The sequence below is a fragment of the Procambarus clarkii genome, chromosome 53 (genome assembly GCF_040958095.1).
Source record: "Procambarus clarkii isolate CNS0578487 chromosome 53, FALCON_Pclarkii_2.0, whole genome shotgun sequence".
Lineage (NCBI taxonomy): Eukaryota > Metazoa > Arthropoda > Malacostraca > Decapoda > Cambaridae > Procambarus > Procambarus clarkii.
Window position 1 is genome coordinate 14468463 of NC_091202.1, and position 72089 is coordinate 14540551.

At 42.0% G+C, this 72089-nt stretch overlaps 3 protein-coding genes across 3 annotated transcripts; 1 reads left to right on the forward strand and 2 right to left on the reverse strand.

Moving 5' to 3' along the window:
• Nucleotides 1-4070: 4070 nt before the first annotated feature.
• On the reverse strand, nt 4071-30060 carry LOC138352293 (E3 ubiquitin-protein ligase TRIM13-like). The gene is made up of 3 exons (XM_069304667.1): nt 29838-30060; nt 13154-13224; nt 4071-4697 (listed from the first exon to the last, which is right to left on the reverse strand). The coding sequence occupies exons 2-3, from the start codon at nt 13157-13159 to the stop codon at nt 4323-4325; spliced, it is 381 nt and encodes a 126-aa protein (XP_069160768.1). The 5' UTR covers nt 13160-13224; nt 29838-30060; the 3' UTR covers nt 4071-4322.
• On the forward strand, nt 26727-27696 carry LOC138352332 (keratin-associated protein 10-2-like). Its single transcript, XM_069304713.1, has 2 exons — nt 26727-26810; nt 27355-27696. Exons 1-2 carry the CDS (start codon nt 26727-26729, stop codon nt 27694-27696), a joined length of 426 nt encoding a protein of 141 aa, XP_069160814.1.
• A 40291-nt stretch (nt 30061-70351) lies between the features above and the next one.
• On the reverse strand, nt 70352-70657 carry LOC138352333 (gastrula zinc finger protein XlCGF8.2DB-like). Its single transcript, XM_069304714.1, has one exon. The coding sequence runs from the start codon at nt 70655-70657 to the stop codon at nt 70352-70354; it is 306 nt and encodes a 101-aa protein (XP_069160815.1).
• Between the last annotated feature and the right edge of the window lie 1432 nt (nt 70658-72089).

A 72089-nucleotide genomic window follows, 5' to 3' on the forward strand; every position in this document is an offset into this window, starting at 1 on the left:
GAGTGGCAGCACAACACCACAGTAGTAATGGTACAGTGAACTAGAGTGGCAGCACAACACCACAGTAGTGATGGTGGTGGTACAGTGAACTAGAGTGGCAGCACAACACCATAGTAGTGATGGTGGTGGTACAGTGAACTGGAGTGGCAGCACAACACCATAGTAGTGATGGTGGTGGTACAGTGAACTAGAGTGGCAGCACAACACCACAGTAGTGATGGTACAGTGAACTAGAGTGGCAGCACAACACCACAGTAGTGATAGTGATGGTACAGTGAACTAGGGTGGCAGCACAACACCACAGTAGTGATGGTGATGGTACAGTGAACTAGAGTGGCAGCACAACACCACAGTAGTGATGGTGATGGTACAGTGATCTAGAGTGGCAGCACAACACCACAGAAGTGATGGTGGTGGTACAGTGAACTAGAGAGGCAGCACAACAACACAGTAGTGATTGTGATGGTACAGTGAACTACAGTGGCAGTACAACACCACAGTAGTGATGGTGGTGGTACAGTGAACTAGAGTGGCAGCACAACACCACAGTAGTGATGGTGGTGGTACAGTGACCTAGAGTGACAGCACAACACCACAGTAGTGATGGTGGTGGTACAGTGAACTAGAGTGGCAGCGCAACACTAAAGTAGTGATGGTGATGGTACAGTGAACTAGAGTGGCAGCACAACACCACAGTAGTGATAGTGATGGTACAGTGAACTAGAGTGGCAACACAACACCACAGTAGTGATGATGGTGGTACAGTGAACTAGAGTGACAGCAAAACACAACAGTAGTGATGGTGGTGGTACAGTGAACTACAGTGGCAGCACAACACCACAGTCGTGATGGCGGTGGTACAGTGAACTAGAGTGGCAGCACAACACCACAGTAGTGGTGGTGGTGGTACAGTGAACTAGAGTGGCAGTACAACACCACAGTAGTGATGGTGTTGGTACAGTGAACTAGAGTGGCAGCAGAACACCATAGTAGTGATAGTGGTTTTACAGTGAACTAGAGTGTGATGGTACAGTGAACTAGAGTGGCAGCACAACACCACAGTAGTGGTGATAGTGAACTAGAGTGGCAGCACAACACCACAGTCCACCACAGTCACCTCCCTAATGTCACTGTGGTTGACTGCTGCCCTCACAACATCCAGGCCGCTCACCACATCACCGAAGACACATGACCAATGGACACCATCCTGGCGGTCCCTGGTGATGATGATGAACTGGGCACTCCTGGGACTCTCCGGACTCCACCTGGCCAACACAGCTCCTGCCCGGGCTGACTTTCGGTACTGCCCCTGGAGGTCAGGCAGCAGTGGGGCTCCTCCCTCACCATCATTACTCTCGTAGTCTCCGCCCCCCACACACTCCCCCGGCTGGCCCTTGCGCCACACCTGCAACAGTTTAGTGTTGCGGTAGGTGTGGCCCCGCTGGCCCGTACACAACAACACAAACTGTCTGGCCAGTGGAGTGTCAGGGGTCAGCCGGATGGTGACCCGCCCTCTTGTTGACCCCGCCCACCCGAGGTCAAGGAACGCCACTGTGCAGGAGGACTCCAGCACGCCCACAACCTCACTCTCCTGCAGGAAATCAAATAAATCATGCTGATAACTGTATAACAAAATGTTATCATATTAGTTATCAAAACTTAGTAAGTCAGTAATGTTAGTAAGACTAGTGGTTGTAATAAAGTTACCTGGAGGGTATGGGCGTGGTCGGGCGTGGGCTGACGCAGGAGTGGGTGGAGGTACAGCTGTCCATCTTGTAGAGTTATCCTGGCGGAGCGGCGGTTATCTTGGTCTTCCTGGACGGCCAACACCCGGCCAGCCTCCACCAGCCTCTTGACGGCCAACACCCGGCCAGCCTCCACCAGCCTCTTGACGGGCTCACTCATCCTGCGGAGGTCCTCAACCTGTGGACAGTGTCAGCCCCATTATCATCTGTTGTCAGTGTCAGCCCCATTATCACCTGTGGTCAGTGTCAGTCCCATTATCACCTGTGGTCAGTGTCAGCCCCATTATCACCTGTGGTCAGTGTCAGTCCCATTATCACCTGTGGTCAGTGTCAGCCCCATTATCAACTGTGGACAGTGTCAGTTCTATTATCATCTGTGGACAATGTCAGCCCCATTATCACCTTTAGTCAGTGAGGGACCCATTATCAGTCAATCACACCTACAAAATTCACCACAATCAGCACATTACACTACACATAAACTGAAGCCAGTCAAGGAAAGCACCTACTGGCAAAGGGTTGTTGCTGGACCTGTAGCTCCAGCCCCCCCCCCTCTACTGGCAGGGGGTTGGTGCTGGACCTGTAGCTCCAGCCCCCCTCTACTGGCAAAGGGTTGTTGCTGGACCTGTAGCTACAGCCCCCCTCCCCTCTATTGGCAGGGGGTTGGTGCTGGACCTGTAGCTCCTGCCCCTCTACTGGCAAAGGGTTGTTGCTGGACCTGTAGCTACAGCCCCCTCTACTGGCAGGGGGTTGGTGCTGGACCTGTAGCTCCAGTCCCCCTCTACTGGCAGGGGGTTGGTGCTGGACCTGTAGCTCCAGCCCCCCCCCCCCTCTACTGGCAAGGGGTTGGTGCTGGACCTGTAGCTCCAGCCCCCCTCTACTGGCAAAGGGTTAGTGTTGGACCTGTAGCTGCAGCTCCCCCCCCACCTCTACTGGCAGGGGGTTGGTGCTAGACCTGTAGCTCCAGCCCCCCCTCTACTGGCAGGGGGTTGGTGCTGGACCTGTAGCTCCAGTCCCCCTCTACTGGCAGGGGGTTGGTGCTGGACCTGTGGCTGGATCCTGGATGCTTTGGGGATTGGTTGGTAGAGTGTCACCTGCTCTCTGTGCCTCTGTGAGGGGGGGGGGGGCCAGGATCCTGGGTTCAATAGAGGATCAAAGGTTCAATCACCATGCAGGACATAAATGGTTCACATGTTTCCTTTCAGCTGTTGCACCTGTTCACCTACCAGTAAATATTTATCCAAGAGGTAGGAAACTATTGTAAATTGTATGTTAAGGAAAGTCAGTAGTAGACCTTTGGGAACCTCGATAAACCTAAGAACAGGCTTCCTCTCCTCAAAACGCAACTCAATATCTTGTGATATGAACCACGAGAGAAAATAAAAAACTTACTGTTAATTGCTTCCGGGGGATCTCTCCAGTGATTTCCTGAACTTTATCCATGATGCTGGAGGCTGAGTCTCCCAGGTGTACGGGGTCAGCTGTGGCACCTGTCTCTGTGGTCATCATCTCCAGGGCCTCCCTGATGGTCTCCTGCACCTGTCATTACCAACACAAACATTAATGGGGGAGGCTGAGTCTCCCAGGTGTACGGGGTCAGCTGTGGCACCTGTCTCTGTGGTCATCATCTCCAGGGCCTCCCTGATGGTCTCCTGCACCTGTCATTACCAACACAAACATTAATGGTGGAACCTGGACTATCATGAAGCATCTGGCTCTTAGTAAAGTAACTGGACTATAATGAAGCATCAGACTGAGTAAAGTAACTGCACTATAATGAAGCATCAGGCGCTGAGTAAAGTAACTGCACTATAATGAAGCATCAGGCGCTGAGTAAAGTAACTGGACTATAATGAAGCATCAGGCTCTGAGTAAAGTAACTGCACTATAATGAAGCATCAGGCTCTGAGTAAAGTAACTGGACTATAATGAAGCATCAGGCATTAAGTAAAGTAACTGGATTTTAATGAAGCATCAGGCTCTGAGTAAAGTAACTGGACTATAATGAAGCATCAGACTGAGTAAAGTAATTTGACAATATAAGTAATGTTTCTCTACACTGACCACAGTGTAGAGAAACACCAAGATGACAGGTGACTTTATTAATAAAAATGTATCAGGTATTAGAGCAAAAAGTTTCCAATATATAAAGTCAACTCTCATCTTGATGTGTCTCCATGTCAAAAGTGTTTATATAGAGGCAATACTACACTCAGTTGGGTGAGAACAATGTGACCTTCAGCAGCGTACCTTCACTGAGGTGTGGACAGTCTTGACATTTGGGAAGAGTTCCTGGCACTTCTGGAGCCAATCTTCTACCTTCATCTTGTACTCATCAGCTGTGTCCATGGTTGTGTCAACCTCCTGTAGGGTGTTGACTGGATCGAGCTTCCCCAACATGGCTTGCAGCTGAGTCTTCCCTTCCTCTCCTTGTGTTGTCATATCCACCACACTGGTATCCTCCAGTTCCAAGAGCTTCATTGCTGACTTGTTCTGCTCTACCAGAGCACAGAGTCTGTCCTGGAGCTGGAGGTGGTGAGTCTTCCAGTCTCCCAGCTGCCCCCGGTACTCCCCCAGCTAGGACAGTACCTCTTCACAGCTAGTAATGAGGCTGCTGATGCTGCTCTTCTGCTCCTGCACCATGGAATGTAACTTCTTGCTGATTCCTCTTGCAGAAGTTTTAATGGGTTTTGCTGGTAACGTTTTCTCTGGTACAACCTCGATACCTTTTAGTTTTCTGATAAGGGCCTCCATACCATAATTAATTGGGAACTGAGTAGCAGCTGTGGCAGCGTGCTCGGCACGGCAGCTGGGGCAGGTCAGCTGCCCATTCTTAATAGCATTGTTAATACACTGGGAGCAGAATGTGCGGCCGCACGGCAGTGTGCGAGGCCGTAGCTGATTGTCATCATAACTGTTAAAACACACTGAACATTTCTCTGGGTTGTTATCCTGTGGAAAAAATATTTGGTTAAGCTAGAAGAATTTAGAACAAAAAGTAATATTACAGTATTGTACTGTATTTACCGATATAAATTACATAATATTTACATAATTTCTTTGTACAGAGGAGCCTCGGTATTTGCACTGCTCATAATTCACACTTTTCGGTATTCAGACGCTGTGTTCATGTTCGGTATTCGTCTGTTTGCTCGGCATTCAGATGTAAACACGCGTCCCTGATGCATCAGTTTCACCATAGCTGTTGTTCAGTGCACAACCCACTACACTTTTCTCTTGGATATTTTTTATATTCTTATTGTAAATAAGTCACCATGTCACCTATGAAAGTTTGTAATATGAGCCAATCAAAAAGAAAAATGGTTAGAATCACGATACAGATGAAGAAAGAACTCACAGCTAAATATGAGAGTGGTACCTGAGTGTCAGCTCTTGTTACAGAGTTTGTTATGCCTAACTCTAGTTCTCTATTAAAAGAAATGTGTGCAAAATGAGGGAAAGTGCAAACCTTTTCTTGAAATTATCACCTTGACAAACTGTGTTACAAATCTGTTGAATGACAGTGCTGTCTCACTTTAAAAACATTTTAATGCACAGGCAAAAACAATCATTCTTGGACAAGTTTCTTGTAAGGAAAGCATTCAGTGAGTGTAATGAGGGAAACAGAAAAAGACAGAAAAGAGAAAGAACATCAGAAGCACAACTTCCAGAAGTTTTAATGTTAGGGAACTCCCCTGCCAAAGAACATCTCTCTTCCTCTGCCTCACTAGTTTCCACATATGCCATCAACTCTCCGAAGTACAGGTAAAGTGTAGTGTGTTAGCATTTATTCCACTTAATTATTGTATAACTATACAGTATTTATTTTTGTGGTTTGGAACTGATTAATCCAATATACATTATTCCTTACGAGCTGTACTTGGCCACACGTTGCTGTGGCTCAACAACACATGTTCGTTGTTGAGCCACAGCAACCTTCCCCTGTCTCCCAGTCCTCCCCACCATTCCCCCGTCCCTTCATCCTCCCAACCATTCCCCACTCCACCATCCCTTCGGCCTCCTAACCATCTCTCACTCCATCAACTCATCCGCCCGACAATTCCTCTCCCCCATCCCCTTACCCTCTTCACCATCACCCACTTCCCCTGTCCCCTTGTGCTCCCCACCATTCTCCATTCCCCGGTCCCCTCGTCACCATCCCCAACTCCCCCATCCCCTCATCCTTCCCACCATTACCCCCTCCCCTGTCCCCCCTCACCACCCCCCCCCCACTCCCGTCCCCTCGTCCTCCCCACCATTCCCCACTCCCTCGTCTTATGCATTCCCAAATGATCTGATGTTCCCATTAGAAAATTGGGAACATCAAATGATCTGATGTTCCCATCACTGAAATATAAGAAAAACAGTTAAAAAAAAAAAAGAAGAAAAAAAAAAAAAATCTATACTCACAAAATTTATGGAATGATAAAAACACAGCTCAATTCCAATGCTATGTCACAAAATAATTACTGTAGACACTCGATTATCCGGGATTCGAATATCCGGAAAACACCCTTATACGGTCAAAATCGTGACCGGATAAAGTTATCTCAATATCCGGCCAAAATGTCCATAGGAGCCGGAAAAACAGGTGTTTGTCCGGATAAAAATCTGGGCCGGTTAACTTGCTGCCGATGTTGCAATATCCGGACAGTCAGCCAGACAACGAGTGAATTGTCCGGATATGAAAGCCAGGCAGAGGGCCGTACCGTATTAATCCAGTACGGCTGTGGCTCGAGGCGCATGGTGTAGGAGGGGGTGGGATGGGTGGTTGGTATCGGGGGAGAGGGGAGCGTTGGGAGGGATAACCTGGGGGAATAAGGGAGATGTGGAGCGGCCTATACACTACGGTACAGTAATTACCATTAATTTTAGAACAATTCATCATAGCCAAAAACAAAAGAAATACTAGAAAACTAAATATTTTTTCCAGTGTTCTGACATCAATTTTCGTGTTACGTCTTCCATTTTGGTATCAAATTGTGCGCAATCTAAAGGCGCATATTTTAAAACTAATCCCATAATAATAAAACAATAAATAAACTTTAACAAATATTTTAACTTTTGGACACTTTAACGCTCATCACCACAAAATTATTTATATCTTTCCAGTGTTTTGACATCAATTTTCATGTGACGTCTTTCATTTTGGCATCAAATTGTGTGCAATCTAAAGGTGCTCATTTTGAAACCACACCCAGATTGATCAGTTAAAATTGTAATTTTTGACAAATATTTTAATGGATGATTTCAGACCGCGTCATCCGAGATGGCCCAGGAGAAAAACTGATGTCACTGGAAAGCGACATCGAAGCGTGAAAGTGATAATTATTAATACACTCACCAACACAGGTTAGTGACAACTGTTATAAGCCACCAGTCCCTCATAATATCCACCCCACCCAGTATGAGAGTTATAGTATTCCATACTTATACCATGTTTGGACTGGTTTATAACCCATTAATATGCAATACAGCATGTGTAGTTAGGTAGGTAGTACTGAATTTATAAGTGTTTCAGGCTCTCCAGACAACAGTATTAACAAAAACTCCATGATTTGCTCATCATCAGCTCTACTGAACTGCCTGAAGAACAAGAAGGTCAAAACTGTTCAAGTGTAGCCCATCAACTGATTACATCAGAGATAAACTTTAATGATACTATTAAATCTATCAGAATAGATAAAAACAATCACCACAGCACCAGGCAGATGCTCACTAAACTAGCTTATCCCAATGATAAGTAAGACCTCATTCAATCAGCTACAAATATAAAACCAATCTTTATATTAATGAGTGCCTTACCAGCAGCGTTGATCCTCCTCTACAGACTGCATCATATTATATTAATGAGTGCCTTACCAAGCAGCGTTGATCCTCTTCTACAGACAGCATCATATTATATTAATGAGTGCCTTACCAAGCAGCGTTGATCCTCCTCTACAGACAGCATCATATTATATTAATGAGTGCCTTACCAAGCAGCGTTGATCCTCATCTACAGACAGCATCATATTATATTAATGAGTGCCTTACCAAGCAGCGTTGATCCTCCTCTACAGACTGCATCATATTCACAAACAAAACCCAAATCTTATCAAGCAGTGCTACACCAGGAATGGAACGATCATTGCTAAGAAAGAACAGCAAAAGACAAGAAATCAAAAGAGTCCAACAATTACTAACTTTCTTTGTTGATTGTGACAGAACTGGAAGTCAGCGAACTTCCAATGTCATTGTTGAGAGTAACACATGAGTGACCAAGCCTTACTGAGAGTAACACATGAGTGACCAAGCCTTACTGAGAGTAACACATGAGTAACCAAGCCTTACTGAGAGTAACACATGAGTGACCAAGCCTTACTGAGAGTAACACATGAGTGACCAAGCCTTACTGAGAGTAACACATGAGTGACCAAGCCTTACTGAGAGTAACACATGAGTGACCAAGCCTTACTGAGAGTAACACATGAGTGACCAAGCCTTACTGAGAGTAACACATGAGTGACCAAGCCTTACTGAGAGTAACACATGAGTGACCAAGCCTTACTGAGAGTAACACATGAGAGACCAAGCCTTACTGAGAGTAACACATGAGTGACCAAGCCTTACTGAGAGTAACACATGAGTGACCAAGCCTTACTGAGAGTAACACATCAGTGACCAAACCTTACTGAGAGTAACACATGAGTGACCAAGCCTTACTGAGAGTAATACACGAGTGACCAAGCCTTACTGAGAGTAACACATCAGTGACCAAACCTTACTGAGAGTAACACATGAGTGACCAAGCCTTACTGAGAGTAACACATCAGTGACCAAACCTTACTGAGAGTAACACATGAGTGACCAAGCCTTACTGAGAGTAACACATGAGTGACCAAGCCTTACTGAGAGTAACACATCAGTGACCAAACCTTACTGAGAGTAACACACGAGTGACCAAGCCTTACCGACAGTAACACACGAGTGACCAAGCCTTACTGAGAGTAACACATCAGTGACCAAACCTTACTGAGAGTAACACATGAGTGACCAAGCCTTACTGAGAGTAACACATCAGTGACCAAGCCTTACTGAGAGTAACACATCAGTGACCAAACCTTACTGAGAGTAACACACGAGTGACCAAGCCTTACCGACAGTAACACACGAGTGACCAAGCCTTACTGAGAGTAACACATCAGTGACCAAACCTTACTGAGAGTAACACATGAGTGACCAAGCCTTACTGAGAGTAACACATCAGTGACCAAGCCTTACTGAGAGTAACACATGAGTGACCAAGCCTTACTGAGAGTAACACATGAGTGACCAAGCCTTACCGACAGTAACACACGAGTGACCAAGCCCTACTGAGAGTAATACACGAGTGACCAAGCCTTACTGAGAGTAACACACGAGTGACCAAGCCTTACTGAGAGTAACACATCAGTGACCAAACCTTACTGAGAGTAACACATGAGTGACCAAGCCTTACTGAGAGTAACACATCAGTGACCAAACCTTACTGAGAGTAACACATGAGTGACCAAGCCTTACTGAGAGTAACACATGAGTGACCAAGCCTTACTGAGAGTAACACATGAGTGACCAAGCCTTACTGAGAGTAACACACGAGTGACCAAGCCTTACTGAGAGTAACACATGAGTGACCAAGCCTTACTGAGAGTAACACATGAGTGACCAAGCCTTACTGAGAGTAACACATGAGTGACCAAGCCTTACTGAGAGTAACACATGAGTGACCAAGCCTTACTGAGAGTAACACATGAGTGACCAAGCCTTACTGAGAGTAACACATGAGTGACCAAGCCTTACTGAGAGTAACACACGAGTGACCAAGCCTTACTGAGAGTAACACACGAGTGACCAAGCCTTACCCTCCCTAACCATATTTATATTTAGACTTTTTATATTTGTATCTTAGTTACTAAATGCTTCCTTTTTATATTATTGGCTTCAGTTACATGTAATTTGCCCTCTTATAACTGTTACTACAAACACTTCAATTTTATACAATGTAATAATTCTTTGAGTGCCTAATATGTCTAGTTATCTGATTCTTAGCTTAAAATATTTGCAACTTATCCATGTATCTCTTACTACTAAGACTTCAATTTCACAAAATGTTATAAACATTCAACTCTTAATTTGTCAATGTATCTGAATCTTTAATTCATTACTTTGTGAATTAAAAAATATTCATTTAATTTTTCGCTTATACATACCTGCCCATTAATATTAACTATTAGTCCTATCTGTTGTATAATATTAGAGTATTGTTAATGGATTCTTAAACTTTAAGTACATGAGTGTCTCCTGCTTATACGTGTCTGTTTCTATTGCTTACCCTTATCCAGCTTGTCTTATTACCATATGATATTACTGTATTACAATCTTAAGAGATTACTGAATTTATAATTTGATTAATTATATGTATACTATTTTATTAACTATTTTGAATCTGAATCCATTTATTTATTCATGATCTTAATTATTTGTTTAATTCTCACTTTGTTCTCTCTTTTCTTTGCCTGTTTACATTGCATATCCTTGCCCAGCTTGTATTATTACCATATGATATTAATGTATTACAATAGTAATCTAAGTCTTAACTTGGCTAATTATTTGTATTCCAGTTGAATGATGGTGTTGACCTTGGTCGGCAGGGCAGGGCTGGTGAGAGCTGTGTACTGTACACACACTCTACATCGTCCACTTCAATATCCATATTCACTAGTATCAGATACCTGTGATAGGTCTTGGTCCAGATTTGTGTTATCAATATCACTGGCATGGTTATCTTCCAGCACTATGCCCTGTATGTCACCATCAGAGAGTGTTTTCTCAACAACACAGCAGGCTGGGGACTGGGAGCTTGCTGTGACTATGTCTGACATGGTTGTTACCTTCAACATGAGCCTGCCCACGGCCGCCCATCTGGCAACCTGGCAGACGCTCACTGGAGTCCTCAAGACTCATTCTTGTACCCGAGCTTTGAATCCTATAATACGCCTACAAGTGCCTTAAACAATACAAAAATATTTTTGTTGTTATTACACTATTATTATTATTACATTTGGGAGCCGGTCGGCTGAGCGGACAGCACGCTGGACTTGTGATCCTGTGGTCCTGGGTTCGATCCCAGGCGCTGGCGAGAAACAATGGGCAGAGTTTTTTTCACCCTATGCTCCTGTTACCTAGCAGTAAAATAGGTACCTGGGTGTTAGTCAGCTGTCACGGGCTGCTTCCTGGGGGTGGAGGCCTGGTCGAGGACCGGGCCGCGGGGACACTAAAGCCCCGAAATCATCTCAAGATAACCTCAAGATAAGATATGCACACGTTATATATAAGTATCTACATTTGTGTTCGCCATAACGAATACTATCATCACTAAATATTAGCAGTTACATATATTTGTTTTTTTAGTTGATGCTGTGGTCACAAGCTGAACAGCAATGCTGTTAGCTCATGCTGTGTGCACCAGCCATGGTGGCTCACACAGGACTGAGGCTCTCACACCCGGCAATGTTGCCCACGATTTTTTTTAAATGGCGTCTGTTTACTAGAGCCTTGAGGAAGCTGATGTGTAGCCGCGTGAACCCTGTGTAGCCGCGTGAACCCTGTGTAGCCGCGTGAACTCTGTGTAGCCGCGTGAACCCTGTGTAGCCGCGTGAACCCTGTGTAGCCGCGTGAACTCTGTGTAGCTGCGTGAACCCTGTGTAGCCGCGTGAACCCTGTGTAGCTGTGTGAACCCTGTGTAGCCGCGTGAACCCTGTGTAGCCGCGTGAACCCTGTGTAGCCGCGTGAACCCTGTGTAGCCGCGTGAACCCTGTGTAGCCGCGTGAACTCTGTGTAGCTGCGTGAACCCTGTGTAGCCGCGTGAACCCTGTGTAGCTGTGTGAACCCTGTGTAGCCGCGTGAACCCTGTGTAGCTGTGTGAACCCTGTGTAGCCGCGTGAACCCTGTGTAGCCGCGTGAACCCTGTGTAGCTGTGTGAACCCTGTGTAGCCGCGTGAACCTTGTATAGCTGTGTGAACCCTGTGTAGCCGCGTGAACCCTGTGTAGCCGCGTGAACCCTGTGTAGCTGTGTGAACCCTGTGTAGCCGCGTGAACCCTGTGTAGCCGCGTGAACCCTGTGTAGCCGCGTGAACCCTGTGTAGCCGCGTGAACCCTGTGTAGCAGCGTGAACCTTGTGTAGCTGTGTGAACCCTGTGTAGCTGCGTGAACCCTGTGTAGCCGCGTGAACCCTGTGTAGCCGCGTGAACCCTGTATAGCTGTGTGAACCCTGTGTAGCCGCGTGAACCCTGTGTAGCCGCGTGAACCCTGTGTAGCTGCGTGAACCCTGTGTAGCCGCGTGAACCCTGTGTAGCTGCGTGAACCCTGTGTAGCTGTGTGAACCCTGTGTAGCCGCGTGAACCCTGTGTAGCCGCTTGAACCCTGTGTAGCCGCGTGAACCCTGTGTAGCTGCGTGAACCCTGTGTAGCTGTGTGAACCCTGTGTAGCTGCGTGAACCCTGTGTAGCAGCGTGAACCCTGTGTAGCAGCGTGAACCCTGTGTAGCTGCGTGAACCCTGTGTAGCCGCGTGAACCCTGTATAGCTGTGTGAACCCTGTGTAGCCGCGTGAACCCTGTGTAGCCGCGTGAACCCTGTGTAGCTGCGTGAACCCTGTGTAGCCGCGTGAACCCTGTGTAGCCGCGTGAACCCTGTGTAGCCGCGTGAACCCTGTGTAGCTGTGTGAACCCTGTGTAGCCGCGTGAACCCTGTGTAGCCGCTTGAACCCTGTGTAGCCGCGTGAACCCTGTGTAGCCGCGTGAACCCTGTGTAGCTGTGTGAACCCTGTGTAGCTGCGTGAACCCTGTGTAGCCGCGTGAACCCTGTGTAGCCGCGTGAACCCTGTGTAGCCGCGTGAACGCTGTGTAGCTGTGTGAACCCTGTGTAGCCGCGTGAACCCTGTGTAGCCGCGTGAACCCTGTGTAGCCGCGTGAACCTTGTGTAGCCGCGTGAACCCTGTGTAGCCGCGTGAACCTTGTGTAGCCGCGTGAACCCTGTGTAGCCGCGTGAACCCTGTGTAGCCGCGTGAACCCTGTGTAGCCGCGTGAACCCTGTGTAGCCGCGTGAACCCTGTGTAGCCGCGAGAACCCTGTGTTTAATACTTTTAAATCTTACACGGTACTTTAACATGTATATATACAATGTACGATGTGCAGGCAGTTAGACCAAAAGTGTATACAAACAATTTGTGCTGTTAAAGGGTCAAGGTGCTATGTGCAGTTGAGAGGGTTAATACACTTAACATAACTAGTTAATAACACCATTATTAATACACTCACCATCAGTGGATATCGACATCAACATGATAAACACACACACTGGTAGTACAGTAAGAATAAAATTGTCCTTACCATCATTAATGGGCAGAAGTTGTGTTTGCTATCGTCCTGGGTAGCCGAGCAGAGACTGGAAGCAGTATTACCTATTAAGGCAAAAAAAAATAAAACAAATTTAAGGTTTCTATAACTAAATTTCTCCCACCAAAACATAGTAAATGTTTAGAAAAATTAAAAACGAAATTTTAGGTATTGTACTTTGAGCGGAAGTTGAGAGTGTGAGCAAGTTTAAGAAGAGCTGGTAGGAGTAAGGAGGGTGGGCAGGAGTAAGGAGGGTGGGCAGGAGTAAGGAGGGTGGGCAGGAGTAAGGAGGGTGGGCAGGAGTAAGGAGGGTGGGCAGGAGTAAGGAGGGTGGGCAGGAGTAAGGAGGGTGGGCAGGAGTAAGGAGGGTGGGCAGGAGAAAGGAGGGTGGGCAGGAGTAAAGAGGGTGGGCAGGAGTAAGGAGGGTGGGCAGGAGTAAGGAGGGTGGGCAGGAGTAAGGAGGGGTGGGCAGGAGTAAGGAGGGGTGGGCAGGAGTAAGGAGGGGTGGGCAGGAGTAAGGAGGGTGGACAGGAGTAAGGAGGGTGGGCAGGAGTAAGGAGGGGTGGGCAGGAGTAAGGAGGGTGGGCAGGAGTAAGGAGGGTGGGCAGGAGTAAGGAGGGTGGGCAGGAGTAAGGAGGGTGGGCAGGAGTAACGAGGGTGGGCAGGAGTAAGGAGGGTGAGCAGGAGTAAGGAGGAGGATAGGCAGGAGTAAGGAGGGTAAGGAAGGCAAGGAGGGACCCTGTCTAGCAGAGAGGGATGGAAGGAGGGAGTCAAGCAGGGAGGCTGGTAGGGGGGAGGGGTGGGTAGGCAAGCAGGGAGGCTGGTAGGGGGGAGGGGTGGGTAGGCAAGCAGGGAGGCTGGTAGGGGGGAGGGGTGGGTAGGCAAGCAGGGAGGCTGGTAGGGGGGAGGGTGGGTAGTCAAGCAGGGAGGCTGGTAGGGGGGAGGGGTGGGTAGGCAAGCAGGGAGGCTGATAGGGGGGAGGGGTGGGTAGGCAAGCAGGGAGGCTGGTAGGGGGGAGGGGTGGGTAGGCAAGCAGGGAGGCTGGTAGGGGGGAGGGGTGGGTAGGCAAGCAGGGAGGCTGGTGTGGGTGTAATAGGAGCGGGTGTGATGGGTGTCCACCCACCTGCAAACCTGCTCATCCACCCATCTGCCAACCATCAAACCCTTCTTCCTGCCATCCATTCATCCAGCCCACTTTCCTGTCAGCCATCCAGCCCACCCGCTCACCCACCTGTCTGCCCGCCCACTTGCCCTGCCCACCTTCCTGCCAGGCAGCTACCCACCCAGCTCACCCACCCACCCAGCACCACACACTAATTATAGTGTGTGTGGAAATTCAAATCACGTTGGCTGTGATACAAAGATTGTGAATGTTATTTTTTTTCTTCCCCGGTAAAACTCGGCTAATACGGATGTCGGGCTTAACTGGATAGGGGTCCTTCCCGTATAGTCTGGATAATCGAGTTCATACAGTATATATAATATATTATCCAGGATATATGACCTCTATCAAGCATATTTAGGTCATTTTTACATATTATTTAGCACTAATAACTAACCTTGCTTACAACTATTCTAATACTTAATTTCAAGTCCAAAACAAGGCATACATACACTTATATTATTAAACCTCTTGTCTGGAAATACTTTATATAAATCAGCCAAGCCTACTCAGGCCACACTCACTGAATGAAAGGTTTCTGATCTTTCCATATGAAAACACTCATAATAATGGCAGATTATTTTAACCATTGAGAACCCACGTAATATTTATGTTACGAACCCGGATCCAGCGTCCGAGCACGGAGCAGTGACGACTGCGCCATCTGTGGGTCGGCTCCCGAAACCCCCTCCAAACGGACGACGACACCTGGTGAGGACGACGAGTACTGGCCACAAGGGCCGGTTTCCAGTCCTGTGCAGCTCACAACACATCCGCTGCTGACCTCTGGTGAGGTGAAGCTCAGACAACTGCGCCATCTATGGAGTGGATAGGTGGGCGTTTGTGTCTGAGCCTGTAAGTGAGGTGTTTTAGTGTCCCTGTTATTGATGACGTGTCTGCTTACAGAGTCGACCTGGGACTGCTGTGATGGAAGGTGAGTCAGTCTACCCAAGGCAGCCGTCCCCATACCTTGTGCTTTGCTGCAGCCGCTGTGAAGTCGTCCCCCGGAAGAACACTGTGGTGTTACCCTGTCAGTGGAGTGGCAGTAGAAAGATTACCCGGGACCGACTGCTGGAGACGATTATCCACTGGGGTACTGAGGACAGGAGAGTGATTTGTGGTATCACACGAGGCTCCTGACTAGGGCGCTACCCTAGTATCGCTCGTGGAGTGGCCTGACCAGCCTTGCTGATCCGGAACCTGCCAGCAGACCTGCTGGACTTGTGGTTGACGGCCTCCACGGTGGTGCCCCCAGTGGAATTGTGTTTTGGCTGGCCTGTGTTTGGGGTAGACTCGGCTTGATCGAAAGATTCGTCAAGAGACCACGAAAGCACCGAGGACTTAGCACTGAGAGCGTGGATCCAGAGTCTTCAGGAGAAGACAATTGTGTGAATAATTCCCCTGTATAGTGTTAATACCCCTCCCCCTGTGTACTCTTTTTATATATTATTTATTGGTGATGGTAATTATAGTCTTAAGTTCTTAACTTTCTTTCCCTTCCCCTTTAAGTTACTTGCGTCACGGATCACATCCCTTGAAAGCCACTACTGGCTTGGGGTCGGATACAACTTCCTCTAACAACATCAGAGTAAGAACCCCGTTGCGTCCCGAGAGGGCCGTAACAATTTATTTATTTATTTTATTTATTTATTTATATATATACAAGAAGGTACATTGGGTTTGTGAGAATACATTGGATAGTACAGTATTTACATTCTTGTAAAGCCACTAGTACGCGCAGCGTTTCGGGCAGGTCCTTAATCTAGCAGACAATTTTAAGTAGGTAATTTCAATCAGAATTGATAAATGATAAAGATACATTACAAGAGAAAAATAGTGTGCAAGAGGCAGAGGTGTAATTAACGGAGGGAAGCGCGATCACAAGTTAGGTACCCAGTGTTAGTTATTTCTTATAAGACATTCAGGTATTCATAATTAAACATCTTATGAGAAAATATATAGGATTCTGTAATGAGAAAATGTGGCTAACTCTACAGTAGGCGGAAAAACACCACAATTTACATATTTGAAATCACAAATTTAAATATAATAAACCTAACAAATAAAGTATAGAGAAGACTCTTGTAATGTGATTCACTGACCACTTGGAAATTCAAATGCATTTTACCTACCAATAATACGCTAACATACGTTAGCTTGAATATTCCTGGAGTGACTCTCATACATTCTCTCTCTCTCCATATAATTTCAAACATTTCCTTCATATCAGAAAGTTGGATATACCAAATCTTTTAAATGTTAAACATCGACAAATTTAACATTTAAAAATGTAATTTACTGGTGTAAATGTGTATTTATGAGTGTATAAACATCTATTTAAATGTGTAATAAAACAAACATGAAAGACAAAAGCATATAAAGAATAAACTAGAAAACAGAATGTAGCAACTCTATGAATAATGAAAATGTTTGAAACATTTTATGTCATCATTCATTCATTCATAATTTACATCATTTACACAACATAATTTACATAATAGTAGGCATCCACCAGTCTCAGGAGACTATTGAGTTGTGCTCTGCTTGTCGGTCTGGAGTGGCCTCTCCAGGGCACAAAGCCAGGGTAGGTTGATATGCTGGAGAAACTGTTATCCAAGCAGCAGGCGCCGAAAGTCTCCAATGGAAAGGCAAACGCCAATACGATTGGTTCCAGCGCCGTCGCATGAACTGTCAGAACGAGAGACTCCAACTCCGGAGTTAACCTCAAGGTTGGTAAAGGAGGGCACAGGGATTCCAGACCCGGAGACCGCCGGGGTCGGAGAAGAACCAACCCAGCAAGGGGCAAGATCGACCCCAGCCTCCTGAAGCAGAGCTTGGGCTGCCTGAGCCCCAGGTGGAGGATGTCCAACCCTGCACCTATGGGTTCATCACCGCCCCCTTTCACCCGAGGCTACCTTCCTTCATGACCCACCAGAAGGAAGAGTAATAATTATTAATTACAACAAGTCGTATTATAATTATTATTATAATAATATAGTTATTAATATAATTATAATAATACAGAGTAACTAGGGCAGGGCGAGGAACAAACTATCTGACAATTTACATACACAGTAACATAATAACATACATAACATAATTAACATACACAGAAACAGCTGCTTGCCATAAGTCCCTTTGTACACTAAATAAAATGTTCTATAGTATTAAACATGGCATATTGTGGAATATAATGTTTACTACATGAATAAAATTCAAATACAGTGGTACCTTCATTTACGATCGTAATCCATTCCCAGAGACTCGGTGTCAACCAAAAATTCGGCAACAAAACAAATTTTCCCATAAGAAATAATGTAAGTTTAATTAATCCGTTCCACTCCCCCCCCCCGCCCCCCCCCAATAAAAACAGCGTTGAATGTAATGAAATGCCATTTTCTAGGTGAGACCCAGAGGCTCCTCGGAGCTTACTAGGCTGGTATGCTAATGTCAGACATTGGCATCAGTCATGTGTATGGAGTTCTGTGGGCCTACCGGGGACCACGAGCCAGAACCTGGCCCCCTCAGAGAGGCAAGGGGAGCAATGGCCTATAGAAACCCCCGTGTGGTTGGAAGCATTCTATGTCTGCCATCGACCGGGTCAGGCACCGAGAAAGGTAAGCATCCCAAAACAAACCCCTATTCTTGTGAAATTATTACTACCAAAAGCCGAACAAGTGGATAGAACTCTCCACAAAGAAACGAACAAACGATCATGACGTCACACGTCGCCGAGCCGCTGTCGCACAGCTCCCCCCTCCCCTGGAGAGGGAAGCCCCAGACCCCTCACGCCTGCTATCCACCAGTCAGTTTTGAAGCTGGATGTCAAAAAACACGAAAAAAACGCCGACCGGGGGGAGGGAGGGATGCCGGGGGAGCCTCCAGGTCTCACCCAGAAAATGGCGTTTCATTACATTCAAAGCTGGTTTTCTGGGGGGACCCCCTTCGGCTCCCTGGAGCTAACTACCCACAGAGGAAGAACGTAAGGACTTACCCGGGAGGCGGTCGTTGCTCACTACACAACTCGAAGTCGAGACAACTTGCTGCAACCGCCGACCTAAATGACACAGGCCTGACTAGGCCCAGGGACGTGCACGAGGTAACGAGTAGCCAGGACCCTGTACGACCGCCAAAAGTCCCGTGCCCGAATGTCAGCCCATGGTGCCAAAGACGGCAGCAAGCGCAGTGAATGTACAAACATCATGGGCATGGGGATAGACCGCAGGCTAGCTAGTCGTAAGAACTCTGCGGACGACCTGGGAGACCCACACCCGCGAACAGGGAAGAAAGGGAAACCGGATCAACCCAAAGCGTGTCCCCAGACACAGAGGCCGAGGCGCGCAAGTAACGGCAAAGAGCCACCACCGAACACTAAACATGATGCACCCCCGGCCCAACCAATGAAGCATCAACAACCCAGGTACCCCTCCAGAAAGCAGCAGTTTCAATCTTCACCAGAAAAGAAGGAGACAGCTGCAGACGAACAAAACCATCATGAAGACTGAAAGAGCAGAAACCCCTATGCCGGAGGAGAGCATGAAGCTACCCAACCCGACAGCCAGAGGCCACTGCCAACAGATAAGGAGCCTTATAGAACAATCCTGAACTGAAGGGGCCACAACAAACCGAGGAGAAGAAAGAAAATAGCACTCTGTCCAATGACCAGGGACGGCTCAGGCTGCGCAAGAGAGGAGCAGGCCAGAGGTGAAACAATGCATGAGACAGCTTGCGAAACGGCGCAGAGGTAACATCAAAACCGAAAGCAAGCCGAAGTGGCTCCACCAGCGCCTCACGATACGAGGCGACAGTATAGGGCAAGATGACGGCCCCAAAACTTCCACAAGAAAAGGACAAGGCCACGCCAACAAATGCAGCTACCGAAGAAGGAACAGAAGGAAAAGGAAGGGCCGCCAAAAACCCTACACTACCGCCAAGAAGAAGCACGCAGCTGGGACACCATCAATGAAGCCACCCGACCACCAACAGAAGGTGAGAGACTCGAGGCAGAACCAAACCGGCCCCGCCATGGGCCAATTGAGCCTAGGAAGATGCGGAGCTGCGGAAAGATCTTGGGTGACACCACGGAGCCAGCTAAGCCAGAAACCCAAGCCGACAAAGGAGATGGAACATCCGCCATACAGAAGACACCCCAACTCCCGCGAGCCCGCCAGGAGATCGGAGACGACAGTTCCGACTTGCGAAACTAGAGAAGGGAAACCAAGAGAACATGAAAATGCCAACAGGCTGGGTAAGTCAGGTAACCAGGAACCGAAATAGGAGGCAATAGGAGAGCCAAAAGGCACAAACAAAACACAACCATGTGTAGGATAAGAGGAGAAAACGGAAAAACACAAGATCAGAAGAAAAGCCCCAGCACCAACGGCCAGGGACATGAGCATTGAAGGAAGATGAGGAACGAAGAAGGCAAGGAGCAAAACAGGAATGAAAGGGACACGACCAACAACACACAGAGCCGCTGGTCATGTCCCAACAAGCCACGCCAACAACACAGATGTCTGACACGTCCCAACACAACACGAAAAGGAAAAAAAGGTGCAAAGGTACGCCAACAGACCAGTACCCGAACCAAAGAGTATGAGCTACGAGGATATGATCACCCACATCGACGATTGCCAAAGGAAGCGATAAGGAAGAGAAAGACCGACTACGGGACCCCAGGGGCACACGCACCAAGGGACACTGGTGGAAGGATAACCCAAACGAGCCAAAGAGACATGGGAAAGAAGTATTGCAGTGTCAGTAGTAGACAAGCGGAACGCATGAGGAAGCGATGTGGTAAAGGATGACACCACACACAGCTTCAAGCGCAGATATGATAGAGTCAAGCAGGCCCAGGAACCTGCACATGAGCAAATGACAGGTGAGAAGCAGGACCAAAACCCAGAGCCCAACTCCTGCAACACAACTAGGGAAGTACAACTAGGGAAGTACCGTACAGAAAATCCAATGTATATGGAAGGTCTAAGCTAGGCACTGCAAGACGTGCAAGGAAAGAGTGACCCAGATAAGACCATGAAAAACGGGGCCATGACCCCCCTTGCAACAATTAAACCAGAAGAACAATTAAGGCCCCAGGAAGAAGCACAGAAGGGCCAAACAAAAATCCATACCCAATCCCCAACACACATCCACAACATGAAAACTGCTGCAAAATGTCACCTCAGAACATCCAGACAGGAACACTTACCCCATAACATATAATCCCACCATTGTACCTCGAAACGTGGTGGAAGTAGGGCCCCCCTATCTGAACTCAAGCATGGGCTGGACATGCACAAGAGTGGGACTGGATGGGTATAAATAGGAGCTGCCTCGTATGGCCTATTAGGCCTGCTGCAGTCACCTGTGTTCCGATGCTCGTATATTCGTATCAAAAAATCACTAACCAGCACCTGGCCGAAGAGAAGCCAGACCGCATGAACTCACCTACAGAACGTAGGCACGAACGTGTCACGACACAACATAGCCGAGAAAATTCCGGGAGCACCGCCAGTGGAAGAAGGCAAAACCGCACATGCAGGAGAAGAACAAGGGTAGAGGCGAAGGAAGAGCCCGACACCCATATGCAGGGAAAACCCAGCGTCCTCCCAATAGCAGCAATCCAGAACACCCGCAGGAACTACGGGGCACGGACTGGAGAATGGAGAGGAACGAGAGCCGAAGCATCGGAGAGAAAAGGGACACAAAATCCCAGCTCACGTACACACTGCCCGTATCAAAACAAACAACCACGGCGCATGCGCAGCAGGGATGCCAGAAGTCGCGAGCTAAAGAAAGAAACCACGAATAGACTACAAAAATAGACAAAATAGTGTTGTTAACAACCGAATCCCATATGAGAGTACACAGGGCAGCCGCTAACCATAGTTGAAAAGAGCAGGAGAGGATCGAGAAGAAACATAGCACAGCATCCCATTTGGGCTACAAAGAGCCCAACTGGGCTCCAAGGACCCCAATCTGGCAACCCTGTGCAGCGCAGGACAGTGCACGGAGATAAGAGACAAACACGAAAGAAAGAAACAGGGCCGAAAAACGAGAAGCTTGGAGAAGGACCGTCAAGCCCCAGAAGGGACCGGAAGACGACAGACATTCCAAGAATACGGGAAGAAGCAAAACCTTCCCGATCCTAGTTTTTTACATATTTTTTCAATATTTCTGATAAGTTTTTCTCATTTTTTGCACTAAAGTTATTCAATAGTGTGTGTTTTGAGTAATTTATATGGTAAAATATGTAGAACATCGGAATCCTCATATATATTCATGTTAATAATATGCATCTATATTATTTACTTGGAAAAATACAACCTGTTATTTTTGGTGTTATTATACTGCATACACAATTTTTATACAACTATGAATATTGACTTCCACGATTATGAACCACCAAGCTGTTGTGGTGGGTGTGGTAAAGACAGTCTACCACACACACTACCTGTGCCAGCAGATTGTACCAGCAGACTGTGCCAGCAGACTGTACCAGCAGACTGTACCAGCAGACTACCAGCAGACTGTACCAGCAGACTGTGCAGGCAGACTGTACCAGCAGCAGGCTGTGCCAGCATACTGTGCCAGCAGACTACCAGCAGGCTGTGCCAGCAGACTGTACCAGCAGACTACCAGCAGACTGTGCCAGCAGACTGTACCAGCAGGCTGTGCCAGCAGACTGTACCAGCAGACTGTGCCAGCATAATGTACCAGCAGACTACCAGCAGACTGTGCCAGCAGCAGACTGTGCCAGCAGACTGTACCAGCAGACTGTGCCAGCAGACTGTACCAGCAGACTGTACCAGCAGACTACCAGCAGACTGTACCAGCAGACTGTACCAGCAGGCTGTGCCAGCAGACTGTACCAGCAGACTATCAGCAGACTGTGCCAGCAGGCTACCAGCTGACTGTGCCAGCATAGTGTACCAGCAGACTGTGCCAGCAGACTGTACTAGCAGACTACCAGCAGACTGTACCAGCAGACTGCACCAGCAGACTGTGCCAGCAGACTGTACCAGCAGACTACCAGCAGACTGTGCCAGCAGACTGTACCAGCAGACTACCGGCAGACTGTGCCAGCAGACTGTACTAGCAGACTACCAGCAGACTGTACCAGCAGACTACCAGCAGACTGTACCAGCAGACTGTGCCAGCAGAATACCAGCAGACTGTACCAGCAGACTACCAGCAGACTGTACCAGCAGCAGGCTGTGCCAGCATACTGTGCCAGCAGACTACCAGCAGACTGTGCCAGCAGACTGTGCCAGCAGACTGTACCAGCAGACTGTACACGCAGACTGTACCAGCAGACTACCAGCAGACTGTGCCAGCAGACTGTGCCAGCAGACTGTACCAGCAGACTGTACCAGCAGGCTGTGCCAGCAGACTGTACCAGCAGACTGTGCCAGCATAATGTACCAGCAGACTACCAGCAGACTGTGCCAGCAGCAGACTGTGCCAGCAGACTGTACCAACAGACTGTACCAGCAGACTGTACCAGCAGACTGTACCAGCAGGCTGTGCCAGCAGACTACCAGCAGACTGTGCCAGCAGACTGTGCCAGCAGGCTACCAGCTGACTGTGCCAGCATAGTATACCAGCAGACTGTGCTAGCAGACTGTACCAGCAGACTGTGCCAGCAGGCTACCAGCTGACTGTGCCAGCATAGTATACCAGCAGACTGTGCTAGCAGACTGTACCAGCAGACTGTGCCAGCAGACTGTACTAGCAGACTACCAGCAGACTGTACCAGCAGACTGTACCAGCAGACTGTGCCAGCAGACTGTACCAGCAGACTACCAGCAGACTGAGCCAGCAGACTGTACCAGCAGACTGTGCCAGCAGACTGTACCAGCAGACTGTACCAGCAAACTGTGCCAGCAGACTGTACTAGCAGACTACCAGCAGACTGTACCAGCAGATTGTACCAGCAGACTGTACCAGCAGACTGTGCCAGCAGACTGTACCAGCAGACTGTACCAGCAGACTGTGCCAGCAGACTGTACCAGCAGGCTGTGCCAACAGACTGTACCAGCAGACTGTGCCAGCAGACTGTACCAGCAGACTGTGCCAGCAGACTGTGCCAGCAGACTGTACCAGCAGACTACCAGCAGACTGAGCCAGCAGACTGTACCAGCAGACTGTGCCAGCAGACTGTATCAGCAGGCTGTGCCAGCAGACTGTATCAGCAGACTGTACCAGCAGTCTGTACCCGTAGACTGTGCCAGCAGCAGACTGTGCCAACAGCAGACGGTGCCAGCAGACTGTGCCAGCACATTGTGCCAGTAGACTGTGCCATCAAAACTGTGCCAACAGACAGTACTATCAGACTGTGCCAGCAGACTGTGCCAGCAGAGTACCAGCAGACTGTGCCAGCAGACTGTACCAGCAGACTGTGCCAGCAGATTGTATTAGCAGACTGTACCAGCAGTCTGTACCCGTAGACTGTGCCAGCAGCAGACTGTGCCAACAGCAGACGGTGCCAGCAGACTGTGCCAGTACATTGTGCCAGTAGACTGTGCCAGCAGACTGTGCCAGCAGACTGTACCAGCAGACTACCATCAGACTGTGCCAGCAGACTGTACTAGCAGACTACCAGCAGACTGTACCAGCATAATGTACCAGCAGACTGTTCCAGCAGACTGTGCCAGCAGACGATGCCAGCATACTGTGCCAGTAGACTGTGCCAGCAGACTGTGCCAGTAGACTGTGCCAGCACATTGTGCTAGTAGACTGTGCCAGCAGACTGTGCCAGTAGACTGTGCCAGTAGACTGTGCCAGTAGACTGTGCCAGCACACTGTGCCAGTAGATTGTGCCAGTAGACTGTGCCAGCAGACTGTGCCAGTAGACTGTGCCAGCAGACTGTGCCAGTAGACTGTGCCAGCACATTGTGCCAGTAGACTGTGCCAGTAGATTGTGCCAGTAGACTGTGCCAGTAGACTGTGCCAGCAAACTGTGCCAGCAGACTGTGCCAGTAGACTGTGCCAGCAGACTGTGCCAGTAGACTGTGCCAGTAGACTGTGCCAGTAGACTGTGCCAGCAGACTGTGCCAGTAGACTGTGCCAGCAGACTGTGCCAGTAGACTGTGCCCGTAGATTGTGCCAGCAGACTGTGCCAGTAGACTGTGCCAGCAGACTGTGCCAGTAGACTGTGCCAGCACATTGTGCCAGTAGACTGTGCCAGTAGATTGTGCCAGTAGACTGTGCCAGTAGACTCTGCCAGTAGACTCTGCCAGTAGACTGTGCCAGCAGACTGTGCCAGTAGACTGTGCCAGCAGACTGTGCCAGTAGACTCTGCCAGCACATTGTGCCAGTAGACTGTGCCAGTAGATTGTGTCAGTAGACTGTGCCAGTAGACTGTGCCAGCAGACTGTGCCAGCAGACTGTGCCAGTAAACTGTGCCAGTAGACTGTGCCAGCAGACTGTGCCAGTAGACGGTGCCAGTAGACTGTGCCAGGAAACTGTGCCAGCAGACTTTGCCAGCAGACTGTGCCAGCAGACGGTGCCAGCAGACTGTGCCAGCATAATGTACCAGCAGACTGTGCAAGCAGCAGACTGTGCCAGCCAACTGTGCCAGCAGTAGACTGTGAGAGCAGACTGTGCCAGTAGTCTGTGCCAGCAAACTGTGTCAGCAGACTATGGCAGTAGACTATGCCAGCAGACAGCGCCAGTATACTATGCCAGCAGACTGTACTAGCAGACTTTACCAGCAGACTGTGCCAGCAGACTTTGCCCGTAAACAGTGCCAGCATACTGTACCAGCAGACTGTGCCAGCACACTGTCAGTAGACTATATCAGCAAACTGTGCGAGCAGACTGTACTAGCAGACTTTGCCAGCAGACTGCGCCGGCAGACGGTGCCAGCAGACTGTGCCGGCAGACGGTGCCAGCAGACTGTGTGCCGGCAGACGGTGCCAGCAGACTGTGTCAGCAGACTGTGCCAGCAGACTATGCCAGCAAAATGTACCAGCAGACGATGCCAGCAGACTGTACCAGCAGACTGTTATCTTGAGGTTATCTTGAGATGATTTCGGGGCTTAGTGTCCCCGCGGCCCTGTCCTCGACCAGGCCTCCACCCCCAGGAAGCAGCCCGTAGCAGCAGTCTAACTCCCAGGTACCTATTTACTGCTAGGTGAACGGAGGCATCAGGGTGAAAGAAACATTTTGCCCATTTGTCTCCGCCTCCACCGGGGATCGAACCCGGAACCTCAGGACTACGAATCCGAAGCGCTGTCCACCCAGCTATCAGGCGCCCTAAAGTCTGGACTAGCAGACTGTACTAGCAGACTGTACTAGTAGACTTTACCCGCATACTGTACCAGCAGACTGTGCCAGCAGACTTTGCCCGTAAACAGTGCCAGCAGACTGTACCAGCAGACTGTGCCAGCACACTGTGGAAGTAGACTATGTCAGCAAACTGTGCGAGCAGACTGTGCCGGCAGACTGTGCCGGCAGACTGTGCCGGCAGACTGTGCCAGCAGACTGTGCCGGCAGACTGTGCCGGCAGACTGTGTGCCGGCAGACTGTGTGCCGGCAGACGGTGCCAGCAGACTGTGCCGGCAGACTGTGCCAGCAGACTGTGTGCCGGCAGACGGTGCCAGCAGACTGTGTGCTGGCAGACGGTGCCAGCAGACTGTGCCGGCAGACTGTGCCAGCAGACTGTGTGCCGGCAGACGGTGCCAGCAGACTGTGCCGGCAGACTGTGCCAGCAGACTGTGTGCCGGCAGACGGTGCCAGCACACTGTGGCAGTAGACTATGTCAGCAAACTGTGCGAGCAGACTGTGCCGGCAGACTGTGCCGGCAGACGGTGCCAGCAGACTGTGCCGGCAGACTGTGCCAGCAGACTGTGTGCCGGCAGACGGTGCCAGCAGACTGTGTGCCGGCAGACGGTGCCGGCAGACTGTGCCAGCAGACTGTGTGCCGGCAGACGGTGCCAGCAGACTGTGCCAGCAGACTGTGCCAGCAGACTGTGCCAGCAGACTGTGCCAGCAGACTATGCCAGCAAAATGTACCAGCAGACGATGCCAGCAGACTGTACCAGCAGACTGTTATCTTGAGGTTATCTTGAGATGATTTCGGGGCTTAGTGTCCCCGCGGCCCGGTCCTCGACCAGGCCTCCACACCCAGGAAGCAGCCCGTAGCAGCTGTCTAACTCCCAGGTACCTATTTACTGCTAGGTGAACGGAGGCATCAGGGTGAAAGAAACATTTTGCCCATTTGTCTCCGCCTCCACCGGGGATCGAACCCGGAACCTCAGGACTACGAATCCGAAGCGCTGTCCACCCAGCTATCAGGCGCCGTAAAGTCTGGACTAGCAGACTGTACTAGTAGACTTTGCCAGCAGACTGTGCCAGCAGACTGTGTCAGCAGACTGTGCCAGCAGACTGTGACAGCAAACTATGCCAGCAGACTGTGTCAGTACGCTGTGTCAGCAGACTGTGGCAGCAGACTGTGACAGCAGACGGTGCCAGCAGACTGTACCAGTATAATGTACTAGCAGAATGTGCCAGCAGCAGAGTGTCCCAGCAGACTGCGCCAGCATAGTGTACCAGCAGACTGTGCCAGCATAGTGTACCAGCAGACTGTGCCAGCATAGTGTACCAGCAGACTGTGCCAGCATAGTGTACCAGCAGACTGTGTCAGCATAGTGTACCAGCAGACTGTGCCAGCATTGTGTACCAGCAGACTGTGTCAGCATAGTGTACCAGCAGACTGTGCCAGCATAGTGTACCAGCAGACTGTGCCAGCATAGTGTACCAGCAGACTGTGCCAGCATAGTGTACCAGCAGACTGTGCCAGCATAGTGTACCAGCAGACTGTGTCAGCATAGTGTACCAGCAGACTGTGCCACCATAGTGTACCAGCAGACTGTGTCAGCATAGTGTACCAGCAGACTGTACCAGCAAACTGTACCAGCAGACTGTACCAACAAACGTGTGCCAGCAGACTGTGCAAGCAGCAGACTGTGCCAGCAGACTGTGCCAGCAAACTGTGCCAGCAGACTGTGCCAGCAGACTGTGCCAGCAGACTGTGCCAGCAGCAGACTGTGCCAGCAGCAGACTGTGCCAGCAGCTGACTGTGCCAGCAGCAGACAGTGCCAGTAGACTATGCCAGCAGATTGTACTAGCAGACTTTACCAGCAGACTGTGCCAGCAGGCTGTACCAGCAAACTGTGCCAGTAGACTGTGCCAGCAGACTGTGCCAGCAGACTGTGCCAGCAAACTGTGCCCAGCACACTGTGCAAGCAGCAGACTGTGCCAGCAGCAGACTGTGCCAGCAGCAGACTGTGCCAGCAGCAGACTGTGCCAGCAGCAGACTGGGCCAGGAGACGAAACAAAAGGAGTCACAAGGTACTACACACATTACTAATTCTCAGCACAATGTTATTATTACCAGCAAGCTGACAACAACAGTGTGTAAATTAATACATTTAAATAAGACCATGTGTGTGTGTGGACCATTTGTATACTACAACATATTGTGTGTGTGGACCATTTGTATACTACAGCATATTGTGTGTGTGGACCATTTGTATACTACAACATATTGTGTGTGTGGACCATTTGTATACTACAACATATTGTGTGTGTGGACCATTTGTATACTACAACATATTGTGTGTGTGGACCATTTGTATACTACAACATATTGTGTGTGTGGACCATTTGTATACTACAACATATTGTGTGTCTGCATATTAGTGATACAATTATTATACCCGTATTCATAGGAAAATAAGTGTTTTTGCTGTTATTACATTGCATATATATATATATATATATATATATATATATATATATATATATATATATATATATATATATATATATATATATATATATATATATATATATATATATATATATATATATAATGTACACACACACACTAGCTGTACCCGGCCACGCGTTGCTGTGGCTCAGCAACACATGTGCGTTGCTGAGCCACAGTAACCTTTCCCCGTTTCCCGGGCCTCCCCACCATTCCCCCCCCTTCCCCCTGTCCCCTTGTCCTCCCAACTCCCCGATCCCCTAGTCCTCCCCACCATTCCTCCCTCCCCGGTCCCTTTGTCCTCCCCACCACTCCCCACTCCAGCATCCCCGTCCTCCTCCTATCAATTCCCCATTCCACTGTACCCTTGTCCTCCCTACCATTCCCTCTTCCCTCGTCCGATGCATTCTCAAATGATCTGATGTTCTCATAAAAAAATTTGGAACATCAAATGGTCTGATGTTCCCTTCACTGAAATATAAGAAAAACAGTTAACAAATGAAAAGAAAAACAATGAAAAATTAAAAATAAAATAAACTATTCTCATGAAATTAACGGTATGGTAAACAACACAGCTTAATTTCAAAGCAATGTCACACAGAATAATTAAGTCAAAATGAAAATAAATCGAAAACTATGAAAATTCAATTTATCAATGAAATCGAAAACATTGAATTGGAAACATATTTAGTATAGCTTCGATTGCTCTTACATTCAATAGATGGCGCTGTTTAAAAAAAAATGTTTTTACCTGTCACAGGTGTGACATCTATACCTACACTCACGAAATGAACGGTATGGGAAACAACACAGCTCAATTCCAATGCAATGTCACACAAAATAATTAAATCAAAATTAAAATCGAAATCCATGAAAATTCAATTTGTCACTGCAATTGGAAACATTGAAATGGAATTGTAACATGTTTAGTATAGCATGTGCTGCTCTTACGTGCAACAGATGGCGCTGTTTCTTACAAAAAAAAAGAATGATTTTACCTGTCACAGGTGTGGTATCTATATCAACGGTATATAAAAACATGCGCATATTCGAATGGAACGTTGTATCAGAATTTCAAAGCAATTGGTGAAGAACTTTGGGAGATTACAGCGTGTATTGCTCCTACATCCAACATATGGCACTGTTTTTCAAAATAAGCATGTTTTTTTCCTGTCACAGGTGAGGCATGTATATAGTAGGTATATAAAAACACCTGCCTATTCAAATGCCACGTTGTATCAAAATTTCAAAGCAATCGGTAAAGAGGTTTAGAAGATTTCTCACATGAAAAACAGTTTAAAAAAAAATCTGTCAAAGGTGTGATATCAATATAGTATGTATATAAATACCTTGCTCGTATGCAAACTGAACATTGTGTGAAAATTTCAAAGCAATCAGTGAAGAACATTCGGATATTAGCGATTTTTAACAAATGAACATTTCCATTTTTATTTATATAGATTATATAGGCTAATGTTCACACCCCAACAATGCCATAGGCATATAATTCACCCTAACAATTTCATAGGCCCACGTCCACACCCCAACAATTCTCTAGGCCAGTCCCCAACCGAACAATTTAATAGGCCTATATCCAAACCTGAATATATAATTCACCCCATCAATTCCTTAGGCCCATGTCCACACCCTCAACAATTGTTTAGGCCTATTTCCAGACCCCAACAATTGCATGTTGGGGTGTAAGACAATGGTGGAGCAGAAAGTACTCCAGTACTTACGGAGGATGATGAGAGTGCGAGGAACAAGGTGGTCAGGTGGAGCCAGTGACTCCTTCCTTCAACAGTTTTGTCTCTCCCTCGTGGTATATCCTCAATGTCTTCAGTGGTGTGGCCTCACCACACACTTACACTGCCATAAGTGTCCTGAGAGTACTGTGGGAGGGACAATTTGGCGGGTATTGTGGACACAGGAGACCGTCTCTAAGACAGTGAGGAGCATCAGTGTTATCTTCTTGATGGTAGCTGCAGTTCTTCTTATCAGAGTTGTTGTTGATTAAGTGGCGATATTGTTATCAGTTGAGGAGCGGCAGTGTTATCTCACGGGTCATCGTCTACACATCGTGTAGCAGCTTGCTTTTGTTGTGATGACGTCACTCGCTCGCTTCCCCGCCATCTTGCTCCGGACATTTTCTTTGGTTACTGATCTCTGCCGAAACTGACTTTTTAATTGTCTTTATTTATATACACAGGATTTTATTTATATATATATATATATATATATATATATATATATATATATATATATATATATATATATATATATATATATATATATATATATATATATATATATATATAAAGAAGGTACGATGGTTTATTAGAGAGCATAGCATTGATGTTTTTACATTCTTGTAAAGCCACTAACACGCATAGCGTCTCAGGCAGGTCCTTAATCTAACAGATAATTTTAAGTAGGTAAATTGTAGCTAAATTGAGAAAAGTTAACACGTACATTGTAAGGAAATTTGAAGAATATTAGTAGGTACATTGTAGTAAAGTTTGAAGATTATTGTTAGGTACACTGTAGTAAAATTTGAGGATTATTGTTAGGTATATTGTAGTAAAATTTGCGTTCAACATAACAACCATGATAAGATGATGGCAAGATACAACGGTGAAGTTATATGGCTTAGACACATATTTTGGGGCAGCACAAGATACAGTGCGAGTGTGAAGCATCAGGTAGAAAACTATGAAGATTAAATTAGGTACTTATTGGTGGTACTTTTGACTACGCGGTAGGATGGACAACTTTTTAATTCATTAGGGAGTGAGTTCATAGACTATGTCCCTTTATTTGCGTAGAGTGTTAATACAGAGTTAGTTTGATTCTGGAGATATCAAAGAGATAATTATTTCTGGTGTGGTGATAGTGAGTTCTATAACATCTGTCAAAGAAAAGTTTCAGATCAGAGTCTCCGTGTGATGAATGGGGGGGGGGGGGGTGTATGGTTTAGGATAGGGGGGGGGCTGTGTAGCATGTGTGCAGATGTGTATATTGAGGTGCAAGTAAAGGTATATGGTAAAGTGTATGTATTGGAAGCGTAGAGTTGTACAGGTGCATCCACATCCGCCACCAAGATAATGTTAATAAAACGAGACTAAAACCAGTGCACTAAAACAGAAGTGATAAACAAACAGGGAAAAAGGAGGAATCCCCTCCTCCATTATAAACCTAGACCCAAATGTCACAGAAACAAGGTTATCGCGAATAACCGAACTCAATTACGGGCTCACCATAGCCTGTGCTACATGGACACTTCGTTCTGAGTAGCTAAATCTGAAACAACAACAAATTTCCTTATTATTTACGGGTTATTCATGCCCGTGCCACCTCTTGGGTGGCTTAATCTTTATCAATCAATCCCTTATTATGATGGTCTCAGAACAATGCTGGGATCACCTATATGGACGCCTCGAGAGAGTCTAAGAATGGAAACCAACTTACCAGCCTTAGAAAACAGGATCAAACAAAGGATAGCCGCCATAATAGCAAAACTTGTTGGAACCACCGCCAGACTGTCAATCAAAGACAGCATACACAGATCGCTTCAGAGAAACCTACAATATAGAACAAGCACATGGACGGATAATCTGGTCAAGATTCTAGAGAAAGTGGACTTGAAATGGACCATTAAATACAAAGGAGAAGACAGACCATATCAACACTTTCGGCAGCCTCCTCCATGGGAATAATAAGCAGTCTCCGTGGTGTAGTGGTAAGACACTCGCCTGGCGTTCCGCGAGCGCTATGTCATGGGTTCGTATCCTGGCCGGGGAGGATTTACTGGGCGCAATTCCTTAACTGTAGCCTCTGTTTAACGCAACAGTAAAATGTGTACTTGGATGAAAAAACGATTCTTCGCGGCAGGGGATCGTATTCCAGGGACCTGCCCGAAACGCTACGCGTACTAGTGGCTGTACAAGAATGTAACAACTCTTGTATATATCACAAAAAAAAAAAAAAAAAAAAAAAAAAAAAAAAATTGAGTTTAAATATTATCATTGAATGATTACCAGTTACAAAATCAGCATGTGACTCGCAGAGGCTCAAAGCAGCCATAGACCTCAGACCTCAAGACCTACAACGACTCACATCTTCACAGAGGGATCAGTTGATCAAGAAAGAGGTTCTGCTGGGGCAGCAGTTTACACTACCAACCATGAAGCTTACTGGAGCATGAATAGTGGGTGCTCAACATTGCAAACAGAATTATATGTCCTGAAGGAGGCAATAAACTATACAATTGAGAATAACTTACATGATGTCATCATTCATACCGACTCTAAATCTTCGCTCCAGGCATTGTTATCCAGTCAGCACAGAGATAATATACAGCTCCTCACAGAAATCCAACATATAGCAAAAGAAGCCCATAATCTAGGGCTGTCAATCACTCTAAATTGGATACCAAGTCACATTGGCAGAGATGGTAATGAAAAGGCAGACTCACTAGCAAAAACTGCCACTGCTCTACCTGTTGTACAGGTTCAAATACCTCCAAGTTTCTCAGAGATTAAGGAGCAAATCAAGAAGAAAATATTCCCAACTATCAAAAGTCGCCACAGAGCCAAAGTAGCGGAAGGAAGATCCACTGCGATATGGTACGAACAAGCCACTGGGTACTACTGTTTCAAGCCTGGCAAAAAAATATCCAGAGACATTGCAGTAGTCATACACAGACTCAGACTTGGTTACAAGTGCTGCTGGGAGGTAATGAACCCAATAGTTAATAAGTGTCATATCTGTGGAACAGAAGCAGAGGCGCCACTATTGCACTACTTACTGGAATGCGAAGCTACTGAAGGCCTGAGCATCAAACTCAACATTAATCCAACGACAGCAGCTGCATTAGATGCACATTCCACCGCGACTACAATGATTAGAAAAGCCGTTGAGGAATGGGACTCACTAGTGAGCATTCTGCATCTACATCCGCCTCCAAGATAATGTCATTAAAACAAGACTAAAACCAGTGCACTAAAAACAGAATCGAAAAAGAAACAGGCAAAAAGAAGGAATCCCCCACCTCCATTTAAAACGTTGACCCATATATCACAGTAACAAGGTCATCGCGAATAACCGAACTCAATTACGGGCTCACCATAGCCCGTGCTACATGGACATTTCGTTCTGCGTAGCTAAGTCTAAAACAACAAACAAGAACAAGAAGTGTCAACACAAGACATAACTCGAAACAATGGGAATATATTGGATAAGGTTATATTTAGGAGAGACATTGGGTAAATACTGGTTCAGTAACAGGGTTGTTGATTTGTGGAACCAATTACCGGATAACTTGGTGAAGGTTGGGTCCCCTTAATTGTTTCAAATGTGGGTTCGACATGTATATGAGTGGGATTGGGTGGTTATAGATAGGAGGTGCCTCGTATGGGCAAATATGCCTTCCGAAGTTATCTTTATTCTTATGTTCTTAAGTAACATGTGAGTCATAAACACTCACCCACCACGTTACTGTAAGTAACATGTGAGTCATAAACACTCACCCACCACGTTACTGTAAGTAACACGTGAGTCATAAACACTCACCCACCACGTTACTGTAAGTAACACGTGAGTCATAAACACTCACCCACCACGTTACTGTAAGTAACATGTGAGTCATAAACACTCACCCTCCACGTTACTGTAAGTAACATGTGAGTCATGAACACTCACCCCCACGTTACTGTAAGTAACATGTGAGTCATAAACACTCACCCACCACGTTACTGTAAGTAACACGTGAGTCATAAACACTCACCTACCATGTTACTGTAAGTAACATGTGAGTCATAAACACTCACCCACCACGTTACTGTAAGTAACACGTGAGTCATAAACACTCACCCACCACGTTACTGTAAGTAACACGTGAGTCATAAACACTCACCCCCCACGTTACTGTAAGTAACATGTGAGTCATAAACACTCACCCACCACGTTACTGTAAGTAACACGTGAGTCATAAACACTCACCCACCACGTTACTGTAAGTAACATGTGAGTCATAAACACTCACCCACCACGTTACTGTAAGTAACATGTGAGTCATAAACACTCACCCTCCACGTTACTGTAAGTAACATGTGAGTCATAAACACTCACCCATCACGTTACTGTAAGTAACATGTGAGTCATAAACACTCACCCTAGAAAATCTAGTGAATCTAAATCTAGTGAACCGCGCTAATCTCCAACAACAACAACAAGAAATAACCCTCCTCCGCGAGGATATTAGAAACTGCAAGGCAAGCCAAGACCAACTACAGCATGATTTGAATGATCTCCGTGAGGAAAACAACCTTCTGAAAACTGATGAAGCCATAAAAAAACAGGAGGAAGCTCTCAGCAAAATGACTGCTTGTATCAGTACATTTTCAGCCCAACGTTCTGTCTCCCAGGATGAACAAGACCAGCAAAAGCTGCTAGACTCTGTTATTGTGTCGTCCCAAGATATACCTGTGGAACATGAAGGTGAAAATTGTGTCGAAATAGCTCAGGATCTCTTAAAAAACAAATTGCAGCTCATTCTAAACAAATCTGACGTTATTGCTGCCTACAGAGTAGGCAAAAAGAATCCATCAGGTCAAAACCAACGGAAAATTCGCCTGAAGCTGTCTTCCCAGTTCACGAAATCCAATCTAGTCCGGACAGCTGCAACCCAACGGAAGGGATTATACATCAACGAGTGCTTGACTAGGAACAGACAGCAACTCCTCTACCGCCTGCATCAAATCCGTCAAAAAAACCCAGATGCGATTCATCAGTGCTTTGTAAGAGATGGACTGATAAAGGTGAGAAAAACCGCAGAGGGCAAAATGTTCACAATTACTAAAGAAGAGAACCTCAACACTTTCCTCTCCCAATGTGGTCTGTCTCAGCTCATTATCACTCCCAGTGAATTAACTTAATTAACCCCCTGTCAACTAGTGGGGCTAGGTATCCTAAGTCTCATTGTTTCATTTTCTGACTTAATTTTTAACTTACTCTTAACTAGTCATTTACTGAAATTATTTAATTGAGTGCATTAATAGTTCTTCAGGTCTTATTAATTATACAGTCATAACTGAACTATTTATAGTTAATAATCATTAGCTTAAATTTGCCTATGCTTATTATTCAACTTTTTTTTATTCCATTTATTACCTAGGTTGCCTAGCCTCGCCATGCTCCCTTACTCCATTGTACCCCTGGCTTTGCCTGCATCTCAAATTGCAAATTGTTACTTACAGTGTACCTGAGAGTACTTGTAAGCAATCTACCTCATTTTTCATTTTTGCTCAATTTGTTTTTGTATTGCTTAGTCTTGTTTATATTTTTGTTTTGTATTTCTATATCTTGTGTTTTGTATAGTCCATGTTTATATGTTTTTTCTTTAATTTCATTTATTACCTAGGTTGCCTAGCCTAGCCATACTCCCTTACTCCATTGTACCCCTGTAAGCCCCTTTTGTGTTTGTTTTGTACAGTATTGTGTACATTTTTTTCCCTATTTTATTGCTTATTTCTACCTTGTAATTTGCCTTTCTTTCCTTGTTTTTCCTGCAATCAGCTTTTTTTTATGCAGACAAGTATAGACCCAGAACTTAACCTCTTATCCACTATCTATAACAATTATCACTTTAATGATCTAAATTGCAGATATTTTGCAGCACATGATGTAAACAATGTATTAACTCATAATCACAATATCTCTGTAATCAATTTGAACGTTAGATCCCTAGGTAAACACTTCGATGATGTTAGTGCCTTGATTGAAGCTATTGACAACAAATTTATTTATTTATTTATTTATTTATGCATATACAAGAATGTACATAAGGAATGTGAGGATACAAATATGGTAATTACAGTCTTGTAAAGCCACTAGCACGCGCAGCGTTTCGGGCAGGTCCTTAATCTAAGAAAATTTTAAGGAGGTAAATACTTGCAAAATTATAGACAAAAAATGATAACAGATTACATGAAATGAAAAAAAGATGAGAGAAAATTGTAGGTACAGTATATTAAAGCACATAGGTAGCTAAGATTGATTGCAATGACAGCTTGAATGGTAGTTGACAAAAAAAAATTGGTAGGCATAATACAGCAGAAACAATATAAGATTGGTTGCAATGACAGCTTGAATGGTAGTTGACAAAAATGGGTAGTCACAATACAGCATATGGCTAGCACATAAAAGAAGACAGCAATGAACACAATGATAAGGTTGTTTGAAATTACATAAAAATTAGGAGATTGGGTAACACTAGGTACAGAGCAAATTTAAAGCTCAGTGTAGGAAACTAAGAAGATGAAGTTAGGTACTTTTTGGTTTTGCTTTTAAATAAGGCAAAAGTTTTACAGTTTTTTAATTCACTAGGGAGTGAGTTCCATAAACTAGGTCCCTTAATTTGCATAGAGTGTTTACACAGATTAAGTTTGACCCTGGGGATATCAAAGAGATATTTATTTCTGGTGTGGTGATAATGGGTCCTATTACATCTGTCCAGGGAGAGTTTCAGAGCATGGTTTGCATTTAAGAACAGGGTTTTGTAAATGTAGTTGACACAAGAGAATGTGTGGAGGGAGTTAATATTTAGCAAGTTTAGGGATTTAAACAAGGGAGCTGAGTGTTGTCTGAAAGCTGAGTTAGTTATCATTCTGATAGCAGATTTTTGCTGTGTGATGATGGGCTTAAGGTGGTTTGCAGTGGTAGACCCCCATGCACAGATACCATAATTAAGATAGGGGTAAATTAGTGCATAATATAGTGAGAGGAGAGCAGAGTTAGGAACATAATATCTGATTTTGGAGAGTATACCAACTGTCTTAGAGACTTTCTTAGTTATGTGTTGAATGTGGGTGCTGAAGTTGAGTCTCTTGTCTAGGAATAGGCCAAGAAACTTGCCATCATCTTTATTACTGATGTTAATGTTGTCTATCTGTAGCTGAATTGCATTTGATGATTTGCTTCCAAATAAGATGTAGTAAGTCTTTTCGATGTTTAATGTTAGTTTGTTCGTTGACATCCATAAGTGGACTTTTCTTAATTCATTATTCACAACATTATTTAGTGTATGTGGGTTGAGGTTTGAATAGATAAGAGTAGTATCGTCAGCAAACAGTATAGGTTTGAGAATATTAGAGACATTAGGCAGATCGTTTATATATATAAGAAATAGAAGAGGTCCTAAGATGCTGCCCTGTGGCACTCCAACGGTAATTGGTAGAGTGGACGAAGTTGTATCATTGATGGTTACATATTGGTATCTGTCACTAAGATAGGATCGGATGTAGTCAAGGGCAAGGCCTCGGATTCCATAATGCTGGAGTTTAAGTAAGAGGTAGTTGTGATTAACAGTATCAAAGGCTTTTCTTAGGTCAATGAAGAGTCCAATCGGAAACTCATTTTTGTCAAGGGCTGAGTAGATAACGTCAAGGAGACTAATGATTGCATCGTTGGTGCTCTTTTGGGACCGGAAGCCAAACTGGCAGGGGCTGAGTATGTCGAATTTTACGAGGTAGGAATAGAGCTGTTTGTAAATAATTTTTTCAAATATTTTTGATAGAATGGGTAGATTTGATATTGGTCTATAATTGTTTATGTCCGCCGGATTGCCTCCTTTATGAACTGGCGTTACTCTTGCTTTTTTGAGGATATCAGGGAAGGTGTGACACTCTATAGATTTGTTGAACAGTAGTGCTATGGGTGGGGCAAGGGCATGGGAGGCTCTCTTGTACACAATGGACGGAATTTCACTGGTGTTCCCTGCCTTGGTTTTTAGAGAGTGTATGATGGACACAACATCTGCCGGGCTGATTGGTGAAAGGAGAAGAGAGTTTGGATAGCTGCCTGAGAGATATGTGTTAATATGTGTCTGAGTCTGTGGGATTTTACTGGCAAGATTAGCACCAACCGATGAAAAGAAACTATTAAATTCATTTGCCATTTCTAAATCAGTTGACGGAATATCCCCATCCTTGTAAAGTTTTATTTGGTTATGTGAGTGTTGTTTAGTTCCTAGGATACTAGAGATAGTTTTCCAAGTGTTTTTCATGTTGCCTTTTGCTTCATTGAATCTATTCACATAATATGCAAGTTTTGCCTTTCTTATGATACTGGTAAGCATTGATGAGTACCTTTTAGCTACTTCCTTTGAAACTAGGCCAATCCTAACTTTCTTTTCATATTCATGTTTCTTGTTGATTGAGTTGAGAATGCCACTTGTGAGCCATGGATTGTTTAATCTTTTGTCAGTTACTTGCTTTGTAAGAAGGGGAATTCTCTTTTATTATACTTATTGAAACATGGAAAAAAACATTAAAAAAAATTATCTTTTATTATACTTATTGAAACATGGTTGAAAGAGGATACTACTCAACTCTTTAACATGCCTAACTACTCAGCAATTCACAACTGTCGTCAACTTCAGAGAGGTGGTGGCACTGCTCTTTACTACCACCAAGAACTAACATGCTTAAAAGAAATTAGAACTAGAGACTGCTATGGGGAGTATATCTTCGCCAGCTTCAGAGTCAAGGGTGCCGAGTCTGTCCTGTCTGTGGGTGCAGTTTATAGAATTCCTAACACTGATGTGTCCGAATTCAACTCAAACCTTAGAAATCTAATACTTGATAACAGACTGAACAAAAACCACCTAATTATCGCAGGGGACTTTAATATTGACCTCTGCAAGCCTGAACACCCTACTGCTGTTAGCTTCGTCAACTGTATGAATTCCTGCTTCCTCATACCCTTAATCACTAGACCTACTAGAATCACTGATAGCACTGCCACGACGCTAGATCACATCTGGACAAACATAACCTCTCCACTTACTTAAGGTATAATCACCGATAGCACTACAGACCATTACCCCACATTTCTCTTAACTAACATTAGCAAATCACCTCTTGAGTCCAGAGAGATACGTTTTAGACTACACAATGAAACTGCTTTAAACAATTTTATAACTGCTGCTGATAATGTCAACTGGGAGTCCGAGTTAGGTAACATAGTGGACATCAACCTAGCAGTGCAATCTTTTCTTCAAAAAACTCTTAGCCTTTATAATACCCACTGTCCTATGCTTACAAAACAAGTCACAACCAAAAGGCTTAACAATCCCTGGCTTACAAAGGGAATACTTAAATCTATTATTAAAAAACATGACCTTGAGAAGAAGTATAGGTTAGGAATTGTCTCCAAAGAATTCTCAAAGAATTACTCATTATTGCTGTCTAAGATAATTAGACGAGCCAAAACTAAATACTACGAAGATAAATTTACCCAAATAAAGAGCAACATTAAACAAACTTGGAGAACAATTTCACAAATATTGGGATCAAAGAAGTCTTTAAATAACAAACCGACTCTCCTGTCTAATAACGATGGTCAGCTTTCAGCCTCTGATTCTGCTATTGAGTTCAATAGGTTCTTCTCTTCCATTGGTTCATCCCTTGCAAATGATATTCCATCTTCCAGTACTGACATTAAGGACTATCTTACAGGTAACTATCCACAGTCTCTGTACCTAAAGCCTATTAATTCCACTGACGTCAATGAGATAATTCTTTCCCTTAAAACCAAGTCTGGTGCCCTTGAGGAGATACCAACTTTAATTTACAAAAAAGCCTCCAGATCTTTAGCCCCTGCTATTGCTTTGCTCTTCAACAAGTCACTTGAACTCCAAACCTTCCCAGATATTCTAAAAAAAGCGAGAGTAACGCCTGTCCACAAATGTGGTGATCTCACAGATGTTAACAACTACAGACCTATATCTATCCTGCCAAACTTGTCAAAAATTTTTGAAAAACTAATCTATAAGCAGCTTTACTCATATCTAGCCAAACTCAATATACTTAGCCCTTGCCAATATGGCTTCAGACCCAAAAAAAGCACTAACGATGCACTTATTAGTAAGCTTAACTCGATTCATACAGCTCTTGATAAAAATGAGTTCCCTGTTGGGTTGTTTGTGGACCTGCGTAAAGCTTTTGATACTGTCAACCACCAAAACCTTCTTCTTAAATTACATCATTATGGAGTCAGAGGACACTCCCTACAATACCTCAAATCCTACCTTACTGACAGGCTCCAATATGTTTATGTGAATAATACACTAATAAATCAATAATAATACAATAATACACAAAAATAAATCTAAAATCTACTTGAGGATAACACTGCTGCAACAGTCTCCTCAAACGACTCCTTACAGAAAAGCTAATACTGCCATAAAATGGTAATTTAATATATTTAAGATCCCTTTCCACTGTAGTAATCCTACACGATGGATGAAACTTCTTATTTAAGAAATTCCTTATAAAAGTATAAACCATATGCACAGGATAACCATTATTTGAAAAAAAATTCACAAGAAAATTAATTTCCTGATCAAAGTTATTCCAATTAGAACATAAAACAAAGGCCCTATTCAGTAGAGTGTAAATAGCATTTTTCTTAAAAATATCAGGAACAAAGGAATTAAAATTTAAACCTAAACCAGAATCTGATTTTAAAATTCTGGACACTTGTATGAATGGACAGTCAGATTTGAGAATAATGGAATCCTTATATATAAAGGAACTGCGGCCTCTGTTAAATAGCAACCTTTCAGCTGTCCAATTGTACACTGTATAATGCACAGTAGGCCCTGTAATTTGATTTTTAGTTTATTTTGGTTGTTTAATTTTGTTTAGTTTACCATGTCCTTGCCCTTTCTTACTTATTTCAAGTCTTAACATTGTACATTAATATAATCTTCTATGTAGGATATATAATACATTTTTTGGTATTTAATTTTATTTAATATTTGAGTTTTTATAAGATTTTGGTTAGCACTTTGTAATTGTCGTTTATTCTGTTTGTATTTTACATACATTTTTTGTAGATTTGTAGACATTATATAAATATTTGTTATAGTGTTCAGTATCTATGTGTTAGGTATCAAGTTTCACTTCACGTAAGTTTAATAGAATGGTTTGTTTTAGTAGTTATAAATTTCATCTTGTAGTTTAATGGATTTTAAATTAGTTTTAATATATGTGACAGTTAATAGGTTTTATTTGTATTGATCACTTTAAGTGCGCTTAAGTGTTTTGTTTTTTAAGCTTTTTCCTTTCTTTGATAGGCAATTATATTCAGTATGAGTTCTTTGTTTACCAGCTATTTGACTGTGATTTCTGTTTTTTCTTTTAGATCTGATGATGAATACGAGAAGTATTCGAAACGTTATGTTTTTTAAAGTAAAGATTCTGATACAAGATGTTCAGTATATCCCTGGTTTTCCTATTCATCTTAAAATTAAGATTCCCGAAGGGAACATCGATCATAAATATATATATATATATATACATATATATATATATATATATATATATATATATATATATATATATATATATATATATATATATATAATGTCGAACCTAGTAGCCAGAACGCACTTCTCAGCCTACTATGCAAGGCCCGATTTGCCTAATAAGCCAAGTTTTCATGAATTAATGATTTTTCGACCACCTAACCTACCTAACCTAACCTAACCTAACTTTTTCGGCTACTTAACCTAACCTAACCTATAAAGATAGGTTAGGTTAGGTTAGGTAGGGTTGGTTAGGTTCGGTCGTATATCTTCGTTAATTTTAACTCCAATAATTCTTTTTTTACCTCATACGTAATGAAATGGGTAGCTTTATCATTTCATAAGAAAAAAATTAGAGAAAATATATTAGTTCAGGAAAACTTGGCTTATTAGGCAAATCAGGCATTGCATAGTAGGCTGAGAAGTGCGTTCTGGCTACTAGGTACGACATATATATATATATATGTATATATGTCGTACCTAATAGCCAGAACGCACTTCTCAGCCTACTATTCAAGGCCCGATTTGCCTAATAAGCCAAGTTTTCATGAATTAATGTTTTTTCGTCTACCTAACCTACCTAACCTAACCTAACCTAGCTTTTTTTGGCTACCTAACCTAACCTTACCTATAAATATAGGTTAGGTTAGGTTAGGTAGGGTTGGTTAGGTTCGGTCATATATCTACGTTAATTTTAACTCCAATAAAAAAAAATTGACCTCATACATAGAGAAAAGGGTTGCTTTATCATTTCATAAGAAAAAAATTATAGTAAATATATTAATTCAGGAAAACTAGGCTTATTAGGCAAATCGGGCCTTGAATAGTAGGCTGAGAAGTGAGTTCTGGCTACTAGGTACGACATATATATATATATATATATATATATATATATATATATATATATATATATATATATATATATATATGTATATATATATGTATATGTATATATATATATATATATATGTATATATATATATATATATATATATGTATATATATATATATATATATATATATGTATATATATATATATATATATACATATATATATGTATATATATATATATATATATATATATATATATATATATATATATATATATACATATATATATGTATATATGTATATATATATGTATATATTCATTAGTTGCTATACTAATTTATAGTACTGTCATTAAATTTTTTTCCATCTTGTCCGTAGTAATTTATTATAAGTCTGGGAATTGGTTTACTATTTTCGTCCTTATTTCTGTTATTTTACTATATTAATTACATTAATTATTTTACATTTACGGGTCCCTAGCCTTCCTGGTGTCCATTTCTCTTTGCCTCAGATCCCCAGATCTTGAAGTTCTTGGGGTACTGCTGCTCGCAGAATGCTCATCGACACTCAGACTAAACTCATTTATGCCTCTTAAGGCAGTTTCTTAGGCTAACTATTCAGCTCATAACATGCTTTTCGGAGGCCAACATACAATAGAGATCACTGTAACGGACTCGGTTACCATCCTTATAATTCATGTCACTCTGGACGCAAGCATGTTGCAGTTACGCCTTAAGACCTGTTCTTATAATTGTTTTATGGTTTTAGTTATATATTGATTTGATATTGTATACATAGTGGTCATATAAATATTGATTATGTTGGGCTGTTCTATTGTTCTATACTATTCTATTGGATTATTTTGAAATGAATTATTACTTGCTAGATCCCTCCCCCTGGATTAACTTCTGCCCTTGACCCAGATACGGTAACTGGTTTTCCCCAACCTTTTTTACTTGTCTGGGTTTTTTTTCCCGCTAAAGCTCTGCTCGGTTTGATAGTTACCTCACTTCGCTACAGACTAGTTTCCTGGAAGATCTTTTTTCTCTTCTTTTCCCCTCTAGTCACTCCTATTCCCTGTGCCAGTGTTTCTTTTCAGAGTTCCTGCAGCGTATAACCCTGGCTTTATCCATTAATGACACTTGCCCAGTTCGCTTCCGGAAATGTCCCCCTCCTCTTAGAAACTAATTCCAGCAGTACCCTTAAGGGGTAGGTTCCTTGCCCGTCACGTTCATACTGCATGCCCGTTTCTGCCCACCCTTACTGCCTTAATACTTCCAGAACCGACTACGGAAGGCGCACAAGGTACACCATTGATGAACAAGGAAAAGGGATGGAGCCCGAGGGCAGACTACTGCACCCATGAGGTCGACACACATTCCTAGTTACAGCGGCCAGCCGCCGCGTTTGCCCTTCGGGGTAGGGGGTTCCGCGCCGCTGGCCCTCGCGGGATTGGGGGTGCTCCGCCGGAACCCCCAAAGTGATAAGCCTGCAGAAAGCTAAGAAATATTCCCATGAATTGTAATTAGTCTAATTAAATTGATGCAACTTTCGTTTACTACCTATGGATGTAGTTATTAATTGTAATTGATTTCTACTTTATCATTAAGGATTATTCATTATAATTATTCCTTAATACTTTATTGTTATGCACTAGTCAATAATTATTTATCATTCATCCTAATTAGCTATTTGATTCATTAAAAATAATTGCTTATCATTATAGTATTTATTATTATTATTTATTATATAATAATAATTATTTTATTTTATTAATTTATTATTTATTAATTTATTATTTATTTATTTATTATATATTAATTTATTATTTACCATTATAAAATAAACAAGTCCCCAATCTGAGCACGTTTTCTTCCAACCTCAGAAAATTAGAATTATTGTTGTTCCTTTTCCACTCCTCCTGGATGGCTGGTAGGCTTCCAATGAACGATGTTTTCCGTTCATGCGTCATGTTATCTAGAAGGTTTTTTAGGATATTCCAAGCTGGCAGGTCATTTTTACACACCCAGAGCAAGTGGCCAGCTCTCAGTGCCGTAGTGTTACTCACTCCTGTACAAGCCGAATGGAATCTAGTCTTACAGATATAACATTCAATTCCCGTTACCTTCGTCTTTGTAGGAGTTGTTACAGTGGCCACAAATTTGTTTATTTACTCCCATTTTGCCTTGTTTTGTTGTATATATCTATATATTTATAATATTATATGTATACCGTATATTTGTAACAATATATATTATTTATTTATATGTTCAATATTAACTGGGTATCTGAATTTAATAATTCACAGGATATAAACTCATCAACTAACCTCTTTCTCTCCAAAACTCTAAGCCTCTACAACACTCACTGTCCTCTCCTTACCAAACAAGTAACTGATAAAAGAAAAAATAACCCGTGGCTCACAAGTGGTATAATTAAATCAATCATTAAGTCATTAATCAATCATTAAGTGAATTAAGTACGACTTAATCAAACTAGAAATGCTCTACAAATCAAGGGGCCCAGAATGTGGAATGACCTTCCCAACCATGTTAAAGACTGTACCTCTCTCAACCAGTTTAAGTTAAAAACGAAGCTATACCTAATAAATTCCCTGTAACCTACCTTACCCTTCTATTGTCAACCAATGTCTGTTTTTCTTTAATGAGCGCTGTTTGTCGACTTAATTGTATTTGTGCTGCTTTTTCATCTATGTTTTCATTTCTTGTTTTCATTCTACTCATTATGCTCAATTAGTATTAAGCTTGTCATTTAAGTTTATCATGCCCGAAACGCTTTGCGTAATAGTGGCTTTAGGCATTGTATGTACTAGCTCTACCTATAAGTCAACCAATCTTTGTAAAAATTTATTGTATGTATGTACCTTACCTAAATAAATTATTTTATTTTATTTTATTTTATTTTATTTTATTTTAAAATTTTTTTTTATCAACAAAAAACATGAATACGAAAAGAAATTTAGGAGTGGCCTAGTTTCAAAGGAAGTAGTTAAAAGGTACTCATCAGTGCTTACCAGTATCATAAGAAAAGCAAACTTTCATATTATGAGACTAGATTCAAAGAAGCAAAAGGCAACATGAAAAGCACATGGAATACCATCTCTAATATCCTGGGAACTAAACAACACTCCCACAACTAGATAACACTCTCTAAGGATGGCCTTACACCGTCATCTGACTTAGAAATGGCGAATGAATTTAATAGCTTCTTTTCATCGATTGGTGCTAACCATGCAAGTAAAATCCCACAGACTCAGACACATATCAACACATATCTCTCAGGCAGCTATCCAAACTGTCTTCTCTCACCAGTCAGCCCGTCAGATGTTGTGTCCATCATACACTCACTAAAAACCAAAGCTGGGAACATCAGTGAAATTCCATCCATAGTATACAAGAGCGCCTCCCATGCCCTTGCGCCACCTATAGCTCTGCTGTTCAACAAATCCCTTGAGTGTCATACCTTCCCTGATATCCTTAAAAAAACAAGAGTAACACCAGTTCATAAAGGAGGTAATCCGGTAGACATAAACAACTATAGACCAATATCGAACCTACCCATACTATCAAAAATATTTGAAAAAATTATCTACAAACAGCTCTACTCCTATCTCGTAAAATTCGACATTCTTAGCCCCTGTCAGTTTGGCTTCCGCTCTCAAAAGAGAACCAACGATGCAATTATTAGTCTCCTTGATATAATTTACTCAGCCCTTGACAAAAATGAGTTTCCAATTGGACTCTTCATTGACCTGAGAAATGCCTTTGATACTGTTAATCACGATTACCTCTTATGTAAACTCCATCATTATGGAATCCGAGGCCATGCACTGGACTATATCCAATCCTATCTTAGTGATAGACACCAATGTGTAGCCATCAATAATATAATCTCTCCCATTCTACCAATAACCGTTGGAGTGCCACAGGGCAGCATCTTGGGACCTCTTCTATTTCTTATATACATTAATGATATACATGCCTAATGTCTCTAACATTCTGAAACCTATTTTGTTTGCTGATGATACTACCCTCATCTATTCCAACCCCAACCCACATACACTAAATGATGTTGTTAATAATGAACTAAAAAAAGTCCACTTATGGATGTCAACCAACAAACTAACACTTAACATAGAAAAGACCTACTACATCCTATTTGGAAGCAAATCTACAAATGCAATTCAGCTTCAGATTGACAATGTAAATATTAGCTATAAAAATGATGGAAAGTTTCTTGGCATATTCCTAGACAAGAGACTCAACTTCAGTACCCACATACAACACATAACTAAGAAAGTCTCTAAAACAGTTGGTATACTCTCCAAAATCAGATATTATGCACCTAACTCTGCTCTCATCTCTCTATATTATGCACTAATCTATCCCTATCTCAACTATGGTATCTGTGCATGGGGTTCAACCACTGCAAACCACCTCAAGTCCATCATCACTCAGCAAAAATCTGCTATCAGAATAATATCAAATTCTGCTTTCAGACAACACACAGCCCCCTTGTTTAACTCCCTAAACATGCTAAACATAATCTCACTCCACAAATTCTCTTGTGTCAACTACATTTACAAAACCCTGTTCTTAAATGCAAATCCTTGTCTGAAACTCTTCCTGGACAGATGTAATAGAACCCATTATCACCACACCAGAAATAAATTTCTCTTTGATATCCCCAGAGTTAAACTTAATATGTGTAAACACTCTATGCAAATAAAGGGACCCAGTTTATGGAACTCACTCCCTGCTAAATTGAAAAGCTGTCCAACATCATTCAAAATCAATACTAAAAAGTACCTAATTTCATCTTCATAGTTTTTCACTTTTTGCCTTAAAATTGCACTGTATCAATTGCTACCCAATCTCCCAACCTTTATGTTCCCAATTTGAACATCTTTACCATTGTGATCAATGCTGTTTTCTTATATGTGCTGTCAATCTGCTGTATGGTGTCTATTAATCTTGCTTAAATTACTAATCAAGCTGTCAATGTAATCAATCAGAGCTTTAATATAACAATGTGCTTTAATATACTTACTTAGCTCTCTCACCTCATTTTTCTCTTGCAATGTATCTTTATCATTTATCAATTCTGATAGAAATTACCTACTTAAAATTATCTGCTAGATTAAGGACCTGCCCGAAACGCTGCGCGTACTAGTGGCTTTACAAGAATGTAAATACTGTACTATCCAATGTATTCTCACAAACCCAATGTACCTTCTTGTATATATATAAATAAATAAATAAATAAATAAATAAATATTTGTTCTACTGTATGGTCAGTATTTATCGCACGATCGAGGGTGAGGGGTCCCAGAGACTGTACAGTTGACTTGTTGTCCCAGGCCGCGGTTGGAGGCCCTCAGTTGCCAGTTACTTGGGTTATAACACTGATATATTAATTCGCTTGTATTACAATAAGGGATTTTCTGCTTTATTTCCGACTTGCAATAGATTTCTCAATTACTAATTTCTCGATCCACATTCCCCTATTACACTTGTTGGAAACCAATTTGCTAGTAAGCGCACACACACACACACACACACACACACGGTGGGCACACGGGACGTGGGCCTATGGGGTGGGTTCTGGCACCACGAGGTGGACTCCACACAAAATTCACTTGTTATTTCCTTAAAGCACAAAAGTCGGATGGTAATCACTATGGTATATTGTTTAATAAGTTGAGATGCACTTTATGAGTTATCTGACTGTGTTTAGTTCCTGTATCACTGAAATATCCCGAGATATGTGTTGTTTTTCAGAGCTCGTGCTCTTGTGTGCTTCCCCTCCCCACACGCTACGGTCTTCTGTCTGGTCGATTGAGGTCTAGAAGTTGTTACTTTGGGTTGCTGGGTTGATCCGAAAGCTAATATTCTTTTTACCCTTTCTGGACATCGTTCGTTCCAGGCGTGATGTGTATCCCTGCAGTTCGGGCATTTTGCTTTTGTTTATTTGCCTTCTTTGTGGAGATTCTTGCATATGTCGGTGTTGTGGAGCTCGCTACATACACCACATCGTTCCGGTCCTCTGCAGCCATCTTTGTGGTGGCCAAAGCGCTGACATCTGTAACAGCGCATGGATTCTGGGTTGTACAGTCTCAGCCTGAATTGACCATAGATGTCAACACTCAGAGTGTTGATGCGAGGTCCTTTAATTGTTACGAGGACCTGTCTTGTTTCAATATTGTTGTGCTTGCATCTTTCCACCGTTGTGACATTTGGGCATTCTAGGAGTCTGTTTGCATGAACTTCGACCGGTAAATTTTGAACTCTCATTTTGGTGATTTTTTCTTCTGGTTTCAGTTCCACTAGGTGTTCTGTGTTCCTAAGGTTTGTGATTATATCCGGATTAGCTGTGAATATGTTATATCTACCTCTAATGTCGGGCTTGGCTCTAAGATCTGATCCTGGATTATTCTTTTCCAGTGCGGCAATGTAAGCATAAGTGGGACCATCCACTGTTTTTTTGGTTTTGAATATGGTCCTTGGCATTGGTTTGGGTGCTGCTCTTGAGTTCTGGTTGGCTTCTAGTTTGGTTTCTTTGGACGTTTCTTCGGTTCTTCTTCGTTTGTTTGCCTTTCCGTTGCCTACAAGTTGCCACGGTGCTTCGTTTAGGGTTGGGTCGTCTTCAGCAATTTTCCTTGCTCTTGCTACTAAATCACTGTGTCCTTCTGACGTTAATAATTCAAGAAGGATTATTAGGAAAGTCATATCCTGGGGAGACATGGTTACTCTCTGTACTAAGAGAGTAACTGAGGGAGTGACTGTAACTGTGTACTGCTACACTCAGCGACTGACTGATCCGTGATGAGGAAGTAGAGACAGGCAATAAATAGGCAAGAGAGAGCTGAGGAGCAAAGTAAGGTGTAGTAGAGGGTATAGTAATAATAATAAGAGCTCCAGAAGGCCTATTGGCCCATACGAGGCAGCTCCTATTATAACCACCGAATGAGAAGGAGATAGGAATAAGAAGAGGATAGCAAGGGAGCGTAGGAGAAGAGAGAAAGAAAGATAAATGGAAGGGGTAGGCTTATGTTAGGTCACGTTTGTCATGCATGGTTCAATATTGGGTCTCGAATGGGTCTTTGTATGCCAGGTGTGTCCTTGCCAAATATACCTAGTAACTGTTTCACAACTGGAAAACTAAACGAACGGAAATATGGTTTTCTACCTGTTTTCACAAGAAACATGTTGTAACTGTTCAGCATTGTTACGTCAATAAGGTGGAAAATCATTTCTTCGTCCACTTCACAGTGTTCCGTACACACTCTACAGCACCCACCATCATGTCACATTTATCAACTAAACGCATGTTGATGTTGTAGTCCATCACACAATCTGGCTTATATATTATTTGCTTTGTTGTTCTGTTCACCTTGCCACTGTCTACCATTGTACCAGGGTGAATGGTGGTCAACATGTTCACTTCACGTCTGTCTTTCCACCGCACTGAAAGCATTGCACCACTTTTTCTTACCTCGCAATCACCTATTGCATAGCTGTGTCAAACACAGGCATTTCCTTTCGTTTTGGCTTTACTGTTCCACACACTCCAGTCTTATTATCAAGCAAGAATTTCGTTAGCAAGGGACTGGTATAATAGTTATCTGTGTACAATATGTGGCCCTTGTTCAGATATGGTGCAAGCAGCGCTTCACCACACTACCTGAGAAGCCATGTTCGTCATTAGCAGGAATATCTACATTTGTGGCTGAATAAAGTATCATGTGTAACACCATTCCTGATTCACAGTCACAGAGCACAAAGAATTTCAGTTCAAATCGGTGACTTTTTGAGGGAATATACTCCTTGAAGGCAGCACGTCCTTTGAAAAGCACAAAGGATTCATCAATAACCAGCTTCTGAGCTGGTACGTAGTAATCTCGAAACTTTCCAATCAGGTCATTTAGCATGTGCCTCACCCTCCAAAGCCTATCATCCTGTCTCTCGTCTGCATTATTTGATACCTGGTTGATGGGGTTCTGGGAGTTCTTCTACTTCCCAGGCCCGGCCCGAGGCCAGGCTCGACTTGTGAGAGTTTGGTCCACCAGGATGTTGCTTGGAGCGGCCCGCAGGGCCACATACCCACCACAGCCCGGCTGATCCCGGACTTCTCTTAGAAAACAGTCCAGTTTTCTCTTGAAGATGTCCACGGTTGTTCCGGCAATATTTCTTATAGTCGCTGGGAGGGCGTTGAACAACCACGGACCTCTGATGTTTATACAGTGCTCTCTAATTGTGCCTATGGCACCTCTGCTCTTCACTGGTTCAATCTTGCATTTTCTTCCATATCGTTCACTCCAGTACGTTGTTATTTTACTGTGTAGATTTGGGACCTGGCCCTACAGTATTTTCCACGTGTATATTATTTGGTATCTCTCTCGTCTCCTTTCTAGAGAGTACATTTGGAGAGCTTTGAGACGATCCCAATAATTTAGGTGTTTTATCTCATCTATGCGTGCCGTATATGTTCTCTGTATTCCCTCTATTTCAGCAATCTCTCCTGCTCTGAAGGGGGGAAGTGAGTACTGAGCAGAACTTGAGACGGCCAACACAAGTGACTTGAAGAGTACAACCATTGTGATGGGATCCCTGGATTTGAAAGTTCTCGTAATCCATCCGACCATTTTTCTGGCTGATGTGTTATTTGCTTGGTTATGCTCCCTAAACGTTAGATCGTCGGACATCATTATTCCCAAATCCTTGACATGCTGCAAAATATTTGCAGCAAATATATGATATTTGCAAAATGAATGCACCATAGGTTCAACAGAAATCTGTCCAGGGACATATATTTCCCAAACAATGGTGTTGGAACAGCGTTGTCTTTGCTCCAATAATCTGAAATTACGTGTTTCACACAATGTTTCATCAACATGGAAAATGCAAAAAACACATACAGTTCACCAACAGTTGTCTCTTTCCAATGCTGTAGTCGTGAAAATTCTGATACTTCCTCACCTTCAATGAGATCGGCCGCAAGTCTGTTCGTTTCGTGAACAATGTGTTCCATGAGCGGCTCATCGAAATATGCAGTAAAGAAGTCCATTTCACACATTTCGTCACCAGTATCAGGGAAAAGATCTGTAATTCCCACATCTCTGTTGTCAAAGTCGGGAATTTGTGTAACAAAATCTTCCCCATCACTCCACACACACAAACCTGCTGCCTTCCGAGAGCCATTAGCTTCACCACGGTGAGGAATCTGGGGACCAGGAGCTGAAGCAACAGTAGGGGCAGGAAGGGTAGATGAGGAAAAAGATTTGGAACATGAGGGAATTTGTTCCTCATTGTCGCCATATTGTTCCATGCGGCGGCACTTGGCTAGGAGGGCAGCTGATGCGGCGAAACTTGTACTGGCACTAGCAGCTGGGGTAAAACTATTCTCCAATTCTTCATCACTAAAACCTGAGAAAGATTCACCTGTTTCAGACTCGTCGATCATATCATAAACGTGCAATGGAACAGATGAACGACGTGCTTGGGCGCGAGGTAGTGTTGAGTGGTGTTGAGTAGTAGCGGGTAACTCGTGTGGCATCCTCACCCTCGTGGCACCAACATGTTCACCCTTACTATCCGTTGTTTCTATTTCTTCAGGCTGGGTATAATCTTCATCTATATCCGAGTCGTCAATATCAGATTCGTCAACGTCCTTGAACAATTCATCTGCAATTTCGTCTTTGGTCAAAGACTGCGGTGCGCTGAGCGAGGTCGCATGCTGGGTCGTGAAGCGCTCGCCATGGTGTCTGGCCACTAACTAAGGCCTGTGAAACAAGGGAGGTGTGGGGGGTTTTCTTTTTTACTTTCATGACTGCAATGTGTACGTCGCCAATGTACATGTGGCAGACGCTTCACGAAACTGTCGGAATTAGCAGAATATAAAATACGATAGCAACCGTACAGGGCCTGGGAGCAAGGTCGAGTTAGAGTCCTTGTGGGTCTCTTCTCAGACTAGCCTCACCTGGTCCTGCTCCACGTTGATCGTTGGAATCTTCTCAATGATGTAACACTTTAAGGGACTTCTAGGGTCCTCATCACATTTATAGATTAGTTAATATAGGCAACTCGGTGTTGAGTAATGTTGGCAGTATTCAGAAGTGGTTCAACGGAAACACCGCATAAAGCTTAACTGTAGTTTATTTACTAACTTAACCACTAATACACAGGGTGCTTGATTTACTTTTGATTGGCGACAGCAAGGCTATGGTTGCATTAGCGAGACTCTTGACGTCTGGATAAACGACTCGTATCCACTCGTGGAGAAACACCTAACTTAACACAGTTGACAGCCAATCATTAACACGGCAACCTAACTGCCGGTATGCAAAGGGATCACAAGAGTTCCAACCAGATACTCGGTAATAATGATATGCAATAAATCAACAAATACACTGTCAATGGGACAGGCAATAACATGCACAATAATTATCACACAATAACTAAATATGTGGTGTATGTGAAACTCACATTCACAGACGGGTGAAATGCTGTGATACCACACAGATAAACACGCATTCACCATCGATTCACCTATAAGCTACGATAGGTATGAGAAGGTGAGAACTGTGGTTGATACCTCAGATCAACACAGACACAATAAAACAATGACAAGCTCTTGTACTTACAGATAAGGTACCTTTCTTTACTCACTCAGACACGTTTATGCAAGAACTCGTAGGTGGCCTGACAGCTGGTTTCGCTCGTAGACACGGAGGGTACTTGCAGGAGGGAGTGCTGTATGCTTAACCCTCAAACTGCTAGGGGCCCAAATGGAATTCACACCCACAGACGCAACAAAAAAAAAAAAATTCAAAAAAATTCTTTCGTCTTATAGAAGTGTTCATTTTTGTTCCCTGATCACGGAAAAAATAACAAAAAAATCGTAGGTGGCATATTTTAGCCGCAATAGGGTAGGGAAGTGTGGCAAAAAAGGGGCGTTAGCAGAGCCTTCGCCAGACGAGGTCTACTCCGCCCGAGCTGTCAGACGGCAGTTGCCACAAATATATTATTACCTAATTATTTCAATGTCTCTGATTGAATTTTTCTTAGTTTTTTTGCAGTAATATTATTCCATACAGTGAATTGTGGTATATTTATATTATAAAATGTGTGAACCATCGCTGTACTCAAAATTATGGTGGCATATTAGTGATTCAATTATTATGTTCATAAAACAATAAACAAATAGTTTTGCTGTTGTTACACTATATACACAGGTTATATATAAGTATTTGCATGTTTTGTACACCATAACGAACTACTAAGTTGGTCTTGTGAGTCAAAAAGCAACGAGGAGTGAAACACCAAACACCAGCGAGCCACTCCCTCCCTCAACACCACCCCACTCACCCTCATTCACCTCCCACAATACTCTTTCTGTATTTATGCACTATGCACAGATGTTATATATACGTATTTACATGTTTTGTTCACCATAACTGTACATCTATTTATTTATTTATTTATTTATTTATTTATTTATTTATTTATGCATATACAAGAATGTACATAAGGAATGTGAGGATACAAATATGGTAATTACAGTCTTGTAAAGCCACTAGCACGCGCAGCGTTTCGGGCAGATTATTCTAAGCTTGATACGGGCAGATTATCTAAGCTTGTATGGTGAGTGAAGGCCATAAGACGTAGCTACTCACACAGTCAGCTGATCGGCGGCCGCCCTCAAGGCCAGACGCACTAATATTTGTCCTCCAACAATATTGTTTGTGGTGTTATTACGCTATATACACACATTATATATAAGTATCTACCTGTTTTATTCACCATACCTGAACAAATAAGCTGGTATGGTGCCCAAAGACCATAGTGGCCATCAGTAAACACCATGCCAAGTCGTGCAGACGATGCTCCTCCCTCACCAAAATAGCGGCTCCCAACCTACTCCTCTCGCTGTTATCTCACACTATACACACATTATATATAAGTATCTACATTTGTGTTCACCATGGCGAATCACTAAGCTGGTATGGTGAGTGCAGTCAATAAATGGTGGCCACACACAGTCAGAAAACGACGCCACAACCCTCCCTCCCACAGCCTTACTCCTCCCTCCATGGAGCACAGCGCTAAATATCACCACCCATCCTGCTATTATCAGAATCCTGGTCAGTTTTATCACAGTCAGGGGGCTTCAGTATTACTATCACTGCTAAATAATAGCAGTATCATTTATATTATGGTATTTGTAGGCGATGCTGTGGTCACAAGCTGAACAGCGGTGCTGTGAGCTCGTGCTGCGTGCGCCAGCCTTGGTGGCTTGCTCAATACTGACGCTGTAACACCCAAGAATGTTGGCCTGGATTTTTTTTCTAGGTGGCATCTGGCAACTATCGGTCATGGCTGTACTATAGCTGCCTCTATCCCAGGCGGGGCGTTTAAATTATAGCGCTAGACACGAAATCATATATAAATGATGTGCGCGGTTTCGGTTTTGTCACTGATATCATTTATATATGATATGCGCGGTTTGAGGGTTAACAGACAGACACACACACTGGCGCTGGCGGTGAGTATGGTGGTGACGTCACGTAGTAGTGAGGGCGGCGGCGACTGTGGTACCATGCACTACACTGTACACTATGGTAAAGTCACACACAGATTACTTTGGCGGCGGCACTGCCTTAGTTCACTCTAAGTCACTCACAACGATCTTTGTCACCAGGGGTTACCTGATACCAGTCTGTTTCGCTCTGGAGATTTGTCACTTTAGGCTTCTGAACAATACACTAACACTCGTGATTCTGGGCGAGTGTGTGGTATATCGCAGAGACGCTGAGTTAACTTGACGGTGAGGAATAGACAGTGTTCAGTCTATTGGCCGATAAACAGAACAGCTACACGTCCTCTGGGTTTGGTCTCCCTCACGTGAATGGTTTTGCAAGGGGTGCCGGGCATCTCGTGGCACACAACACAAAAGAGTTACAATTTGACCAATAGCATTGCAACAAATGAGCGGGAACCTCTCCATCAGTAGGAGAGGTGACATCATGAACACATCACGCCCACGTCATAGCTGTTATTCTCTATCGCGCCGGTTGACCCCAGAGGTCAGACGCTGTTGGCGCCTCCCCTCTGTCCCACGCTCCGCCAGGCAATGTAATCACTAAGTCCTTTGTGGCCAGTATGCTTAACTTCCTGTATCTACTACCTGCCTGGACATACGGGGCCTCCGTATTATAAAAGTGTTCCTGGTTAAGTGGGCATTCTGGAGATACCCAACATGCCAGGTCACTATCCAGGATTAAGAGAGATAGGCTTGTACACAAGATCAGTACACTGTGCACTGCAATGAGCCATTCAAGTCAGCTGTGGGAGAATCTTGGGAGACATGCTCCCACAGGAGGCCTGCTCTAGATTTTTTTTTCAAAATGGTATCTGTTTACAATCCCCCGTGGCAACGGTATGGGTGACCCCTTTACACAGCGGGACGTTTGAATCGTGCCTGGCACCATTTGGCGTATATATACGCCATGCGCACAGTGGGACATGTTACTCATGGCGTATATATACGCCATGCGCAGTTTAAGGGTTAACATTAACAAAACTTTCTATATTTTGTTTGGTAATAAATCTTCAAATGAAATTAATTTAAGAATAAACAATATACAAATCAGTAGTAAAGTTGATGGTAAATTCCTTGGTGTCCTCATCGATAACAAGCTGAATTTCCAGGGACACGTTAAAAATAAAGCAAAAAAAGTTTCTAAAACTGTTGGCGTTCTTTCTAAGATCATATATTATGTTCCTCGCCCTGCCCTGGTGACGCTCAATTACTCTCTCATCTATCCTTATCTCAACTATGGCATTTGTGCTTGGGGTTCTACTACCCAAAATCATTTATGTCCTTTAATTACCCAACACAAAGCTGCTATTAGAACAATATCTAACTCTGGCCCCAGACAGCACTCGGTACCCTTACCTAGCTATCTCTGACTATGTTAGATATTAAGTCACTGCACATCCTTTCTTGTGTACTCTATATATTTAAAACTCTGAACTGTAATGTCAATCCTGACCTTCAACGCTTCCTAAAAGGTTGTAACAGAACTCATGTGCACCACATCAGAAACAAATACCTATATGATATTTAAAGAGTTAGACTTAATCAAACTAAGAATGCTCTACAAATCAAGGGACCCAGAATGTGGAATGACCTTCCCAGTTATGTCAAAGATTATACCTCTCTCAACCAGTTTAAGATGAGAACTAAGTACTACCTAATTAACTCCATGTAACCTACCTTACTTCTAAATGTCAACTCATATCTTACTATTTAAAAAAAAAAATGCTGTTTGTTGACCAACTTGTATATTGGCTATTTTCTACCATATTTCCCTCTTTTTATATCTTTTATTATTTTTTTTTCATTCAACACAATTTATACTTTAAGCTCAATTACTATTAAGTTTTAGTCTAAGTGTTTTTTTCCCCACCTCTCCTTGCCCGAAACGCTATGCGTACTAGTGACTTTAGGTATTGTATGTACTCCCTCTATCTTTAAATCTAACAGAATGTTTGTATTCTAATGCTGCAACTATGTATGTACTGTTCCTAAATAAATTATTATTATTATTATTAAGAAGACATCTGAAAGAATAATTAAGAATAGCAATAAGTTGCCGGGAAATAGCAATTAAAAAGGAGAATTGGGAAGGAAAAATTGAGCTAATAGGAAAAAGCTTAGTTAGTGAAGATGGCAGCAGGAGCATAAGGCTTCAAAAGGACATAGGACACTGTCCCATGGAACATATCACACTCTAGCATCCGCTAACCAAGCCCCCCTCACAATGGCAACGGGCTGGAAAGTGAGGGGGAGAGGAGAAAGACGAGAGGGCAGAGAATACTACCCGGTGGAACACCAGTGTTAATGGGTAGAGTGGGAGAATTGGAATCATTCACAGAGACATACTGAAGTCTATCACTGAGGTAAGATTGTGGGTATTGGAGGGAGTGACCTTTTTCTCCGTAATGTTGTAATTTAAGAAGTTTAATGTGTTAACAATGTCAAAAAGTTTTATGTAGGTCAACAAATAAATGAACAGGGTACTAATTTTTTCAAAGAGGTGCATATATCAAGTTACTCATACTAATCAGTGCATGATTGGTCCTTTTTTGGGGCATTAAGCCATTATGGCAAGAACTAAGTATATTTTGGTTTGCTAAATAGGAGTAATGCTGCTTGTAGATTATCTCATTAAAATATTTTAGACAAAATTGGCAGAATTGATATTGGTCTATAATTGTTGACTTCAGTGAGGTTGACTTCAGGCACTTTTAAGGACTAAGGTTACTCTTGCTTTTTTTTTAGAATATCAGGAAAGGTTTGGAGTTCAAATGATTTGTTGTAGAGCAATGCAATGAATGGAGCTAAAAATCTAGAGGCTTTTTTGTAATTTAGGGTTGGCATCCCAACATGTGTTATCTGTGCATGATGGTTCATTCATCAACTGTAAATTACCTGGTTGACAACAGAGGGGTATGGTAGGTTACAGGGAATTTATTAGGTATAGCTTCGTTTTTAACTTAAACTGGTTGAGAGAGGTACAGTCTTTAACATGGTTGGGAAGGTCATTCCACATTCTGGGCCCCTTGATTTGTAGAGCATTTCTGGTTTGATTAAGTCATACTCTAGGAATATCAAAACTGTATTTATTTCTGGTGTGGTGCTCATGGGTTCTGTTACAACCTTCTATGAAGCTTTTGAGATCAGGATTGGCATTATAGTTTAGCGTTTTATATATGTATAATACACATGAGAGAATGTGCAGTGACTTAATGTCTAACATATTCAGAGATTTGAGTAGGGGTACCGAGTGATGTCTGGGGCCAGAATTGGATATTGTCCTAATAGCAGCTTTGTGTTGAGTAATTAGAGGACGTAAGTGATTTTGGGTAGTAGAGCCCCAAGCACAAATACCATAGTTGAGATATGGATAGATAAGGGAGTAATAGAGAGTCACCAGGGCAGGGCGTGGTACATAATATCTGATCTTAGAAAGAAGGCCCACAATTTTTGAAACTTTTTTTCATATGTTTAGAATGTGTACCTGGAAATTCAGCTTGTGGTCAATGAGAATGCCAAGGAATTTGCCATCTAATTTGTTACAAATTTGGGTATTGTTTATTTTGAGATTTATTTGATTAGAGGATTTATTGCCAAACAGAATATAAAAAGTTTTGTCAATGTTAAGGGTGAGTTTGTTGGCAGTTAGCCACAGATGGACTTTATTTAGCTCAGTATTTACTGTGGCATTTAGAGCAAGGGGATCAGGACTGGAGTAAATGAAGGTTGTGTCGTCAGCAAATAGAATTGGTTTGAGGTGTTGGGAGGCATTTGGAAGGACATTAATGTAGACGAGAAAGAGGAGAGGGCCAAGTATGCTGCCCTGGGGAACACCAATGTTAATGGGTAGGGTGGGAGAAATTGTATTATTCACAGAAACACATTGGAGCCTGTCAGTAAGGTAGGATTTGAGGTATTGTAGGGAGTGTCCTCTGACACCATAATGATGTAATTTGAGAAGAAGGTTTTGGTGGTTGACAGTATCGAAAGCTTTACGCAGGTCCACAAATAACCCAACAGGGAACTCATTTTTATCAAGAGCTGTATGAATCGAGTTAAGCATACTAATAAGTGCATCGTTAGTGCTTTTTTTGGGCCTGAAGCCATATTGGCAAGGGCTACGTATATTGACTTTGGCTAGATATGAGTAAAGCTGCTTATAGATTAGTTTTTCAAAAATTTTTGACAAGTTTGGCAGGATTGATATAGGTCTGTAGTTGTTAACATCTGTGAGATCACCACATTTGTGAACAGGCGTTACTCTCGTTTTTTTTTAGAATATCTGGTAAGGTTTGGAGTTCAAGTGACTTGTTGAAGAGCAAAGCAATAGCAGGGGCTAAAGATCTGGAGGCTTTTTTGTAGATTAAAGTTGGTATCTCTTCAAGGGCACCAGACTTGGTTTTAAGGGAAAGGATTATCTCATTGACGTCAGTGGAATTAATAGGCTTTAGGTACAGAGACTGTGGATAGTTACCTGTAAGATAGTCCTTAATGTCAGTACTGGAAGATGGAATATCATTAGCAAGGGATGAACCAATGGAAGAGAAGAACCTATTGAACTCAATAGCAGAATCAGAGGCTGAAAGCTGACCATCGTTATTAGACAGGAGAGTTGGTTTGTTATTTAAAGACTTCTTTGATCCCAATATTTGTGAAATTGTTCTCCAAGTTTGTTTAATGTTGCTCTTTATTTGGGTAAATTTATTTTCGTAGTATCTAGTTTTGGCTTGTCTAATTATCCTAGATAGCAATAATGAGTAATTCTTTGAGAATTCTTTGGAGACAATTCCTAACCTATACTTCTTCTCAAGGTCATGTTTTTTATTAATAGATTTAAGTATTCCCTTTGTAAGCCAGGGATTGTTAAGCCTTTTGGTTGTGACTTGTTTTGTAAGCATAGGACAGTGGGTATTATAAAGGCTAAGAGTTTTTTGAAGAAAAGATTGAACTGCTAGGTTGATGTCCTCTATGTTACCTAACTTGGACTCCCAGTTGACATTATCAGTAGCAGTTATAAAATTGTCTATAGCAGTTTCATTGGGTAGTCTAAAACGTATCTCTCTTGACTCAAGAGGTGGTTTGCTAATGTTAGTTAAGAGAAATGTGGGGTAATGGTCTGCAGTGCTATCGGTGATTATACCTGAAGTAAGCGGAGAGGTTATGTTTGTCCAGATGTGATCTAGAGTCGTGGCAGTGCTATCAGTGATTCTAGTAGGTCTAGTGATTAAGGGTATGAGGAAGCAGGAATTCATACAGTTGAGGAAGCTAACAGCAGTAGGGTGTTCTGGCTCGCAGAGGTCAATATTAAAGTCCCCTGCGATAATTAGGTGGTTTTTGTTCAGTCTGTTATCAAGTATTAGATTTCCAAGGTTTGAGTTGAATTCGGACACATCAGTGTTAGGAATTCTATAAACTGCACCCACAGACAGGACAGACTCGGCACCCTTGACTCTGAAGCTGGTGAAGATATACTCCCCATAGCAGCCTCTAGTTCTAATTTCTTTTAAGCATGTTAGTTCTTGGTGGTAGTAAAGAGCAGTGCCACCACCTCTCTGAAGTTGACGACAGTTGTGAATTGCTGAGTAGTTAGGCATGTTAAAGAGTTGAGTAGTATCCTCTTTCAACCATGTTTCAATAAGTATAATAAAAGAGAATTTGTTGTCAATAGCTTCAATCAAGGCACTAACATCATCGAAGTGTTTACCTAGGGATCTAACGTTCAAATTGATTACAGAGATATTGTGATTATGAGTTAATACATTGTTTACATCATGTGCTGCAAAATATCTGCAATTTAGATCATTAAAGTGATTATTGTCATAGATAGTGGATAAGAGGTTAAGTTCTGGGTCTATACTAGACTGCATATAAAAAGCTGACTGCAGGAAAAACATGGAAAGAAAGGCAAATTACAAGGTAGAAATAAGCTATAAAATAGGGAAAAAAAATGTACACAATACTGTACAAAACAAACACAAAAGGGGCTTACAGGGGTACAATGGAGTAAGGGAGTATGGCTAGGCTAGGCAACCTAGGTAATAAATGAGATTAAAGAAAAAAACATATAAACATGGACTATACAAAACACAAGATATAGATATACAAAACAAAAATATAAACAAGACTAAGCAATACAAAAACAAATTGAGCAAAAATAAAAAATGAGGTAGATTGCTTACAGGTACTCTCAGGTACACTGTAAGTAACAATAGATAGATAATATATATCAATATAGATAAGAATGTCACGATACAATAAGATAAGCAATTACAGGAACAGATGAAAAACAAATCTGCTGTAAAATAGAAAGTAATTATAGCAAAACACAACAATTTAATAATAGAATATAATTTAATAGAACCCACGAGCACCACAACATAAATAAATATCTCTTTGATATAAATTGAGTAATGCTAATATAAATCCCAGTCAGGATTATGTAATTCACAATCATCTTAATATAATTGACAGTTTGGATAATATTTATTTATTTATTTATTTATTTATTTATTTATTTATTTATTTATTTATTTATTTATTTATTTATTTATTTATGCATATACAAGAATGTACATTGGGAATGTGAGGATACATAATATGGTAATTACAGTCTTGTAAAGCCACTAGTACGCGCAGCATTTCAGGCAGGTCCTTAATCTAAGAAAATTTTGAGGAGGTAAATACTTGCAAAATTTATAGACAACAAATTTATAACAGTTACATGGAATGAAAAAAAGAAGATGAGAGAAAATTGTAGGTACAGTATATTAAAGCACATAGGTAGCTAAGATTGATTGCAATGACAGCTTGAATGGTAGTGAACAAAAATTGGTAGGCACAATACAGCAGAAACAATATAAGATTGATTGCAATGACAGCTTGAATGGTAGTTGACAAAAATTGGTAGTCACAATACAACATATGGCTAGCACATAAAAGAAGACAGCAATGAACACAATGATAAGGTTGTTTGATACTACATAAAAATTAGGAGATTGGGTAACACTAGGTACAGAGCAAATTTAAAGCTCAGTGTAGGAAACAAAGAAGATGAAATCAGGTACTTTTTGGTTTTGCTTTTAAATAAGGCAAAAGTTTTACAGTTTTTCAATTCACTAGGGAGTGAGTTCCATAGACTAGGTCCCTTAATTTGCATAGAGTGTATACACAGATTAAGTTTGACCCTGGGGATATCAAAGAGACATACCATTAGGAGAATGCTCATCAAACTCGCAAATCCCTCTGTGAAGTCTGACCTCATACAATCAGCTGCTAAGCAAAAAACCAACCTCTATATACATGAGTGTCTTATAAAGCAGCGTGGATCCCTCCTCTACAGGCTGCGCCAAATTCGCAAACAAAACCTTGGTCTTATCAAGCAGTGCTACACAAGGAATGGTACGATTTTTGCGAAGAAGGAAATTACAGGAAAAAGATATGAAATAAAATGTGACCAACAACTCCTGGCCTTCTTAAGTGATTGTGGTATATCTGAAAACCTGAACCCAACCAATGCCAGTACTTAAAATAACTCTTTCAGTGCCTGAGCCTAACCTAACTTAATCTAACTTTGTCTAAGGTGCTGTCTCTGCCTTACCTTTTACCTAATGTTCTCTCATTCATATAATTTCCTAAATAATCCATCAAGTCTCCATGCACTTATGCAAGCATCTACCTCAGTTTCATTGTAAAATTTTACTCTTAAATCTAATCTTACCCTATTCCAATTATATTTTAAATTTATTTGTATTGATCTATATCATTTATTGAAATCAATTATTGATCTCATTTTTGTTCTTTTAATTAAATTCATACTAATTATAAGTTAAAACTAAGCTTAATAAAAAATTTTATCTTTAAGATTATTTTACTTTACAATTATCATTTGTCAAAATTTTTTATACATTCATCTTGTCAGTCTCTACTGATTTTTTGTTCTCTCCACCAAACTTGTGTATCCTCCATAGCTATCTAGTGACCTTAATTCTACCTCTAATTGTTTCAATTCTTTTGTTTACTTGCATTTATTGTTGTGTTTTGCCATAATTATTCTCTAATTTAGCAAACTCAATACTTTGTAAGCTCTTATTGTATTGTTATATTATTATATTGTTGTGTTTTGCTATAATTACTTTCTATTTTACAGCAGATTTGCTTTCATCTGTTCCTGTAACTGCTCATCTTATTGTATCGTGACATTCTTATCTATATTGATATATATTATCTATCTATTGTTACTTACAGTGTACCTGAGAGCACTTGTAAGCAATCTACCTCATTTTTCATTTTTGATCAATTTGTTTTTGTATTGCTTAGTCTTGTTTATATTTTTGTTTTGTATATCTATATCTTGTGTTTTGTATAGTCCATGTTTATATGTTTTTTCTTTAATCTCATTTATTACCTAGGTTGCCTAGCCTAGCCATACTCCCTTACTCCATTGTACCCCTGTAAGCCCCTTTTGTGGTTGTTTTGCACAGTATTGTGTACATTTTTTTTTTTCCCTATTTTATAGCTTATTTCTACCTTGTAATCTGCCTTTCTTTCCTTGTTTTTCCTGCATTCAGCTTTTTTTAATGCAGTCAAGTATAGACCCAGAACTTAATCTCTTATCCACTATCTATGACAATAATCACTTTAATGATCTAAATTGCAGATATTTTGCAGCACATGATGTAAACAATGTAGTAACTCATAATCACAATATCTCTGTAATCAATTTGAATGTTAGATCCCTAGGTAAACACTTCAAAGATGTTAGTGCCTTGATTGAAGCTATTGACAACAAATTCTCTTTTATTATACTTACTGAAACATGGTTGAAAGAGGATACCACTCAACTCTTTAACATGCCTAACTACTCAGCAATTCACAACTGTCGTCAACTTCAGAGAGGTGGTGGCACTGCTCTTTACTACCACCAAGAACTAACATGCTTAAAAGAAATTAGAACTAGAGACTGCTATGGGGAGTATATCTTCGCCAGCTTCAGAGTCAAGGGTGCCGAGTCTGTCCTGTCTGTGGGTGCAGTTTATAGAATTCCTAACACTGATGTGTCCGAATTCAACTCAAACCTTAGAAATCTAATACTTGATAGCAGACTGAACAAAAACCACCTAATTATTGCAGGGGACTTTAATATTGACCTCTGCGAGCCAGAACACCCTACTGCTGTTAGCTTCCTCAACTGTATGAACTCCTGCTTCCTCATACCCTTAATCACTAGACCTACTAGAATCACTGATAGCACTGCCACAACTCTAGATCACATCTGGACAAACATAACCTCTCCGCTTACTTCAGGTATAATCACCGATAGCACTACAGGCCATTACCCCACATTTCTCTTAACTAACATTAGCAAACCACCTCTTGAGTCAAGAGAGATACGTTTTAGACTACACAATGAAACTGCTATAGACAATTTTATAACTGCTACTGATAATGTCAACTGGGAGTCCGAGTTAGGTAACATAGAGGACATCAACCTAGCAGTTCAATCTTTTCTTCAAAAAACTCTTAGCCTTTATAATACCCACTGTCCTATGCTTACAAAACAAGTCACAACCAAAAGGCTTAACAATCCCTGGCTTACAAAGGGAATACTTAAATCTATTAATAAAAAACATGACCTTGAGAAGAAGTATAGGTTAGGAATTGTCTCCAAAGAATTCTCAAAGAATTACTCATTATTGCTATCTAAGATAATTAGACGAGCCAAAACTAAATACTACGAAGATAAATTTACCCAAATAAAGAGCAACATTAAACAAACTTGGAGAACAATTTCAAAAATATTGGGATCAAAGTAGTCTATAATTAACAAACCAACACTCCTGTCTAATAACGATGGTCAGCTTTCAGCCTCGGATTCTGCTATTGAGTTCAATAGGTTCTTCTCTTCCATTGGTTCATCCCTTGCTAATGATATTCCATCTTCCAGTACTGACATTAAGGACTATCTTACAGGTAACTATCCACAGTCTCTGTACCTAAAGCCTATTAATTCCACTGACGTCAATGAGATAATCCTTTCCCTTAAAACCAAGTCTGGTGCCCTTGAGGAGATACCAACTTTAATCTACAAAAAAGCCTCCAGATCTTTAGCCCCTGCTATTGCTTTGCTATCTACAAAAAAGCCTCCAGATCTTTAGCCCCTGCTATTGCTTTGCTCTTCAACAAGTCACTTGAACTCCAAACCTTCCCAGATATTCTAAAAAAAAGCGAGAGTAACACCTGTCCACAAATGTGGTGATCTCACAGATGTTAACAACTACAGACCTATATCAATCCTGCCAAACATGTCAAAAATTTTTGAAAAACTAATCTATAAGCAGCTTTACTCATATCTAGCCAAACTCAATATACTTAGCCCTTGCCAATATGGCTTCAGGCCCAAAAAAAGCACTAACGATGCACTTATTAGTATGCTTAACTCGATTCATACAGCTCTTGATCAAAATGAGTTCCCTGTTGGGTTATTTGTGGACCTGCGTAAAGCTTTCGATACTGTCAACCACCAAAACCTTCTTCTTAAATTACATCATTATGGTGTCAGAGGACACTCCCTACAATACCTCAAATCCTACCTTACTGACAGGCTCCAATGTGTTTCTGTGAATAATACAATTTCTCCCACACTACCCATCAACATTGGTGTTCCCCAGGGCAGCATACTTGGCCCTCTCCTCTTTCTCATCTACATTAATGACCTTCCAAATGCCTCCCAACACCTCAAACCAATTCTATTTGCTGATGACACAACCTTCATTTACTCCAGTCCAGATCCCCTTGCTCTAAATGCCACAGTAAATACTGAGCTTAATAAAGTCCATCTGTGGCTAACTGCCAACAAACTCACCCTTAACATTGACAAAACTTTCTATATTCTGTTTGGCAATAAATCCTCTAATCAAATAAATCTCAAAATAAACAACACCCAAATTTGTAACATATTAGATGGCAAATTCCTTGGCATTCTCATTGACCACAAGCTGAATTTCCAGGGACACATTCTAAACATATCAAAAAAAGTTTCAAAAACTGTGGGCATTCTTTCTAAGATCAGATATTATGTACCACGCCCTGCCCTGGTGACTCTCTATTACTCCCTTATCTATCCATATCTCAACTATGGTATTTGTGCTTGGGGCTCTACTACCCAAAATCACTTACGTCCTCTAATTACTCAACACAAAGCTGCTATTAGGACAATATCCAATTCTGGCCCCAGACATCACTCGGTACCCCTACTCAAATCTCTGAATATGTTAGACATTAAGTCACTGCACATTCTCTCATGTGTATTATACATATATAAAACGCTAAACTATAATGCCAATCCTGATCTCAAAAGCTTCATAGAAGGTTGTAACAGAACCCATGAGCACCACACCAGAAATAAATACAGTTTTGATATTCCTAGAGTACAACTAAATCAAACCAGAAATGTTCTACAAATCAAGGGGCCCAGAATGTGGAATGACCTTCCCAACGATGTTAAAGACTGTACCTCTCTCAACCAGTTTAAGTTAAAAACGAAGCTATACCTAATAAATTCCATGTAACCCACCTTACCCCCCTGTTGTCAACCCATGTATATTTTTTGTTTTTTTGTTTTTCAAATCAACGCTGTTTGAATGTAATTTTCTGTAATAATTTGTAATTGTATTTGTGCTGCTTTTTCAACAATGTTCCCCCCTCTTTTACCTCTATTTTTATATGTACTCATCACATCTTTTCTTTTTACCCATTAGTTTTAAGCTGTAGTCATTAATGTTTTTCCTGCCCGAAACGCTTTGCGTAATAGTGGCTTTAGGCATTGTATGTACTAGCTCTATCTATAAAGCAAACAAACTTTGTAAATCTCTTTATGTATGTACCTTACCTAAATAAAGATTATTATTATTATTATTATTATTATTATTATTATCATTTATTTCTGGTGTGGTGATAATGGGTCCTATTACATCTGTCCAGGGAGAGTTTCAGAGCATGGTTTGCATTTAAGAACAGGGTTTTTATAAATGTAGTTGACACAAGAGAATGTGTGGAGGGAGTTAATATTTAGCAAGTTTAGGGATTTAAACAAGGGAGCTGAGTGTTGTCTGAAAGCAGAGTTAGTTATTATTCTGATAGCAGATTTTTGCTGTGTGATGATGGGCTTAAGGTGGTTTGCAGTGGTAGACTCCCATGCACAGATACCATAATTAAGATAGGGGTAGATTAGTGCATAATATAGTGAGAGGAGAGCAGAGTTAGGAACATAATATCTGATTTTGGAGAGTATACCAACTGTCTTAGAGACTTTCTTAGTTATGTGTTGAATGTGGGTGCTGAAGTTGAGTCTCTTGTCTAGGAATAGGCCAAGAAACTTGTCATCATTTTAATTACTATTGTTAATGTTGTCTATCTGTAGCTGAATTGCATTTGATGATTTGCTTCCAAATAAGATGTAGTAAGACTTTTCGATGTTTAATGTTAGTTTGTTCGTTGACATCCATAAGTGGACTTTTTTTAATTCGTTATTCACAACATTATTTAGTGTATGTTGGTTGAGGTCTGAATAGATAAGGGTATATCGTCAGCAAACAATATAGGTTTGAGAATATTAGAGACATTAGGCAGATCGTTTATATATATAAGAAATAGAAGAGGTCCTAAGATACTGCCCTGTGGCACTCCAACGGTAATTGGTAGAGTGGAAGAAGTTGTATCATTGATGGTTACATATGGGTGTCTGTTACTAAGATAGGATCAGATGTAGTCAAGGGCAAGGCCTCGGATTCCATAATGCTGGAGTTTAAGTAAGAGGTAGTTGTGATTAACAGTATCAAAGGCTTTTCTCAGGTCAATGAAGAGTCCAATCGGAAACTCATTTTTGTCAAGGGCTGAGTAGATAACGTCAAGGAGACTAATGATTGCATCGTTGGTGCTCTTTTGGGACCGGAAGCCAAACTGGCAGGGGCTGAGTATGTCGAATTTTACGAGGTAGGAATAGAGCTGTTTGTAAATATTTTTTTCAAATATTTTTGATAGAATGGGTAGATTTGATATTGGTCTATAATTGTTTATGTCCGCCGGATTGCCTCCTTTATGGACTGGCGTTACTCTTGCTTTTTTGAGGATATCAGGGAAGGTGTGACACTCTATAGATTTGTTGAACAGTAGTGCTATGGGTTGGGCAAGGGCATGGGAGGCTCTCTTGTACACAATGGACGGAATTTCACTGGTGTTCCCTGCCTTGGTTTTTAGAGAGTGTATGATGAACACAACATCTGCCGGGCTGATTGGTGAAAGGAGAAGAGAGTTTGGATAGCTGTCTGAGAGATATGTGTTAATATGTGTCTGAGTCTGTGGGATTTTACTGGCAAGATTAGCACCAACCGATGAAAAGAAACTATTAAATTCATTTGCCATTTCTAAATCAGTTGATGGTATATCCCCATCCTTGTAGAGTTTTATTTGGTTATGTGAGTGTTGTTTAGTTCCTAATATACTAGAGATTGTTTTCCAAGTGCTTTTCATGTTGCCTTTTGCTTCATTGAATCTATTCACATAATAGGCAAGTTTTGCCTTTCTTATGATACTGGTAAGCATTGATGAGTACCTTTTAGCTACAGTACTTCCTTTGAAACTAGGTCAATCCTAAGTTTCTTTTCATATTCATGTTTCTTGTTGATTGAGTTGAGAATGCCACTTGTGAGCCATGGATTGTTTAATCTTTTGTCAGTTACTTGCTTGGTAAGAAGGGGACAATGAAGGTCGTAGAGGCTTAGAGTTTTGGAGAGGAAGAGGTTAGCTAATGAATTTATATCATGGGTATTATTGAATTCAGAATCCCAGTTAATATTGTGAAGTGCATCTGTAAGATTGTCTAAAGCTGATTCACTGTGTAGCCTAAATGAAAGTTTCTTGCTTTTTGGTGGTGTTATGTCTATGTTCGCTATGAGAAAGGTAGGATAGTGGTCAGTTGTTCTGTCGTAGATTATACCAGATACAAGGGGAGCCGTTATGTTTGTCCATATGTGGTGGCTGATGTTTGAGTGACTCGGGTAGGTTTGGTGATTGTGGGGATTAGCATACAGGAGTTCATGCTGTTAAGGAAATAGTCAACTTGAGAGCAATTTTGTTGACCCAGGTCAATATTAAGGTCTCCTCCCAGAATGATGTGGTTTTTGTTGAGATTGTTGTTTATAATAAGATTCCTTAGGTTGTCTGAGAAAGAAGCTATGTTAGTATTGGGAAATATTGTGTATTATTGTGTATATTATATAATATAATACAATTGACAGAGAGGATTATGCCAGTTTGGATAATATAATAGACACAGAGGATTATGCCAGTTGGGCTAATATAATTGCCAATCAGGCTAATATAACTTCGAATCAAGCTTTTTCACCCATAAGGTTATCAGGGTTATTGATCGATTGAACTGTCAACCCGCTGAAGCCATACCTGCCAAAACTGTGCTGAATTTCAAAATATACCTGAAAAGATCATCAAAGCAAATGGGGGATGCAGGGAACCTTCAACAAGCCGCCGGCTTCCTGTTTTCATCGAGGCCACTAAAGTTAATGGCCCTAAGGGAAGTCGGGTAAAATATTTTTCCAGACAATTACAGCATTAATGATAAAGATAGGCAAGAGTAATATAAATTTCTGGTAAATTTAGAGTGTTATATATTTCAAGAGTAATATAAATTTAAATTACATATTCACTTGACTGACAGTTATAAAGACCAGTCAGCCTTCTATAAACTGTGGTGAAATATTTATAATCAAAAGTAGAACTCATAAATGGGCTTCAACAAAAAATAAAAAATTCACATCAGTTTGCATATGAATCTGATGAGAAAATTCCTTGATTAATGTATTTCCCAACCAATCAAATAGTCTCATCTTAACTATGTCTCAGACTGTCTTCACCATCTTTAATGGTAAATAATATTACAACAAAATTGTCCATAACTTCGCTACAGAGTATATTACATTTTAAATAAATTTCAACAGAACAAAAAGCACATCATTATTTACATAAACATGAAGAAAAACATTTAAAGCTTTGTTTTTATCTTTGCTAAACTAAAGAGATATTTCTATACTTATAAGCACTTTTAAGTTTTCCTACAGTGACAGCTTCTCTAGTTCTTGCTTGGTCATCTAACTTTCATAAAAAAAACAATATAATAAAATATCTTCAGATATTTACCTTTCATGGTGAAGTGTATTTCTCAAAGAAAATATAATTACCTATGAAGAATATCCAACTGACATTGTGATAGCACACTGTTAGATTAAAGGTAAGTTAATATACCTGTATGTGCCTCGTTATCCTTCAACATTCTCTTAATTATCTTTCCCACTCAAAGTGTTTAGCCTATTATCTGCATGTATCATCTTGTGCTTCTTCATATGTCCATGCTGGCTGAATCACTTCCCATACTCTAGACACTCGTGAAGTTTGTCACCTGAATGCACTAACATGTGCTTTATTATAGTTCCACGTAATTTAAATTTTTTGCCACACTCGGCACATTGAAAAGGTCTCTCATCTACATGCACCTTCATGTGAGTCTTCATACCTCCAAGACGACTGAATCTCTTCCCACATTCTTGACATTTATGAGGTTTGTCACCTGAATGCACTAACATGTGAGTCTTCATACTTCCACGCTGGCTGAATCTATTCCCACACTCTGGACACTCGTAAGGCTTGCCACCTGAATGTACTAACATGTGCTTTATTATAGTTCCACGTTCTCTCAATTTTTTGCCACACTCGGCACATTGAAAAGGTCTCTTATCCACATGCACCATCCTGTGAGTCTTCATAGTTCCACGCTGACTGAATCTCTTCCCACACTCTGGACACTCGTGGGGTTTGTCACCTGAATGCACTAACATGTGAGTCTTATTATGTTGAAGACAACTGAATCTCTTCCCACACTCTGGACACTCGTGAGGTTTCTCTCCTGAATGCACTAACATGTGCTTTATTATATTTCCACGTTCTCTAAATTTTTTGCCACACTCGGCACATTGAAAAGGTCTCTCATCCGCATGCACCATCCTGTGAGTCTTCATAGTTCAACGCTGACTGAATCTCTTCCCACACTCTGGACACTCGTGAGGTTTGTCACCTGAATGCACTAACATGTGAGTCTTCTTATGTTCAAGACGACTGAATCTCTTCCCACACTCTGGACACTCGTGAAGTTTATCTCCTGAATGCACCAACATGTGACGCTTCACACTTCCAGCACTGGTGAATACCTTCGGACTCTGTGGACACTGGTGAGTCTTCATCTTCTTTATGACGGGTGCAGTTTGTGTCAAGGATGTTGGGTTAAGCGACAACCCAGCAAACACAGAACGTTTGTGGACGTTTTTAAATGGTGCCACAAAGGTAATACTGTAACTTTTGACATAAATACGTATATCTGACGTTCTTAAAACCAAAGGATATAACTGAAAACATATATTCTTGAGACACAGTTTTTTAAGATTTATGTAAAAATTTTAAAATAATAGTAAATGCTATAGTATTATAATGTTTTCATGCTTTATATTTAAGAATAAATAATTTTCAGTCAACATTTAGTTTTTTTTGTTTACTTTCTGTAAAGCTATCCAATTTACGTTCTTATAACATAAATATAACATTTATATGACGTCAGTATAACGTTATTTACACGACATCATTACGTTATTATGATGTTATATTAACGTATAATTCCTGTATGAAAACCAGAATATATATTGAACTTTATGTTTTAAACCTTGTAAAGTTATCATAAAACTTGGAATAAGATGGTAAGCATGCTTTACTTATGAAAATATACAAACAAATCAACAAAAACATTTTAACATAAAAAACATAAACATAACAAATTAATTGCATGCATGGGAGTTAACTGGAACTCTGTAATATTGCATACATGAACCTTAAGGTACAAACCCAGTGTATTTACTCATGCAGTTCTTTCCTAAATCTAAATTTTTCCAATTTTTACACTTTGTTTCGAGTTCTGTCTTGTGTTGGTACTTTTAATACCCCATTAATGTCCCCTTTGTTATGTCCATTCATCCCATTGTGCACCTCTACCATATGTCACTCCTAATTCTTTGCTTTTCTAGAGAATGTAATATAAGCTTTGACAATCTTTCT

Bases quoted from the DNA above. Each gene is read 5' to 3' on its own strand.
- LOC138352332 (XM_069304713.1), top strand. From the start codon at position 26,727: ATGCCAGCAGACTGTGTCAGTACGCTGTGTCAGCAGACTGTGGCAGCA. The intron at 26,811-27,354 runs GTATAATGTACT...CTGTGCCAGCAG, and splicing joins GGTGCCAGCAGACTGTACCA to ACTGTGCCAGCAGCAGACTG.
- LOC138352333 (XM_069304714.1), bottom strand. From the start codon at position 70,657: ATGTTAGTACATTCAGGTGGCAAGCCTTACGAGTGTCCAGAGTGTGGG.